At 34.6% G+C, this 71,001-nt stretch overlaps 6 protein-coding genes across 10 annotated transcripts in view; 2 read left to right on the top strand and 4 right to left on the bottom strand.

The window, feature by feature from the left end:
• Window positions 1–7,276, bottom strand: part of LOC112022543 (CST complex subunit CTC1) — a 9,206-nt gene extending 1,930 nt beyond the window's left edge. For both annotated transcript variants that reach the window (XM_065763685.1, XM_065763686.1), the window contains exons 1-14: window positions 6,094–7,276; window positions 5,845–5,963; window positions 5,550–5,624; window positions 5,363–5,438; window positions 5,189–5,251; window positions 5,023–5,100; window positions 4,715–4,912; window positions 4,307–4,411; window positions 3,887–4,165; window positions 3,148–3,639; window positions 2,408–3,007; window positions 2,226–2,317; window positions 1,262–1,469; window positions 1,013–1,133 (exon numbers count right to left, since the gene is read on the bottom strand). In XM_065763685.1, coding sequence (XP_065619757.1) covers window positions 1,013–1,133; window positions 1,262–1,469; window positions 2,226–2,317; window positions 2,408–3,007; window positions 3,148–3,639; window positions 3,887–4,165; window positions 4,307–4,411; window positions 4,715–4,912; window positions 5,023–5,100; window positions 5,189–5,251; window positions 5,363–5,438; window positions 5,550–5,624; window positions 5,845–5,963; window positions 6,094–7,173 — 3,586 coding nt within the window. In that variant the 5' untranslated portion in view covers window positions 7,174–7,276. The remainder of the gene's footprint in view (window positions 1–1,012; window positions 1,134–1,261; window positions 1,470–2,225; window positions 2,318–2,407; window positions 3,008–3,147; window positions 3,640–3,886; window positions 4,166–4,306; window positions 4,412–4,714; window positions 4,913–5,022; window positions 5,101–5,188; window positions 5,252–5,362; window positions 5,439–5,549; window positions 5,625–5,844; window positions 5,964–6,093) is intronic.
• A 4,342-nt stretch (window positions 7,277–11,618) lies between these two features.
• LOC112022549 (uncharacterized) lies at window positions 11,619–24,100 on the bottom strand. Of its 3 annotated transcripts, none has more exons than XM_065763677.1 (18): window positions 23,954–24,099; window positions 23,082–23,201; window positions 22,848–22,963; window positions 22,464–22,727; window positions 22,277–22,374; window positions 21,636–21,798; window positions 21,429–21,539; window positions 19,952–20,986; window positions 19,704–19,856; window positions 19,491–19,590; window positions 19,304–19,398; window positions 17,533–17,721; window positions 17,389–17,445; window positions 17,242–17,313; window positions 16,937–17,035; window positions 12,956–13,087; window positions 12,664–12,837; window positions 11,619–12,444 (listed from the first exon to the last, which is right to left on the bottom strand). In XM_065763677.1, exons 2-18 carry the CDS (start codon window positions 23,113–23,115, stop codon window positions 12,274–12,276), a joined length of 3,063 nt encoding a protein of 1,020 aa, XP_065619749.1. In that variant the 5' UTR covers window positions 23,116–23,201; window positions 23,954–24,099; the 3' UTR covers window positions 11,619–12,273. The 3 variants fall into 3 exon arrangements, with proteins under 3 accessions (XP_065619749.1, XP_065619750.1, XP_065619751.1); XM_065763678.1 differs by having other exon boundaries at window positions 23,082–23,132; XM_065763679.1 differs by lacking the exon at window positions 23,082–23,201 and having other exon boundaries at window positions 23,954–24,100.
• Window positions 24,101–26,891: 2,791 nt separating this feature from the next.
• On the bottom strand, window positions 26,892–33,166 carry LOC112022553 (mitogen-activated protein kinase kinase kinase 5). Its single transcript, XM_024055168.2, has 11 exons — window positions 32,574–33,166; window positions 31,031–31,774; window positions 30,861–30,948; window positions 30,246–30,308; window positions 29,981–30,144; window positions 29,518–29,593; window positions 29,087–29,146; window positions 28,863–28,988; window positions 28,343–28,552; window positions 28,095–28,192; window positions 26,892–27,795 (listed from the first exon to the last, which is right to left on the bottom strand). The coding sequence occupies exons 1-11, from the start codon at window positions 32,960–32,962 to the stop codon at window positions 27,630–27,632; spliced, it is 2,184 nt and encodes a 727-aa protein (XP_023910936.1). The 5' UTR covers window positions 32,963–33,166; the 3' UTR covers window positions 26,892–27,629.
• A 4,823-nt stretch (window positions 33,167–37,989) lies between these two features.
• Window positions 37,990–43,933, top strand: LOC112022544 (protein OSB1, mitochondrial). 2 transcript variants are annotated; one of them, XR_010625050.1, is made up of 5 exons: window positions 37,990–38,438; window positions 39,296–39,434; window positions 40,131–40,215; window positions 42,133–42,643; window positions 43,248–43,933. XR_010625050.1 is itself a non-coding variant. In XM_024055157.2 (4 exons), exons 1-4 carry the CDS (start codon window positions 38,125–38,127, stop codon window positions 42,405–42,407), a joined length of 813 nt encoding a protein of 270 aa, XP_023910925.1. In that variant the 5' UTR covers window positions 37,990–38,124; the 3' UTR covers window positions 42,408–42,889. The 2 variants fall into 2 exon arrangements, 1 of the variants encoding a protein (XP_023910925.1); XM_024055157.2 differs by lacking the exon at window positions 43,248–43,933 and having other exon boundaries at window positions 42,133–42,889.
• Window positions 43,934–55,182: 11,249 nt separating this feature from the next.
• On the top strand, window positions 55,183–58,827 carry LOC112022539 (probable disease resistance protein At4g33300). The gene is made up of 5 exons (XM_024055150.2): window positions 55,183–56,003; window positions 56,496–56,884; window positions 56,997–57,352; window positions 57,455–57,660; window positions 57,830–58,827. The coding sequence occupies exons 1-5, from the start codon at window positions 55,295–55,297 to the stop codon at window positions 58,654–58,656; spliced, it is 2,487 nt and encodes an 828-aa protein (XP_023910918.1). The 5' UTR covers window positions 55,183–55,294; the 3' UTR covers window positions 58,657–58,827.
• Window positions 58,828–62,810: 3,983 nt separating this feature from the next.
• LOC112022531 (nucleobase-ascorbate transporter 3) lies at window positions 62,811–66,385 on the bottom strand. The gene is made up of 9 exons (XM_065763689.1): window positions 65,861–66,385; window positions 65,132–65,229; window positions 64,845–65,021; window positions 64,253–64,353; window positions 64,022–64,097; window positions 63,691–63,932; window positions 63,486–63,582; window positions 63,180–63,266; window positions 62,811–63,010 (listed from the first exon to the last, which is right to left on the bottom strand). The coding sequence occupies exons 1-9, from the start codon at window positions 66,003–66,005 to the stop codon at window positions 62,948–62,950; spliced, it is 1,086 nt and encodes a 361-aa protein (XP_065619761.1). The 5' UTR covers window positions 66,006–66,385; the 3' UTR covers window positions 62,811–62,947.
• Between the last annotated feature and the right edge of the window lie 4,616 nt (window positions 66,386–71,001).

Genomic DNA, 71,001 nt, shown 5'->3' with positions numbered 1-71,001 from the left:
ACTCATGGAAAGTGGAGGTGCTTGCTTCTGAATGTTGATGATTAAGTCAAGATCATTGTATAATCTAACCTGCTCCACTTATGTATTATTCACGAATTATTTTTGATAGGTAGTGTACGATGCAGGACATTTAACTATGTCTCTCCATAAAGTTTACCAGACTACTCAACAAAAATAAAATTTACCAGACTCATGACAAGCATGCAATTTGAAGTACCAATTACATTAGTGCTGCAACATTTTGTAGCAGAATGCTTTAGGGCACCGAGATGAAACCTAGGAATCACCACATTCAATAAGAGTTTTGGACGTATGTGGGGTAAAGTGTCAGGCTTCAAAAACAGATATATTGCTGATTGAGATTTATCGTAGCCCTTTTTCTTGAAAGAGTAGAGAACCTTAAACAGACTTTGTTAAAGCTGTTTTCTAAAAATAGATTCCAGTTCCTTCAAATTGAGCTTTACTTGTCAAAAAAGAAAAAAACTTCGATTCAATATACTTAGACCTTCTGAAAACAACTGTTCCTTAGTCTCACCAACTGTATATTCATGCACATAGGCAAGTAGAGGGTCTTGTCTTTGACATGGAAAAGGTTAAAATCAATTTTCTATCATAATTACACAACTCCAAAGAATTAGTGTAAAAGAATGTTTAACCGCAGGATCAATTCAATGAATTAAATTCCTATAAATTGTAGGACATTCTATTGCACATACCCAAAATTCCCATGATCTGACGGTCCCCAACAAAATATAAACAAGGAAAACAAAGAACAGTAATTGGAGAAATAATACAGGGATGAGGAGGAGAAGCCTAAAATGCTATGCCTAGATACCACAAGACAATATCACCAAAACAAGAAGCTGTAAAGAACCCCCTGCAATCTCTCATCCTGGCTATGAGAAGCAATCAAGTAGTGTCAACTAGCCACAGCTTTCATAACACTAAAGGCCTTAACTCTTATTAATGTCATCATATTATAATATTTTCTGCAAATAGAGCAATGACTTACCCAAAACAAAACCAGCAAATGGGATGTCAACAAAGGGTGTCCTGGAGGTATCTTTTGATTGTAAATCATCATGTTTTACATTCCTCCTCTTCTCCAGAACCAGTACATGGATAGCAACAACCTGTAACAACCAATCGCACAACATGACTAAGCTTCATCTGTCTGAGAACACACATTTGGGGGTGTAGTAAGGAGATGAATTTAACCCGCTTAAAACTCATATAGACTGATAGACAAAAGGCAACTTACCCTGCAACGAAACCTCATTGGCTTGCAATCCACTCTTTGAATCAAATCAGAAATCAGTCCTGAAGAAATAGTATCTGGAGCAGCATCATTGTGCACATCTGAAGCAGGCCAAGAATCGATATATTTGTCGTTGTAGGGTTCACTGACTGCACTGATGGAGTTGATTACTATAAATGTTACAGGTGTCAACATAAAGCTATTCTTTCCCCTGGAAAATCAAGGAATAAAATTGAATTATTATATAACCATTGCAACAGTTTAGCAAAATCTAAAGAAACTGATTTAGAAGCAATCCAGATAATCATTGCAAAAGTGGAACTATGGGAGTATAGGTAATTTCATAAAGATAGATCATGCAACCACAACTTGGAATTTGAAACTGAATAAGCTATGAATGGAGACAACACACACACAAGAAGAAAAAATGAATGATATATCTTATAGCCATGAATAAAGTCCGTAAAGGAAGTACACCCCACAACCTTCGATGCATAAATGTGGGCAATCACCATTGATGCTGCAGCAGCAAAATGTGTTCCCCAATGTCATATTTATTTGGTTACCAGATTCTCTTCCCAACATGCCACCTAAAGCCAAAATCGGTACCGATTTAATTGATTTAGTAAGTTAATACTACCTTTCACCCACTAAATCATAATTTATTTTTGTGGCTGAAGCAGTGTCACTTCTGCATACTTGATTGCTTCTTTAACCCCATTAAACTCAGTCCCACTTGCAGTTGTCCTTGATTACAGAACGCTTGGTGTTATTTTAGAAATCACCTATAAATGTTACATTAAGCAGTGCCTAGAAAGTGATTGGCCAGCAAATGTCCTTGTAGCTTCTTACTAGTGGACATCTGTAAATAACCCTACTGATTCATACAATCAAAAGCAAAAAACCACAGGCACTAAAGAAGAAGAAAGTAAAATCTATAATATTAAATAACAAAAAAACTGCCTACCCCCTGTCAAGAATTCGATGGAATGTTGCATATGCTCCAGGTCCAAATCCAATAGGAATAGCGTGTTTATTCAGGGAACCACAGATCCTCACCTAATTAATGGAATAGATGCAATGAGATAAGACATAATCCGTCCAAATTATATCCAAGAAAAGAAGAAATAAAGTGAACTAGGAATTTACGATGTGATGGTCAACCAAAACATGGATACAAAAACTTCTTATAACTCCCTGAAAGAATCTTGTCTGGAGAATATCACCGAGGCTTTCACAGCTCAGATGTGCATCAATGGAACTATGGTCCATGCTATAAAAGGAAACCACCTGCCCCCGTAAAGATGATAAATTTCCCTCAGGAAATAGGCAACTACAATCAGTGGACGCCATAGACAGAGAATCATTAGTGATTTCTTTAGGTGGCACAATTGTTTTGACCAGGCCATCTTCCAAACCCTCAAGATTTGCCCCCAAGATATCTCTTACATTTGCAGGGAAAATAATATGAACATCTGAACAAGTGCTAGGAGAATTTTCTGTAAAAACCTGGAGGTGTTCAAGTTTATTTTCAGAGAGAGCCTCATTATTGCTGAAAGAACTACTGAATACCCGGTCGTCAGATGAATTACTATCAGGAAAAACCTCATCAAAAGCATGTGAAAGGCTCCACATATGTATTCCAGAATTAATAAGAACTTTAACATCACTGACATAAGCAGAACCCTTTTTACAAAAAGAATCATCTCCATGATGTTTTGTGATGTAATAACCACCAATCTGCAAAAACTGGAATTTAGATGAAAATAAACACGAGTTAATTCACATTAAAAATGAAAGCACAATGCAGCATTATTTCCACATCCCTGGACCAAGAAAGTACCATTGGAGCAGGAAAAATTTGGAGTAAAGAAAAAAATCAAACTCACCTGATACTTGAAAAAACTTTCAGACTTGATCTCCAGCAATACCTTTCGTGCACTTGGTCTGCAACCACCACCACCATTTAAACTGGAACTTGTGCACTGCACGGTACCTGAACTAACTTTGCTATTACAGTTAACACCTCTAACAGTGATCAAACAAGAAATTTTATGGTAAGAACTCAAGTTGCAAGACATCAGCTCCTCATTGAATTGAGCATAAGAATTAGAACAAGAACTCAGTCCACGGTCAGGTTTGCTGCAATCATACATTACACCTGCACTCAATGCTCTGATTGATGCATGATAAATTTTACGTCTCTTGAGAGAAGCATGCTCCTGGTAATTTTCACCAGCACAACATTCCATGGGTTCCTCCAGCTGTTCTGTTGAAACCTTTGTTGGAAGCCCATCCCCGTTGAGAAATAAATCCCAAGGCAAAATTATGGCCTCAACAAATAGACTTGACATGTTTGATACAGCCATATCACCATTAAGCTGTGAAATTAAGCAAAAGTGGATTTAATGATGACAAAAGTAATGTGATAACTATGTGTTCTAAACAATCAGGGCTAATGCTCCTAGAACTCCCATCCCCCCCCCCCCCAGGACCCTCCCCCCTCTCTCTCTAATTTCCATAGGTTTCCCTTGGGACAACTCCAAGTGAGACTTACTTGGAAAAGCTTCAAAGAACACGACAGAAACAATGTAGAGAATAAAGTTATTAAAAAAATAATAATAATACCTTGTGCAACACAGGAAATTTGTGTGTTACGCGAAGTAGATGAAATGCTCCACCTTCAAGTTTCTCAAAATCATCCTTTTTGTCAATACAAGGATAAAAGGGAAGATTTCTGCAGGTTGCATCCCTCAAATGAAAATAAATATAGACTGCTAGGTTTATATCTCTTGCCAGTGGGATGCACTGAAATATACTTCTGCATGAGACTGACTCATCATCAAGCAAACCCAAATGATCTATCAAATGAGGTTCACCTTCAATAATAAGACTATAGTCAATTACCTGAAAAACCAAAAGAAAATAAATGTGACTCCAGAGACTGGAAGAATACGGCCAACATGTGCAGAAAAAATTTTATTTCAATCAAAGAATCTCATGACTAGATAGTGGAGAACAGGTTGCAACATCATCACCGTATATGACCTCATATATGCTGTGGGTATTCCAGGTTGATGGAAGATCTGGTATAAGAACATCAATGCTACCAGTCGCATCAACCAACTGTAATCTTCCAGAAGAGGGAGAAATCTGAATAGAAGGCATTCTCATGACAATCAGATCTACAGAAGTTTATAACCCAACTCATCTAAATTTTACAGTACACAATCAGCATTTTGAGAACTTGACACCTAGTGAAAATCATGTAAAATGTGCAGAACATACAATTCAAATGCTCAAAAAAATAGACCACCCATAAGTATTATGACTGTCTTCTTTCCTAATCAACAACTGGACTTTGTGGGTCACATTTGATGAAACTGATAGAAACAACATGATGGCCCAGATGTTACAAGATACTAGAATAGTTTAAAATAAACCTCAATTACTAACCTTTAGACTTCCAAGCAAACTAATGCCCATATCTTCACTTGTAATTATTTTCTTGATTGATTGGCCATAAAATCTCCCTTCACAAGATTGAAGGTTAAATTGGTTGTTCTCACAAATATTTTTACAGTCATTTTCCCGTTGTAGCATTCTCATCCATGTGGCCTCACAGTGACAGATAAAACTAGGTATGGGCATCACCTGAAATAACAGCTTGAATAATCACATTTCTATAGGAACTAGATAACATATGTCCTTCAAAAAGATCAAGAAGCCAATCCAACACACAGAATTCAAGACACAGGAATTACCAATTTGAGGTTATTAGAATACACTTCACTACCACAGCCATACTGGTCATGGTTACAAACTTCCATGAATATTCCAGGCTGCCAAAAGAAAATAAAAATCATTATATAAGATGAGAACAAAAGAAAATGATAACAGATTTTATCCAACTGATAATTCCCAATTTACCCGAGATCGAAACACTGGCGGAGGTAAATGTAAACTAGCATAGACCTGAGCCAGTCCTTCCTTCTGATAACACCTTGCAGACGCCAAAGCTAGCTTATTGGAAAACAATATAACAATGACTATCGAAAAGAACAGAATGCTAGAAACTCTGTGAATCCAAAGCTAGTGAATTACATGTTTTGATCCCAATATCTCCTCATTTGTCATACCAGAAAACTTTTTCCTAAAGCTTGAAACGACAAGTAATACCCTGAAACCAAACCATCCAATAAAATAAAATGCCAGACATCAAAAGGTTTCATCTAAATAAGATAGTTTGATAACAACACAACGTATAGAAGCTTTTAAGACAACTGCATACCATAGTCTAGCAGAAAATACTAGGGACTCAACAAACTTCCCCAGCATACTCTGTGATCGTGAAACTACATGACTCCTGCAGCATAAGATTAGATTATTTATAAACGGGTGGAATGTAGGGAAATTCCAAGGAAAGTCAATGTTTAGAATCTCATTTGAAATATCAGGGACTAAATGCACTCAACAAGTAAGCTTTAGGGACCAACAGTGTATTTTGGGATGGTCCAGGATCATTTTGAGTCATCTTCTGATATGGTTTAATGCTCAAATAAAAATGAAAACAGTGAATTCCATACCCAGTATCCAATGGGGAGAAGGATTCCACAACAATGCTAGTCTTGAAGCAAGCCCCCAGTATAAGCATTTTCTTCCAAGAAAATTTTGGATTCACAAAATGAACATTTCTCACTGATATCTACAAACAATGGAGGTGTTACAAAACTCAGATACTTGCAACAAATTTCACCCATTTCTTATGATAAGACATATTGTATGTGCAAAAATAAATTTTGGGTCAGACAAACAGTGAATTCATTCTCACTTACAAGAGCGCCAACCCTAAGACTATGCGGTGGAGTCACTAAACGATCGGTTAACAAAAGCCACACTTCATTGTCCAGCTCAACAACCATCCCTTCCATGTACACACCTCTAATTATGCCCTTATACGAACCACATTCTCCTTTCCCCTCCATCACACGTTTTTCACGCAGTGCCCATTTCTTAGACAATCTAGACAAATGCAAAGCAGATTTCTCCGTAGTCACATACATCAACCGAGACTCTACCTTATCTATATACACTAACTTCTTCTTCAACCCAGAGACCGTCACAATCTTCCCAATAAGTTTCGTAATTACAGGATGCCAAGACGAAGCAGAACCACAAAAGTACACAAACACGGGTTTTGTATAAGAATGAGTATCATGTTCTCGAATTGAATCATTCAAAACCAATTTAGAACTCTTTGAACTACATAATTTACATTTACAAGCTATAACTTGAAGTAAAAAACCACGAAGACTTGAATTTACGCCTCCTTTATTGCACGGAACCACGGAAACGGGACTAATAAACTCTAGAACGCCATGAATTCGAAGATCATCATCAGTGGTGGTAGATGAAGAACCTGAAACCAATGGAAATGTATCTTCATTCGAACACCGACCGAGCCCGAGCCCACTCGATTCGAGGAAACTCCATTTGATAATCTCCAAGAACCAGCCGCCGCGCTTTAAGGGAATGAAATTCCAAGCGAGGACGCGGATTTTCTTGCCGATGATCCGAACATCGAGGTCGAGAACGTCGCAGCAAATCGAAGCCGAATCATCGGTGAACTGGAGGCAATTGTTGTAGGGGCATCGAAAATTAGGGTTTGGATTTGAGGGAATGGTGTTGATTGGGAGGGTTAGGGTTCCGATCATAGTGGTTGGGTTGTTGAGAGGAGTGAGAGTTTTAGGGTTAGGGCTAGGGCTAGGGTTTGAATGGGTGGGATTTGGGGGTTCAGGTTTGGGAGAGATCGGACGGCCGGGAAGGGGGGAGTGGAAAGATGATGCGGCGGTGATCGGACGATTACGGTGTATTAGGTCGGAGATGGTGAGGAGTTTCGGAGTCGGATCATCCATTTTGGTTTTGGATTCGGAGATTGAGAATGTGTTAATGGCTTTCTCAATTCCCTAGTGCTCACTGTAGAGAGAGAGAGAGGAGGGAAATGAAAAATGAGGCATTTGGGAGGGAAAATTGGTTTTTAAAGTGGGGTTCTGATTTGGGCTTTTTAATGCGGGTCGAAGGCTAACCCGAAACTGGATCCGGTGATTCGGATTCCCATTTTGTTTTGTTTTTTCTAATTTTAGTTTATACTGTTTTTTGTTATTAATTATTTAATTGCATATCTTCTTGTCAATTTAATTTCATCCCCCGTTATTTTATTTTTTTTTTTTTTGAGAAGGCCATTATTATTATTTTAATAAAAAGAAGTAGTATTCCAACCTTTAATTAAACTATTTCACTCCTTATCCATAATACATTAAAAAACCTCAATAACTAATAGTGGGACGAATGAAACATAAAACCTTTAAATTTAGGACATGTCTTTCAAGTCCATTGTTTTACTTATAAGAAATAAGTTTGGCTTGTGTCCAATACTCCAATGCACTTGACAAGACACGATTTAAACACGTGGCCACATCATGTCACACCACCCACAATAATCTTTTCATTTCCCTTACATAGATAGAATTTAATGTTAAGTCGTTTATTTAAGGATGAAAACTTTACCAGTAAATCTAAATACCGGAAACGTGACATCTCCCAGTTTCATAGTTTGAAAAGTATCAATCAAGAAGAAGCGAGACAGTGGCAAAAGGCCAAATCTCGCTTGTGCAAGTTAGCTCTGGTGATCTCAACGTTTTCGTCTTGGGCATACTCACAAGGACCTCCAATAAAGTAATCATAAGCTAGTGCCACAAAAGAAGAAGCAAGGGAGATCAAACGGCTTTTAAAAATAAAAAGAAGAAGAAGCAAGTTGCCATTAGCATCCCACTAGTACATGGGCATTGCTCAATAACTATATCAGAAGTTTGATGATTTGTGCCATTGCCCCCAACAAGAAATGTGATTAGAGTCTCCACTTTTTACAATAGTCTCCATTTAAGTTGATGAATTTTTGTATTATATGGAACTCTGCTTTTTTTTTTGAGAAACAACTCTACTTTAGGTTGATATAATTAAGTTTTGTATTTTTAAATTGTTATATTTTTTATTCTCTTTGATTTCATAGATGTTGTTATAAAANTTTTTTTTTTTTTTTTATTTTTTTTTTTTTTTTTTTTTTTTTTTTTTTTTTTTTTTTTTATGGAAAACTCTACTCTACTTTATGTTGATGAATCATTGTGATTTTTAAAAACTTTATTTTGGGTTCATATGTTTTAGTGTTATATTTTTTAGCTCCCCATCACAAGTACTCTCTCTCTCTCTCCAATAAAATTTAGAGAATAAATTATACATATTTAGTATAAGTTTTATATGAGTTTTGATTATCATGATTCATGATAATCTCTTTTAAGAGAATGAATAATTTGAATTATTTATTTAAATAAAAAAATATACATACACACATATATGTATATATTTATTTATTTTACTTAAATGTATAATCAACTCCATGCAATTCATTTAAAGCAATGACATTAAAATAAATAATTGCCCTAAAAATTACATTTGTATATTTATAGCCTTTATGTTTAAAAAGACTTTTCCTTAAATTTAGCTATACCAAAATAGACTAAAATGCTACATTAATGTGGTTCAACAAGATATACACTACTGTATTTTTTTTTTTAAAACCTTCTCCTCTCCCATTGTGTGTGTGTGTTAAAATTATTTAGTATTCTAAAACAAAAAATGTGGTTCAACAAGTTTCTAAAAATAATATATTGTTGAATAAAAGCGTAGCAATAATAAATACTGTGTTTAAGATTTTAGATATTACGAGTTTGAAATTTGTATATATTTTAATAGAGATAGGTTCAAGTTACAACTGGTGTAACTTGATAAGAGTTACACCATTTGTAGACCGTAGATTTGTAATTGATCTAATGGTTAAGAAAATAGCATTAAATGCTAATTGACTTACACCTCATTCACTTAATTAATAGCAATTTTGTTTCTCTCTCCTTATTTATTATTTAAAACCTTTTACATATATTCCTTTTGTTGCCAATGAATTTACAAATATATTTGCAAAATTTTTTTTTTTTTTTGAGTTCGTACTACTCTTTTTTTTTCCCCTTCTTTTAAGCCGGTCATACTCTTATAGTCTTATTAATTGTGAATATATATCATGTCTCCTTAAAAATAAATAAATGGCTAAGTGTTGTTTAATGACTGACCAAGCTTATAATTTTTTGATCTATATAAAATTTAATCTTCACAGAGACAATGTGGGACCAAGGTACTTTGTACTTCCCTCAGCAATTTTTAATCTAATGACTAACCAAGCTTGTAATTTATCTGATGCCACTAGTGCTAATCTAATTTCTGTTAGATTTTTTGTCCCTTCAGAAGATGTGTCTATCATAAATTTGTATTTTTAACTTAACTTTGTATTTTTCTCATTCACGGACAGTTTTTCTCATTCACGGACAGTAATACAATCTACAATGATAATCAATGTGTCCGATGTTGGTATTGTCCTAAACGATGGTTTGGTTCATCGAGCTTGGATCACCTACGATGGTCCACGTCGTTGGATGGACATTCGTTTAGGATCAAAAGATGAAGATTACCCAACAAAACCAATCTTCTTATGATAATCAATGTGTCCGATGTTGGTATTGTCCTAAACGATGGTTTGGTTCATCGAGCTTGGATCACCTACGATGGTCCACGTCGTTGGATGGACATTCGTTTAGGATCAAAAGATGAAGATTACCCAACAAAACCAATCTTCTTTGAGCAACTTGATCTCTCATCGTTTCTCAATGAATACATGTTCATAGGATTTTCAGCTTCCACAGGCAATTTGACTCAAATCCACGTCTTGTCATGGAATTTCACGTCCACAAGCCAAGCCTTTCTTCATATTCCTTCAATAGAAACATGTGACAGAAAGATCATTGTCGAGGATGGTTCTGGGACTAGGAAAGCTCGTGCAGAACCACCAGGCAGCTTCTTGATTTTTGTGGCTGTGGTAGCGTAGAGAGAGAGTTAGATGTAATATTTTTTTTGGATTTAAAGATAGGTATAAAATATAATAAATGAGGAATAATTAATGAGATTCTAATCAAAATATTAGCATTAATGAGAGTCTTTTTTTACCATTGAATATACTCACTCCGTCCCAATTTTTTTGTCCTGTTTGAAAAGTCAAACTTTTTTAAGGGAACATCATTTATTGTCTTGTCTACCTTTTAAAAATGTATAAGTTTCCAAAATTATCCTTAAAAAAATTTATTAAAAAATTGAATTAGTAAATTAATAGGGGTATAATAGGAACATTAGTAAATTAGTGACTTTTATTTTTAGAAACAGGACAATATTTTGGGACATCTCAAAATGGAATAGAGGACAAAAAAAATGAGATGGAGGGAATACTTAAATCCAATGGTTTTAAAAAAGTGTAACTCTAAAGAGTTACACCAGGTGTAACTTAAACCCATCTCATTTTAATAAATTTAGATTTAGATTAGATGCTTACAACCCAAACATGGCTTTCTCCCATTATATAAGTACACAAAAATAGATTGAAGTAGACCATTAATATGAACCGAACTAATTTGAATGGACTGAATTTGACCAAATGGACAGAATATGACTGAATAGGAACAAGGTGGACAGAATAGGATCAAATGGACTAAATAAGAACAAATGGACTGAAGTGGACATAATGGACCAAATGAGACCAAATTGGACCGAAATAGTGCAATGTTGGACTGAATAGGACCGAAGTGGACAGAATGAACCGAATAGGACTAAAGTAGAAAAAATGGACTGAATAGGACCAAAATGGATCGAATAGCTCGAATAGGACTGAAATGGAACAAAGTGCACAAAATTGACCGAATAAGACCAAATAATACCAAAGTAGACAGAATGGACAGAATATGACCTAAATGGACAGAATAGGATCAATGTGGACCAAATAGGGCCAATGTGAACTGAATAAGACCGAATTGGACCGAAAAGAACTTTAATGGATAGAATGGACTAAATAGGACCGAATTTCTAATGTCTATTTTAGTATTATCTTTGTATTTTTTAACTCAAAACTAAAAAGTTTAGCCCAAATATAATAAAATTTTATACTTTTAAACCCAAAAATTAAGAGAAGAAATGATTTTTTGAATTAAAATTGAAAAGAAAACATACAAAAAGAATCAATTTAAGGCCTAACTAGTCTAAAATGGACTAAAAGGGGATCGAAATTGACCATGTGGACCGAATTGGACCGAATAGAAATTATTTAATTTTTAGGGAGAACAAATTATCTTCAAAAAAATTTAGAAAAAAAAATTATACATTATATTACAATACAAAATAATTATTTATTCACACGCATTGCGTGGGTCTATGACTAGTAATAATAATATTAATAAACATGTAACATGAGGGTGCAAAATGGTGCACGACCCTAATACAGCCAAGTTATACATGAAGAAATGAAAGAAAACTAACATCCTTCACCAGAAGTTCACATCCTTCAAATATATGAGAGTTCCATTCATGCCAAACACACCAAATATGGGGCAAAGGCATAACATTCCAAGATCATAGCATTCTTATATACTTCCCCAACTTTCCAGTAAGCTAAAAACTCTATCACATTCAAAGGCATAACCCCACATCACACCAAAGATCTCTCCCTAGAGGACAATGTGAGAAAATGATTCACAGTCCACTCTTACTCATGAAACAGTAGTCTACTATAATTAAAATACCATGACCGAGTCTTAGAGCACCTTATATCTGCACATGTTTTAAGGAAGGCAATGAAACATAACATTGCAAATGGAGATTAATTTACAGGTGGCAATTTTGAGAACTATAGGTAAGGCCAAGGGGTCCATTGCTGCCACAAGCAACTTCCTCCATATCCATCATGTTCTATCAACAAACCCTAAAGCATGGTGATATAGGCTTTTTCAAATTCTGTACAATCTAGAGGACACACTTGCCCTGAAACATGTTCAGAGACGTAGTATCACAACCATCCCAGACAACACCATTCAATCTGTTCTACCTACAAAGGCCTTCCCCATTCTCAAACCAACAGTTTCAGAGCTAGGTGCAATCATCAAGTTTCCACTATCAGACATGTAGAAATAGTTGTAGTTGATCCTAGTAACCAAATCTGCCAAATGAGGAAAGTGCCCCACATTGAGCTTGAAAGATAGGACCTGCGTAGAACACCACAAACTATAACATGCCCGTTTTAAGGTGGTGAATGTAAGAAAGAAAGCATGTATTTGTGGGTGCAACTACTTGAGGATGCACATCTACTTGAGCATATATTTGTGCTTACAGAAAAGATGTTGTACAGTCAGAAAACCAGAGTTCAATGCAAACTTTGACATTCACATTATAAAGAATCAATACTAGGATAAATAGAAGCTTACTCTGAGTAGGAAAGCAATGCAATCATCAAACTGTTTCTCAATACGGTCAACTTCCATTTCACATCTGGCCTTGATTGCAGAAACTGCTCCACCACTACTAAGAGTTTGCTGTATGGAGTAGAAATCAAGAGCTAATCCAAGGATAATATTGATTCGGCTTGCAATCAGAGCCCACTGAATTCAAAGAGATCACGAGAAGATACTCAGCATTACCTCAAAACAATCACTGAATTACACAAGATCCAAGCATTTAGGTCACAACAACCAATAAAGAAAGGCAAAAGTTACCCACTAGTTTATCTGGGACAACAAAGCACTGCCGTTGAATTGACAATAAGTAGGCCTCATGTACTTCTATGACTTCATCCCAGGATCGAGCGGCAGCCATACCTTCACACAGTTCACGCCAGGCACTATGATATACCTGATTACTAAATCCTAGTCAGATATCTAACAAGTTCTTATTCTTTTGAAAACATAAACTTAGATGCAAAATGGTACATGCATAACTACTAATTCATGGTGTCTACAACCATGTGAAAAGGAACATAATGCTTTGGAGTCGGCTAATAAAATCTCTTGTTATAGAACAAGGAACTTTGAACCAAATCCTTCCTACACCAAGGGAGATGGTTTAGGAAAGGGAGAGGAGGTTACCTCCCATTGTGTAGCCCATACCAATAGGCCTCCAATTGAAAAAGTAATATAATCCATAATTAAGACAATACCACCCTTATTAGTAAAATGCACTGCATTTATAAATTTAAAAACAAAAAAACCAATATGCTGTAGAACCCATTTATTGTGTATGGTAACTAACATAAAAGTCCATAATCCCTAATAACAAATGAGTTGCTTTTAGAGTCTTGAGAATGCATTTGAAGCACTACGAAACCAGAAACAGAAGCAACCATAAAACTTAATTTTTGTCTGGAAATAATATCAAACGTGTTAAATGAGTAACAAAGGAAAATCTAGTCCGACGAACTATCATTGTAGACCCAAAGTGTGATCAGTGCCATGCTGCTTCTGAGTCTCCATTGCATGCATTGTGGTCATGCCATGAACTGGACATTGTCTGGTCAGACCTGGTGCTGTGGCAGTTTCGAAGTTCAGGTTTTTTTGGGGACTTCAAGGAGCTTTTGTCTTGGATTTTGAGCAGGAAAAAAGCCCAGAACTTTTTGCAGTCACGGCATGGTCTATATGGACACAACGGAACCAGGTTCGCCTCTGTCAAACAGCTCCTGCCCTTCATCTAGTTGAGCAGCTATCAAGAGACAGGTTATGTGAATTTCGGGCTTGTCAAGCATCTCCATTACCTCGTTGTCAACCTCGTGCTAAAATCAGATGGGTTCCTCCTCCACATGATTTGGTGAAGATTAACTTTGATGGGGCAGTGTTTGCTAGCAAGAACAAGGCAGGTATTGGAGTGGTTTTAAGGAATAGCTCTGGCTTAGTTATTGCTTCGTGCTCACAGATATTACCTCAAGCTTACAGTGTTGAGGAAATAGAAGCACTGGCAGCGGCTAAGGCACTCTCATTTGCAGCAGAGATTGGAGTTTCAAGGGCAGTTCTTGAGGGTGATTCTTTGGTTGTAATAAAAGCCTTGTCTGATGAGAGTGTTTCTTTGGCACCCTTTGGTTTGCTGGTAGAGGATGTAAAGGTACTTTTTCAATGTTTTCGTCAATTACTTTACTCTCACACTAAGAGAGAAGGTAACGGTGTCGCTCATAGTCTAGCAAGATATGCAATTGACATTCCAGATTTATCAGTGTGGATGGAGGATGTTCCACCACAATTTTTTCGTGTACTTAAGGCTGATTTAGCCAGTTTACCTTAATAAAGTACTTACTTTTCCACCTCCCAAAAAAAAAAAAAAACACTAAAATTATAATTGGAGGAACTTTTGCATGGAGAGGTCCCTTATTAGTAAAATGCACTGCATTTATGAATTTTTTTTATTAATTAAAAAAAACCAATATGCAGTAGAACCCATTTATTGTGTATGGTAACTAACATAAAATTCCATAATCCCGAATAAAAAATGAGTTGCTTTTAGAGTCTTGAGAATGCATTTGAAGCACTACAAAACCAGAAAAAGAAGCAACTATAAAACTTAATTTTTGACTGGAAAAAATATCAAACACGTTAAATGAGAAACAAACAGTAAAATTATCATTATAAACACATACTGAAAAATAAAATTCCAGAGAAACTTTAGTTTCTTCTTTCTTGTGGGCTGAGTTATAGTTTTTGAAACATCTCTTCATACTAACAACTACACACACACACACACTCAAGCTCAATACATGCTCACTGCCCCTACATGTCCATATCAAAAATTGTAATTCATGAAGGAAATTGAAAAACATGAATATATGAACATGAGGTTACATTTGATAACTTATGCCATTAAATATCATGCAATTTTTTTTCACCATGGAACACCACTACAGTACTGAACCAATCTCATTAGAGAACAACCAAATATAAGTGACTAATGATTAATTACATCAGTGTAGGTTCAAAGGTAGGTGAGTAGACAAGGTCGAAACCATATATATATTTATATAGGACAGGTCAGTAAATGGAAGTACATTGACAAAACCACCATACTATACATAACCTATAGAGTACACAGGCAAACATATGTACATTATAGAAAAGTCACCAAACAAAAAAAATAATGTAATGGAAAGAAACATGTAGCAGTTTGTTTGGCTTTTAAAGAGTTGTGTCCAATATCCCTAACTCAAAAAAACCATGTTTTTGTCCATGTCTGTAAGTCAAAGATTGCAAATAGTGATAAAATTCCCGTGAAAGTAAGGTCCATATCTATGGTGGGACAAGCCTTACCCTATCCATTACATATTGGTGAAAAGCGTCCACGAAATGGAGGAGTTTCTGCTCCACTAACCAGTGGTGCTTGCGGTTGTATGTCGGAGTGCCTCTACCCTGCAAGAGGCATAACAAAGATCAAGGTAATTGGAGCCTGATACAAATCAGAAAGCCTTTAACATGTGGTTTACAAAACATGATATTTGTCAACATTGATCCTTAAATTAAATATTTGTGCAGATGTCTTCATCTATGGTTATAAGTTCTGTTCAAGAGGAAATGACTATATGCTAGAATGGCATTGGAGAAAAATAAATAAATACCTTCCACATCCACCTCCGAGCTTTATCAAGAACAAACTTTGCACGCTTGACCTTCAACAAGAAGCACATCACCTACATCAACCTGGAAGAATTAGAGAACAAAAAGAGGATGATACCTCAAATCCAACCAAAAGTGAAAAGAATTACTTGGTTATACTTCTTAACAGCCTCTGCATTAGCAATAAGTTCAAGTGGCCAGGGGACCTGTCGCATCCAATACATAAAAAAAAAAAAAAAAAACCAATATGCAGTAGAACCCATTTATTGTGTATGGTAACTAACATAAAATTCCATAATCCCTAATAAAAAATGAGTTGCTTTTAGAGTCTTGAGAATGCATTTGAAGCACTACAAAACCAGAAAAAGAAGCAACTATAAAACTTAATTTTTGACTGGAAAAAATATCAAACACGTTAAATGAGAAACAAACAGTAAAATTATCATTATAAACACATAATGAAAAATAAAATTCCAGAGAAACTTTAGTTTCTTCTTTCTTGTGGGCTGAGTTATAGTTTTTGAAACATCTCTTCATACTAACAACTACACACACACAAACTCAAGCTCAATACATGCTCACTGCCCCTACATGTCCATATCAAAAATTGTAATTCATGAAGGAAATTGAAAAACATGAATATATGAACATGAGGTTACATTTGATAACTTATGCCATTAAATATCATGCAATTTTTTTTCACCATGGAACACCACTACAGTACTGAACCAATCTCATTAGAGAACAACCAAATATAAGTGACTAATGATTAATTACATCAGTGTAGGTTCAAAGGTAGGTGAGTAGACAAGGTCGAAACCATATATATATAGGAAAGGTCAGTAAATAGAAGTACATTGACAAAACCACCATACTATACATAACCTATAGAGTACACAGGCAAACATATGTACATTATAGAAAAGTCACCAAACAAAAAAATAATGTAATGGAAAGAAACATGTAGCAGTTTGGTTGGCTTTTAAAGAGTTGTGTCCAATATCCCTAACTCAAAAACACCATGTTTTTGTCCATGTCCGTAAGTCAAAGAATGCAAATAGTGATAAAATTCCCGTGAAAGTAAGGTCCATATCTATGGTGGGACAAGCCTTACCCTATCCATTACATATTGGTGAAAAGCATCCACGAAATGGAGGAGTTTCTGCTCCACTAACCAGTGGTGCTTGCGGTTGTATGTCGGAGTGCCTCTACCCTGCAAGAGGCATAACAAAGATCAAGGTAATTGGAGCATGATACAAATCAGAAAGCCTTTAACATGTGGTTTACAAAACATGATATTTGTCAACATTGATCCTTAAATTAAATATTTGTGCAGATGTCTTCATCTATAGTTATAAGTTCTGTTCAAGAGGAAATGACTATATGCTAGAATGGCATTGGAGAAAAATAAATAAATACCTTCCACATCCACCTCCGAGCTTTATCAAGAACAAACTTTGCACGCTTGACCTTCAACAAGAAGCACATCACCTACATCAACCTGGAAGAATTAGAGAACAAAAAGAGGATGATACCTCAAATCCAACCAAAAGTGAAAAGAATTACTTGGTTATACTTCTTAACAGCCTCTGCATTAGCAATAAGTTCAAGTGGCCAGGGGACCTGTCGCATCCAATACATGTACACATTAAAGTCGATTCATGAAATGGAGTTGAAAGATAAAACAAAGTGAAACCAAACATAATAAACCTTGTAGGTGAATTTCAATAAATCAAGGCCATCAATCCCAAAACTGTGAACACGATTTTTACGAGGGGGCGAGGCAACAGTAGCCAAACTAGGTTGCTGATCACCATCAAAACCTTGATTTTTAGCAATGTACACAACCAATGAATCTGGACTTAGTAGCATTCCATCAGCAGAGTTTCTAATAGATTCCTGCATTGAATAAGCACAGACCACTACTATGATTACGATATGAAGTGGCAAGAGAAACAAGAAACATATTGAGCAAACATATAGCACTGATAAATGCCACCTTTGCAGTGTATTCGATCATTCAATGAAGTTAAACATTAACAAAAACTCCCCATGTAATCACAGAATCATCGTTTTTGAACACCATGATCTTTCTGCGTTTGTCGCAGGGTATGAGATCGTTCGCCCTAGCCCCATACAACCAGGGGCGGAGCCAGAAATTTTGGTTTGGGGGGGCCAAGTTGTGATGCAAATATGTTAATTAAGACAAACCTTTATACACACACATATATAAATTAATTTACTAAGGAAATTTATCATCTTCTAAATTTTAATGAGTATATAAAAGTCATGTATTTTTTCTATTAGACATGTACAAAAATTTATCATTTTCTACATAGCTTAATTTGTTAAACCTCTTAAATTATATGATTTTAGTATACTTTCTCTTTCTTTTAAGAGCACCATTGAAATGACTCAAAATTCGGGGGGGCTAACTTCAATTTTTACATGCTACATTTTTTAAAATGTAAATAATATACATACTATAAATTAGTTTTTTAAAATTTCACCCTTGTGTGTGGCTCCGCCACTGCATACAACCAAAATTGCATAGGTGTCCAGCAGAAATTTAATGAGCCCATTATCTTTTCTATAGAAATTAACCACAATTCCTTACTATTGTGATGTTAAAGAGCACCAGAAAAGGGGACAACCCGCATACTAAGGAAGTACACAAAAAGTGCCTCTCAAAAGTTAGAGGAAAAAGAAAAAGGAAATACACAAGGAAAAAACATCAATTTCTAAAATTTATAACAATAAAGAAAACCCAAAAACAAGCCCAAAGCTGCATATGAAAGTTGAACCAAAAACCATGATAACCATGCCCTAGGATATCACATTATCCCCCCATGGACTGCCCTTTACCCTGTAAAGCTCTGCTACTTCTCTTTGTCCAATGTATTAAATTTAAACAAGAGGGCACAGCTATTCAGGCTACCAAAGCCTTCCATTACATATTTGCTTTTCTAGATCTCATTTTTATTTATTGGCCAAGTGACCTTGTTCTTGTCTCCATATTATAATACCAACTTTCCATTCAAATGCTATGCATAACAACACATTGGATTGACATCATTTTCACTGGGAAAGGAATTAACTGAACTGTAAATCATCAACTATGAGTGTATGACTTAAGAAAGTACTCAATTAAAAAGTTGATTTCTAACATTTATAAAAATACAACTGACCAACCCTAACTAATCTATTGATGATCCATAGCTGAGCTCAAAATTTTGGGACTAAGGCTTAAATGTTGTTGTTATTCCTTTTATGGGTAAAAAACTCTAAATAATAATTAGAAGCAGTTTTGTACTTTTGTTATGTTGACAGCTGTTAAAATCATAGTTAAGCCCTTACAACCAATAATCCTAGTAATCATGCAGATGGAAGATATGGCCCTACAACAAGAACTGAAAAGAAGAATCCCCATATCCTACCCCAAATATTAAGCACAACATTTTATTGGATTTAGTAACATCACCTGTAATAATGTATTCAACTCAAAATCATCATCCCAAGTTTCTCCCTTGTCCAGCTTATTAAAAATCACAGTCAAAAAATGCTGCAGTAGATCACCTGAAATAACAATATAGCAGTAAATAAGTAAGAGAAATTTGAGGTGCCTAGTGACCAACAAGGACAAGAAGTTAAAAGTTCAACTTGCTTACCTGAACCTAACAAGTATATGGCCCGCAATACTGCAAGCTCATCCATCAATCTCCAATCAGTCATCAACTTTGACAATATATGCTTGCCAATATAATCCACCTATGACATTTAAAAGCGAGCTTCTTTTTAATATATATACATGTGTGGGCGCGTGTGTGTGTGAACAGCACAATAAGAAACTAAAGTTCTATAAATTAGTTTGAGCTATTTACTTGCTTCTTAATGTAGACAGTAAGGCATTCCTGCATTATAACCACAGGGAGCGGAGTAGTTCTTGGCTCAACATTTTGAAGCCAGCAGAGAACTCTTGATGCAAGTGTGCTATTTTTCTGGAAAGGTAACAGCTCTGGCATTTGGAGATCATCCTGTTGCCCAATTACATATAGGTGGTTTAAGGAATAATCTTAAGGAATGGTAGTATAGCTAGAAAGTGACTCAGAAACTACCAGTCTGGTACTACCTGAAATGAAGGAAGAAGAGTAGGGAAAGGAAACACCACTTCTAAGAGCTCTGTGTCATTTTGTGAACGAGCATACTCAGATTCACCAAACTGAAAACCAAAAGTATAATTTGTTCCTTGAGTAACATGAGAAGATTTGCCCTCACAACCATAGACAGCCTTTCGTAAAGCCTCATCATTTAAAGGAGGTAGATAGAAATTTTTAGACAAGTTCAATGTTTTCCAGGAATCCATATCATTTCTAAGGCTTGTCTGACAGACAGTAATAACTGGATTTTCTGGGCAGAATGATTCCAAGAGAGGCAATTTATCCCCAAGACCTGCAACCATATTCTCTTCATTTGCATCAAGAAAAGAACTTGCATCCATACATGCAGACTTTAAATTGTTCATTCTTTTCTGCAGCAATGTATCAACCAAGAACTTATACCAAATCTTCTCTGAGCATGATGGCAAAGTTTCACCACCAACATTTCCCACTTTTAGCTTGCTCACGAAGGATTCATCAAATGATGGGATAATCTCAGATTTGCAGAGGTCATCTTGCCAAAAGTATCTTGAGATGTGATCACCATGGCCTATAAGACCTGTTAACGAAACTGAGAAAACTTCCGATAATGTTAACCCTGCTATATGTTGCCCACGATGAAAACCATCAATAGAGCTTCCAAAACCATCAAATTGACAATCACTTCCTTTGCGAGATGTCGCTGAGAATGTAGTCGGAACATGCTGGATCAGCTGCAATGATTTTCCAGCAGAAAGAATTGATTTAGATATGTCATGGATAAACAGAGGACATGTTCGGCAATCTCTAATGACCCGCTCTTTTCCTTTGAATAAACTAGGCATAGAGATGGAATCCCGTTCACCCGTATCCTTCTTCTCATTTGTTATAGGTACATGATCACTGTTGCTAGTCGCAGCAGAGAGCTCATCATCTAGTTTCTGAAACTGTACAAATCTTAATAGATAGCTCTTCTCCCAGAACTCAGCATCATCAACTGAGATTGCTTTGTTAGCATAAAAGAACACCTGCAAAGGATGCAAGAATGAGCAAGATAGTATTTAGAAAGGATATTTGAAAAAAGAGACTAAAAATAGAAGGTCAATCCAGCAATACTGCTTATGTAAATAGTGAGTTTTTTTTTTTTTAAATAATTAAATCATGAGATAAAAGTATAGTTTCAGAAGTACATATATCAGGAACATATAGCGCACAAATATTCAAATAAAAAAATATTTTAAGGGTCATCAAACATGATGTTCCCTAATATTCACTCGCACAATGCAAAGAAGGTGATCTGCGTAACAATCATCAATATTCTTGCACCAGGGAAATGATTTTGGAAAGAATGTCTACATTAATGATATCAATCTTCAAAAGTGTATAGTTCCTTTGGAGGAGCTCTTGAGCACAACATAAACAAACTATTCTGAGTTTCTGGCTATAAAACAAATTTTTAATCACAATTACCTCCTCAAAAGGATCATCTAGTGTTCCTTCAAATAGCCAGGAATCAAGAGCCTCAATGTATGGTAACAAACTCCCAACAAAAATATGAAGTAGCATTTGATAAGCTTCCTCCTGAAATTAAAATAAGTTCCACATTTGAATGCATAAACTAGAAGAAACTCAAAAATTTAAATTCCAAACAAAATATACTGCCACAGGAGTCACAACCTCACCACCTTGCACTAGACATACTTCATCGAGCTTCTTGTAAAGATAGTCAAGCACATGCACAGCCAATTCAGCAGCTGGAACAGAAGAACTGGACTCAAAATACACTTGGGGTATGGCTCCGTGAACTATTTGCAATAGATACTCAGCACCTGAGCAGAGGCTAATATTGATAAACAGTCATCAGTGATTGTCAAAACAAGAAGAACCGAAGGATAAACAGGGATGAGACCATGAATCTAATTACAACACAATGAATTCCTTACAGGGGAAAAAGTAACCTATGTAATTGCAATGCAAGATGCCTAATGCAGTGAGAAGGGCAATAAAAATGTGGGGTCTAGAGAAGGAGTCAAAAGTGTCTAACACAGAAAAGTACAATGTCTTAGTGTTGATATTACAATTCAAAGAATATAGTCATGAAAATTCAAAAGATCGAGTCATTCTCAAGTCATGTTCCTCTTTTTCTTTTTCCTTTCTAAAATTTTTTCCCCTGATTTTGTAAGCCCCTTGACCAAGAGAAAAGATCCCAACTTGAAGTTGAGAAACTATGGATGGTATTAGTTGCCAACGGGCAATAGCATAGCCCAAACCGCAACAATTACCACACCTAATTCCAATGAGGCTTAACAAGTACAAACCTTGATAGAGAATTGACTAAACCTAATAGGGTGGGAGTGGTTCCAATGTCAGCATCACTGATCTTCATTTCCTCCTTCAGAGCAATATCCCGCAACCTCTGCTCTAAACACAAGTGAACTCAGTCTTCATTATAGTAAAATAGATCATAGATTACAGGAATTAAATATTTAATACAGCAAAACATACCTTAATCCAAGCAGAGACAGAACATGCAAATGCCCTCAAAGTAGGGGGTGATAACCTCACAGATGTCTCAACTTTATTGACCACTATTTCTACACGCTGTAAACATGTCGCAGCATACATAAATTGGTTGAGGATGTTAAGAAGGCTTGTATGGGAAAGGTGAGTCACATATATCCCACTTTTGGCATAAAAACTCTTTTCACTCTGGCCCCAATAGAACAAGGAACTAGAAAGCCCTTGAAACATTCGTAAAACACCTCGTACCTAAGAAAAGAAGAGGGAGATGGCACTTATAAGTTAAAAGCAGCAGTAGGAGCATATATATATATATATATTATGAAACCAGCAAAATTAAGAATCTATTATACCAAGACAAGGCCATACCAAATCAACTTCATTTGTCCTCAAGGAGGAAACTGGTGTTGAAAAATGTATGCCATCAGAGAAGACATCATAGATCCTATTGATTAAGCTTTTAGAAACTTCTGCCTTTGCCCCATCTGCTTAAATATAAAAATAATGCAAGCCTATCATAAACGTTCCCTACATCATAACCCGGTTGTAATAAAGAAATATTATAATAGGGGCAACCCCAAAAATAAAAATATTGATCCCTGCCAGAAGTTTTCAGAGCACTTAAATCCTTTAGCATCTTTGAGCGATTTTAATCTATGATGATTTCGGAAAATCTCATATTAGCCTCTTAAGATCAAGTTCATTAGATTCCGCATAGAATAACTGTATGAAACGTAATATAGTGAACCAAGATTCATCATACAAATTTATCAACAAAAAATCAAACTCATCTCAAGTCGAGGTTTGGTCACATGCAAAGGTGAGGATAGTATCAAATAACATCAGTACTAAAACAAAGCCTTAGTCTCAAAAAAAAAAAAAATTGGGTTGGCTCTAGATCCTCAACATTAGTAAAGGTCAGCCAAATGTATTGTTTCCTACTTTCTACTCTATCTGAAGTCATACCCTCTATTACTTCTACTTCGACTAAGTAGTAAACATCAGTATAACTGAAATAATTAAAAAAAAAAAATGTAGGGAAATAATACATTAGCAGCCTAATTAACCTATTAATGTTGTTGTTAAATCTTTTGACTGATTTAACGTTTAACGAATTTGGCAAAACTCAAATTAGGCTAATGTAAGATCAAAGTTAATTAAATTCCACGTAAATTACAACTACTATATTGTACATAGAGCTCGTTTGATATATGGGGTCCATTTGGTTAGGCGTTTTTGAAGCTTAAATGAGGATTTTTAAAACCCAAATCTTGGTTTCCCAACAGCAACTGCTCGTAGCTTTTTTACAAATGATCATTTTAAACTCAAAACACAGTTTTGCAACAGCTTATACAAACGCACCCATAATGTTCACATGGAAAAAAAAAAAAAATCAAGTAATTTCAATGGGGCTATAACATTTAATCTAAATCCACAAAATCTAACACAATTAGCACCGAAAAATGTATACATACCGTAGTAGAGAGGCTTTCCCATTATCAAAATAATTTAGGGATCAGTGGCGATCACACTCACACTTCAACCTAACAACACAGCCAAAAAGCCAAAATTCAATGTCCATAACTTAGCTTCAAAAAGCTTAAAAGAGCACTCGCAGCAGCAGCCTTGCCTGTACGCTAGAAATAGCTATAATTTTGGCTAAACAACACAAATCTGCTCTAAAACAAAGCCTAAGTCTCAAAAAAAAAAAAAAAAAAAAAAAAAATTGGGTTGGCTCTGGATCCTCAACATTAGTAAAGGTCAGCCAAATGTATTGTTTCCTACTTTCTACTCTATCCGAAGTCATACCCTCTATTACTTCTACTTCGACTAAGTAGTAAACATCAGTATAACTGAAATAATAAAAAAAAAAATGTAGGGAAATAATACATTAGCAGCCTAATTAACCTATTAATGTTGTTGTTAAATCTTTTGACTGATTTAACATTTAACGAATTTGGCAAAACTCAAATTAGGCTAATGTAAGATCAAGGTTAATTAAATTCCACGTAAATTACAACTACTATATTGTACATAGAGCTCGTTTGATATATGGGGTCCATTTGGTTAGGCGTTTTTGAAGCTTAAATGAGGATTTTTAAAACCCAAATCTTGGTTTCCCAACAGCAACTGCTCGTACCTTTTTTACAAATGATCATTTTAAACTCAAAACACAGTTTTGCAACAGCTTATACAAACGCACCCATAATGTTCACGTGGAAAAAAAAAAATCAAGTAATTTCAATGGGGCTATAACATTTAATCTAAATCCACAAAATCTAACACAATTAGCACCGAAAAATGTATACATACCGTAGTAGAGAGGCTTTCCCATTATCAAAATAATTTAGGGATCAGTGGCGATCACACTCACACTTCAACCTAACAACACAGCCAAAAAGCCAAAATTCAATGTCCATAACTTAGCTTCAAAAAGCTTAAAAGAGCACTCGCAGCAGCAGCCTTGCCTGTACGCTAGAAATAGCTATAATTTTGGCTAAACAACACAAATCTGCTCGCGTCAGTATCAATAGAGAATAAACTTGAAATGGGCACACACATTTTACTAATAATTGGACAAAAACAAAACAGAAAAATCACATTACCTATTTTGTTCGGTTTGGAATTTAGTTTTCCTAGTAGTGCTCCCCCAGGTGAAACAGTCGCTACTTACGTTGTTCCCATTATTTTGGGGTTTAGGAATTTGGCTCTGTGACTGTGACTGAGTTCCATGAGGTTTCTGAGTCTTTAAGGCCGATTGGCGCAGCGGTTGTAGATTTCAAAAAAAGCAATGTTTTAGGAAACAACTCTCTCTCTTTTTTTTAAGGTGGGGGACCTCAGTCGTGGGAAAAAAAATTCAATACGTGCTTTTTTTTTTTTTTTGGTAGAACAAATAATTATTGGATTAAATTAAAAAAATATATGTATACACATTTATGGTGGGAAAAAAATATACACATTTCTTTAGTTTCCAATATAAATCTTAATAATTTTCTATAAAAGTATATTTGTATTGTATTTTGAAAAATGCAAGGTTTTAAAAATATGTAAATACACAAAATTCTTAAATGCAAAAACACCCGATGTGATTTAGGACACTTGTAAAAAAACATCGACAAGACTAACTCCTGTTAACTCTTATGGATGGAAAAATTATGTAACAATCATGTGACAATGTCACCAATCAACTGGTGTGTCTTCTTAATGTGATCCTATGATGTTCATGTGATTTTTCTATCCATAAAAGTTAACATCAATTAGCCTTAAAGGTCAACTTGGCGAATATGAAAAATTCAAGAAGTCAAAAAATAATTGAAACTTCAGGGTATTTTTTTGTAATTAATCTAAATCATAGGAGCTGGTTTGCATTTTCTCCTCGACAAAATAAGTTAAAAACTCAATGAAAAAGCTCATGTTTTTTTTTTTTTTTGGTAGAACAAATAATTATTGGATTAAATTAAAAAAATATATGTATACACATTTATGGTGGGAAAAAAATATACACATTTCTTTAGTTTCCAATATAAATCTTAATAATTTTCTATAAAAGTATATTTGTATTGTATTTTGAAAAATGCAAGGTTTTAAAAATATGTAAATACACAAAATTCTTAAATGCAAAAACACCCGATGTGATTTAGGACACTTGTAAAAAAACATCGACAAGACTAACTCCTGTTAACTCTTATGGATGGAAAAATTATGTAACAATCATGTGACAATGTCACCAATCAACTGGTGTGTCTTCTTAATGTGATCCTATGATGTTCATGTGATTTTTCTATCCATAAAAGTTAACATCAATTAGCCTTAAAGGTCAACTTGGCGAATATGAAAAATTCAAGAAGTCAAAAAATAATTGAAACTTCAGGGTATTTTTTTGTAATTAATCTAAATCATAGGAGCTGGTTTGCATTTTCTCCTCGACAAAATAAGTTAAAAACTCAATGAAAAAGCTCATGCACTAGTAGACTAGTCACATAACTTAATTAATGATAAATTTCGATAGTCTTATAAGCATTCAATCTAGTTTAGAGGAAAACGTAAAACGTTATCCACAAAGAAGAGTGATGCAACAAGGTATAAAAATGTTATTTAATTACATAAATAAATAACTTGTTGATGCATAATTTCAAACGCAACTTGTCTATTACCCAAACTGGTACAAATGCACTCACATTGTCCAAAATTAGGTCGGGCAACACCATTTTAATCAATTAGCTAGTACTTTTAGGGTAAGTTTGTAAATCCAATTGCAAAGACTCCTAAATCTAAAACCAGTTTTGTAAGATTGAGAAACCAGTTTCGTAAGATTGAGATCCAATGTAATAACTAGAGTAATTACACCATCCTAAATTACCACTCCCATGTGATATGTAAAAGTTGATAAGGTAAAAAAGTAAAAAGGGTTAATTAAAAAACAAAAAGAACAAGGTTTATTTTGGAATAAATTTCTGTTCCAAGTGATAACTGTCAGTTCTACAGAAAATGACAATAAATTTACATGTAAGAAAAGAGGTTAAGCTGCAATCATGCGGACAGCTTAATTGAAACAAGAACCTTTTGAAAATGAATTAATTGAAAGAGGATGGAGCCTCAATATTTACAGATTAAGTCAAATTTCGGTTATCTGTACTATATGACAACATTATCCTAACTTCTCTACCAAGTTCTCTACCTGTTCGAGATCAATTACAGAAGTATGAACGCCTTGTGTTAGTTAAAGCCTTAAGCTTTAGTAAAGAATATAAGATGACAAGCTTCCAATTTCCAGCCATGTAGATTTCCTGCTAAAAAGGGCTTATAACTTCAAAGGAGGTATCAAAGATTCATTTGATGGTAAATTGAACCTCTTTTGGATGCAAGGTACAAAAGAAATCTCTATATGGGAACGAAAAAATTTCCATTAGAGGCCCCTGCAGGCTGCAACTTTTCCAGACAACCTCTGCCTCTTTCCAGCTTTATCCACGGGTACCATAGTTTCCTAACAACCTAAGTCAGCTACAAAAGTATTCAGAGGTATGGGATTTCCTTTCCATGGGTCCTTAATGTGCACACGGATGGTTGTTCACAGTACCTAAGGGCACATTGTTGGAAATATTTGAAGGGTGAAGCTATGTGAACCATGAATCAATTGGTTGTTCACAGTACCTAGGGGCACATTCTGGAAATATTTGAAGAAAGGGTGAAGCTATGTGAACCATTAATCAACTGTGTGTTAGGGAGAGAAGTCCGGACATGATGCATAGTGGAAGAAGGATGACGGAAAGCCTCAGTGCAGTTATAAATTTTAGCATTATGATGTTGGCAGGTCCCTCTGCAAAAGAAAACATAACAACAATGAATTATTATGAATAAAGCCAAATTGAGTGGCTAAGAAAGAGCAATTTATTAATGGCAATAATTAATGTATATTTTTTAAAACTTTTTATGCGAAAAGAAAAAAAGTAACTAATTATTTTGATAGTTTTTTATATTTTCCATAAAATTGGTATCAAAACTTTCTTAAAATGGTCTTTTAACAAATGCCCTAAAAGCACCAGCTAACTAGACCCTAAAATAATTCAATAACTATAGCCTGAGAATTTCAGGAATAGGTGAGGATGTATTTTTTACCTACTACATGGGCGTTTCCCATTCACAATCTGTGTGCCAGGAGAGAATGACATCTGATCTTTATGCCAAGTGCCATCTCCTACAGTATGTGGTTTCTCCTGGAGGAGCACACACAACACAACAAAAAACATTTAAGTAAACAAATAATATATTTGGTTCTCTCTTTTTCTTTGGGAAGGGGGAGGGGGGAATGTTATTACACTGCAGTCACTATGGCCAAACACCAAGGACCAGTATTTCATACTTACCGTTAGATTAATTGCAGAAAATGCCTGCGTGGAGACTGCAACATTTTGATCATGTGAATTTCGTACAAAAGGATGCTCAAGTAGCTTCATAGCTGTTGGTCGCTCTGCAGGATTCCTGCGAAAGCAATAATGAAGGAAATCCTTTCCCTCTGAGGATAATGTTTCTGGTATGGGTGGAGTTCTGTTCAAAACTTTGAACATAGCTTGAGGCTGAAAAACAAAAGAACAGTTGGATACTAAAAGGGATCAAGTTTAAAACACAAGGATAGTATTAATAATAATAATGATTTATTTTTTTAATTTCCTCCTTCAAAACAGGATAGTACAAATAAGTACCAGTTGTACATCAAAAAATTAGCCACAAGAAATTTCTCAAAAGAAGTGTGATTCTTTAATAGGCCCATATAAATCAGAGATGGGTTGAATTCATACGGAGCACATGAAACAATAGCATGTAGATGACATTTTACATGCCTAGATTATGATCATTGAAGCATAACAAGGTTAACAATGTCCTCACCCCCGTGAAATCACTCCAAGGAGGTTTTCCATTCAGCATTTCAATAATGGTACAGCCCAAACTCCATATGTCAACGGCCAATGCAAGGTCAGGATTGGCATCTTTATTCAATGCAGCCTGCATGACCTGCACAAAAGTAATCAGAGTCAAAAAGAAAAGAAAAAAAAAAATAAGGAAGCGTACTAGCTGTCAACAAAGTTATTTCCAACTGCAATGTGAAGTACCTCTGGAGCCATCCAGTATGGACTGCCCTTCAGAGAAAGATTATAAGATTGTCCTGTAAGCTGAATACAAACCAGGGTTCAAGTAAGAAAACAACCCCAAAAAAACTCCAGGGTCTGTCAATAAAGAATCTGATTAAAAAAAAAAAAAAAACCTATAACCACAAAGAACAGACCAAGTAAAAACATCTGGTCCAGATTATGCAAAGGGGGGGGGGGGGGGGGGTAAACCTATAACCACAAAGAACAGACCAAGTAAAAACATCTGGTCCAGATTATGCAAAGGGGGGGGGGGGGTCGGAAATCCAGGAAGCATTGGTGGACCACTATTCACCAAAGAGAATAGCAGAAACACGGTGCTTAAATATGACACTAGCTTGAGGGAGTATAATAACCATTAAATTCTAATGTGTGGATAAATAATTCAAACTTACATGCTTAGCTACCCCAAAATCTGCTAGCTTAACCACGCCTAATGCATCAACAAGCAAATTAGCACCTTTGATATCCCTGTGGAGCATAATCATCCAAGTCACTGAAAATTCACATTAACAATGGCAACCAAACTACTCCAACAATGTGCTTTTACTAACCACTAGGTATATATAGCAGAACAATAAGTATTCCTTATAATCTTTTCAAGAATGACCAAGAATCAAATTTTCCCTCATTGTTTTAACATATCATTTTATGGAGTACAGTACATGATTTTTTTTATTGTAAGTTACACATGCATCCAATGAGTCGTAAACTCACAACCTCACCCTCCACCTAGAACTCATAAGGGGAGGAGGTGCCAGTTGAGCTAGAGCTCATTGGCCGAAGTATAGTACATGATCAACAAAGAACTTAAGTTACAATGCAAATTTGTTCTTTCTTATCAAACATGATAGTAACCTGTGGATAGTCTTTGTGCTATGCAAGTAAGCCAACCCAGAGAGGATATGGCGAGTGAAATTACGAACTACAGACTCAGTCATAGCTCCAAAATGTTCTTGTACATATTTGTTGACTGATCCAGGATGAACATACTCCAAATATATGTAAAAGTGATCGTCAATCTGCTCACAAACATCGTTACCTTAAATTGTTAGAATTGCAAAGAAATCGTAAGCAATTAATTTAACCAATATAATATAACAAGAACCAAAGAAATACTTACTATCTCACTTCCATAATACTGCACTATGTTTGGGTGCTTTAATTGACCGAGAATTTTTATTTCCTGTATCAAGAAATATAGTAAGAACAACACTAGAACATTATAAAGATAATTAGAGCAGACACAAAGTTATAAGTGAACTCCTAACTATTAGGATGTGGTCACAATGCATGACCTCAATTCATGACATGGAAAAGGTTAAAGCATGATGTGAACATCCCAAACAACAATGCTGATCATTGAGAGTTATAATGGGGAATTTTTCTATAAAGAGACAAGTGGTCTCAGGTACTCAGCACCGGAGAAAGGGGGACAAAACAAAAGTGGAAAGAGTCTTTGGGAATGCCTCTAATTGGAGTCTAGAGTTTCGGCCATTATGCAAGTTGCCAACTTAAACCTCTTTCATGTAGTAGAAACCAATGTTCATTCCCTTTCTAGAACTTATTGTAGCAGCTCAACCCAATTAAGTCTTAATCCCAAGTCCCAACTGGCTGGGGTTGGCTAAATATATCACCTTTTGCCATTATAACTTCCTGGTCAAATTTTGAATCTTCCCTCAACAAGAAACATATAACAGCAACTCTGTTCCAATCGAATGAAAACTCTAACAAGTACCTGCTCCAATTGCTTTACACATTCAGCAGATTTAGGATCATCAGGAATCAGATCAACTTCCTTCATGGCACACAAAGCTCCGGTCTCTCTGCCAAACAAATAAATAAGGCAAGATTAACTACAGAAGAAGGTCAATAAAACTAGAAGCAAACTTCATAATACTTGCATACCGGTTCGTTGCAAGGTAAACACTTCCGAATGTACCACGTCCAATGAGTCTTCCTTTTTGCCATTGACCTTTAAAAGATGACACGTGTGGTTGTTCTGCAATGTGATGGTTGGTACTTAAATGTGATTGCGGGGATGATTGTGATGGTAATGTAGCTCTTGGAGGAAGAGGCAAAGGGTAGGCACTGACATGATTACTACTTTCAGGCCAATCCATATGTGCAGATCTCTTTGGACTTTTAGGGGTGAGATGGGGACTTTGGGCTGTTGGGCTACATAGAGGTGACCGGTCAGGACTTCTCATGGTTTTCGCTGGTTGCACTTTTGAAGAAAACCCAACAATGCCATCCTGAAATTTTTGAAAAGCCAAAATAGAGGGAAAGGGATCCCCATAGTCTGATTTTCGTGGGCTTACATTAGGGCTCGAAAAGCCACTTGCCGGAGCACTCTTGACAAGAACTTTCTGCCTAGAGTTGCGTTTGTAACCTTCAACATTTAGATCTTGAGGAGAGAATCCCTTATGATAATTGGTTGAAGATTTAGCCGAACTTGTGGTAACATAAGGAGGAAAAAATTCCTGACTCTTTGGTCTTAAATGTGGACTAACAGCAGGACTTAATACATCATTTGTTGAACCGCTCCTGGCTGGAATTCTCACAGTCAAGTTTCGATTACCACGTCCAACATTTACATCCTGAGAGAGTTTCATAGGACAATTGCTTGTGACAACATTGTCAGTGTGGTTCCTGAGTTTTTGAAAGCAACGTCATTACAATAAATCAACAAAGGTAACTTGGAGAAAAATTGAAGGCTACAATAAATAAACTAGATAGCAGAATCATTATCATTATTATAATGATGCTGTCTTAGTTATAGTTCCTGTACTTACAATTAATCAACAAACAAAATTTGGAGAGCAATAAAAAGCTACAATTAATAAATTAGATAGAAACATCATTAGTATAAAGGCAAAACTTCAATGCTTCTTAGGTGTCACACCTTAATTTCCCAATTTGATCCAACCACTTGGTTGTATTGACTAATGCATCAAAAATAATAATACATCTTTCAATGACAATTAAATCCAACCATATGGTTCATTAATCAATGCAACCGCATAGTTAAATTTGATTGAAGAACCAAAGTTACAATACTTAGGAACCAGTATAGGAACCGGTAAGTTTTACACCTGTCATAATGAGTGATATCAGGAATACTGCAAATTTTACTACAAAAATCATATAAATTTTCCTTGCAATGATATCTAATTAATGCTAAGCTATAGTTTTCCGAATTAAATTCAACCTTGTGGATAACCTTACAAACTTTACCTAAATTTTGCTCAATTAGATACATAATCATGAAAAACAAAAAAAGACTAAAACATGAAACATCAAAAATAACCGTAATAACATAAGCAAATGAATCAAACAAACAACGGTTTAATTACATGATTCAACGAAAAACCAAACCAACCACCAATTTTAACCAAACAAACACGTTTCTGTTTTTTTTTTTTCCAACTGAAAAATAAAAAAGCTTTACCTCCTCAACGAGGGTTCGATTGCTTCATCGGGTGATCCGGGATGACCAGCCTGACCCGTTGACTCCGATCTCCGAGTCAATGAAAAATTGGCCGGAAGCGGAGGCAAAGGTTGTGGCACAGCCGATAAAGACCAGTGCTCCGATTCGAATTCGGTTCCACTAGGCGTTCGAGACTTTCGGGTCGAGTCGGGCCGATGCGGGTCCGACGACCCACACGCATCACTGGATCTGCTTCTCAACCCGAGTTCTCGATCACTGGCGTGCCGGATCTTCCTCTGCCTCGTGAGCCTCCTATCGAGAATATGCGATTTCCCAGAATTCTCAACGAATTTACCAACACTGCCATTGTCATTCCTCGTAGCACGCGAAGCTTTGTGGAAATAAAACATTTGAGAGTTTCAAGCGTTAGAACACAAGCAAAGTGAAAGTGCAACAATAATAACAACAACATCAACAACAACACCACATAATTATTATTATTATTATTATTATTATTATTCTTCGTATCTGTAGCTTTGTCGTGATAAAAGGAAACAACACGGTTCTTTCTCTCTTTTATTGATTAGCTGTAACTTTTGAAAATTTTAAAAATCAGTTTTTTTTTTTTTTTTCCTATCTGTGAATTGTTTTTTGGGTTAAAACATATTGACGTCGGTGACACAATAACAAAACTTGAGAAAAAGTCTGAACCTTATCTTAAAGAAATCTAGGACTATTAGCTTCGAGGAATCCGAAAATACACATACAAACAAATATATATGTTTATGTCAATACTCTACTTGCGAGGAAAGAAAACAAAGGAAAAAAAAATATGGTAGAGATTTTTTAGAATTTCTTGTTTGTCAACTTGTGGTTGTGAAACACGAACTAAGTCAAGGTTGACAAAAACATTTTTTTTTTCCATAATGATGTTGTTGTTGCCGTGTGTAAACTTCCAACGTTTATTAACTTTTTGAATTTCTCCTCGATTGTTTTTTTGTAGTAAGATTGTCAACCACGACGTTGTGTGTGTGTGTCAAGTGTCAACTTATTTTAAAGTATTGGAAAACATAATTCCGTCTATCTTAATTAATCATAGGCAATATTTTGAAAAAATTACATTTTATTACTTTAAATTATACATTTTTTTTACATTTACTTCTTAAACTATATTATCTTTTACAATTTTCTCTCTAACTATTATTGGTGTAATACTTTGCACTCCAATTTATCAGTAATTGTTTATGAAAATAAGTATGTATTCTCATAATTCATGGGATACATATAAAATGAGATATAGTGTAGGAGTAAGAGTAAAATGAGCATAATTTAAGACACAAAAAAAAAATGAGCATAATTTAAAAGGATAAAGTATTCATTCTCATAGTTTAAGGGGTAACTAGTAAGTATAACATGAGGTATAATTTAGAGAGTGAAGTGTAATTTCTTCCAATATTTTTGACACCTCTATATATAGTGGCAGAAGTCAGAACCAATTTTTTTTTCTTTTTTCTCCTTTTCTTTTTATTGTGGACCAATCAATAAAATAACGTACATACATATATGTGTACTTGTGTAGAATTTATACATAAACATGCATTATACATGATTTATTATATTTATTATTATTCGTTTATAAAAAATATCATCAAGTCAATTTGATATAATTTAAGGAAAATGTTTTATTTTAACGTCATATGTATTATTTTTGAACTATATTAATCACAGTTAATAGTCTTTAAACATTTCAAATTAAGTTTTTTTTTTTTTTTTGTTTTTAAATTAATTAAACATTACATACACATTAGAGTATAATAATGGAATAGGAAAAAAAAAAAAATATATATATATATATATATAGCTTCATCACATGCACTTTTTGCATACAATGAAACTCTTTTTTATTTATTTGTTTTTTGGGTTTAGTGTTATAATGTCTAAAAGTGAGATAGAAATAGTATCATATTTCTTTATGTGACTTTTTTTCTTCTAATTAGTTATTTGTACTTTAGTTAGTGGCTAATGTGAATGGAATAAACTATTTGAAATTTAAACTTTTCATTTTTTTCCAACTCTCACATAGAGGTATTGGAATTCAAATAGAATAAGTAATCTTTCTAAAAAGATATATAAATAATTGTTTTTTTTTTAAAAAAAGATAAGATAACGTGGAATAATGTTTAAAATTGAAAATGAGATAGTGTCCTAATTTTTAAGCAGAATGGAGAAGATAAAGAAAAATGCCTAAAATTTAGGAACAATAAATTACTCTTTTAAGTTTTAAACCGTTTGTGTTTTTTAATTTAAAATTATTTAACTAAAAGACAGGGATATTTTAGATAATTTAGAATTTGTGTGAAGATATATATGATACAAAATGATGAAATCTAAACAGAAATCATGTTATTGATAGTATATACTATATGTGCAAACCATTACAAATGTAGTATTTATTAGATTGAATGGATATTTGCATTAACCTCAAATAAAGTACAGCTCTGTCTCTGTATATATCACTAACTAAACATAATATCTAGCTAACTAACTTCCTAACAGAATTAATCTTACCGGAGCTTCCACGGGTACATGATTTGTAACTAACTATGCCACTGATAAATATACCTAAACTACCTGCAGTTTGTGAATTCTATTTACAAGCTACACGTCGTTTAGGCTCTCTTAACAATATTAAATAATAAATATCACTTCTTCTTTTTTATATAAGATATAAATTCTAATGATGTAAAAAAAAAAATCAGTAAACTGAGTGCTTCGGGCTTCAATAGATTAATGATTGCTTGGAAGACCTGAAAAGAAAAAGACACGATCAAAGGTGACCATAATGAACCAGCCAAAAACTCTCCGATGCTTAAGTTAGTTTTTTTGAAATTTTAGAATTCCAATTTTTAGGACTAGTGAAAACTTACTTCCATTTGATGTGGATAAATCCTTATATAGTGAGCTTTGGAGTGATTACTTATTTTGTAACTTCCCCAATATTTGTGAAAGTTAGAAAGTTATAACTTAACTTCCACAACCATTATAGAAGTTAGAATGTTAAATCTTATATTCTACAACTATCATTGAAAGTTAAGTTTTTAGTAGGAAGTTAAATTACAGCGATGAACAAGGATCTTGCTCATGTTTCAAAATAGCAACACGTGGTTCGACCCACAAGCTTTTATAAATAAACCTTTCTGGAAATTTCCTAAGTGCTGGGGGTCGTCCAGACACTTTCCTGATGGACGATTGTCCTTCTAGGGACGACCTTTATTTCCTAAGTTTTGGGGGTCATCTAGACGCTTTCCTGACGGACGACCCTCATGCCCATGGACAACCATCCTACTAGGGATGACCTTTCTATGTTAAGATAACCTTTATGATTTGGACAACTCTTATGGACAAATTGGACTCAATTCAATTTTTAGTTCACTATCAAATTATATTATAGTCTAATTAACATGCATATGTGTGTGAAGTTCTTTCCTAAAGACCTAAATCCCAACCCTTGCCCCCTACACTCCACAATCATTTATATTTGTGAAGTGACTATCGCGCCAAGGATATATAGTGGTATAAATATCACTTTTATATGCCCTAACATAGGCAATAAAACATAACAGAAATATAAAAATTACAATAGCAAACGGATATATATTGTTTATTGATCACAAACATGCTCCAACCCACTAATCTTTTAACCATAAAATCATATTATCTTTTCTTTTAATAGAAAAATAAATAAATGCATTCTTGTATACTTAACTCTCTAAATACAGCATGAAAAATAGTATTTATATATATATACACACATATATATGGACAAAATTTAGGTATAGTACTTTAGGTACTGTTTCTTAAATTTCCTTATTTACCATGTGATTATTTAACTAAAAAATATGAATAATTCTTAAGTACTTCCGAAGTATAGAGAATGGTGTTCCCTCCTCTCACATTCATGGTGGGGGTCCACCATGAATGTGAGAAGAAAGAACACAATTTTTCCGAAGAAAAAATTCACATGGCAGAATCTTAAAAATTGAACCTAAGGAACAACACCTAAGTACTGTACCTGAGTCTTACTTTGCTCTATACATACATACATACATATATATATATATATTACTAAAGAGATTTATTTCTGTATTATTTGAAAACATACTTGCTCTTAAAGTTAGTGAGTTTTATTCTTCTCAAAATGGGGGAAAAAACTAGCGAGTTATATATAGCAAAAATTTGAATATTAAAAATAGTGAGATATTAATACTTCTAATAAGAAATGAGTGTCTGTTAAATTTTTAAAAAAGATAAAGAGGGCAATTACTCATTAAGCAAAACTATAAGACACATTTTTCCTCTATATAAAAATTTGTCAACCAATGTAAGGAGCACTGTAAGACTTTAACTCAATACCATTGTCTCAGGTTTTGGATCCCATTCCACCAACTGCAAGTGTAACAATTAAATTATCCAAAAAAATTTGTTGACCAATAAAAGGAAGATATTAACTTATTTAATTTTAAGTTATTGCTAATCAACAATTGAATTTTAAGGGGAGTCTACACAATCATTGAAACTCATGATTCTTTATTCATAATGGCTAAGATTTATTCATAACTTTGTTTTTTATTTTGTTTGATAAAATATGACTGTCTAACTTAATAGATGAGGTTCATGAGAACTCTGAACAAATTATTTATGCTTTATTTTTTAGTTGGAAAAGGGGAATATAATTATTAGATGTCTCGCTCTGTTGGCTTAAGGCAGTACTCCTTGATGTTATTTATACATTAATATGTTGCTAATTTTACAACTTGAATTACTTCCCTATGAACTCTCAAGCACTTAATGCATGGCATGGACAAATACCAATTAAAAAACATATTTGTGGTTGGTCAAATCTAAGTTCTTGGCAATTTGAAATGCTATCACACATTTCTCAAAAAAATAATAGAAATGCTATCACACGTAAATGAGTTACGAGTATGCAATAATAATAAAAAAAATTTAAAAATAAATTCTGAAAATCTTATTTGTTATTTTTAACTTTACAGGGTTAATTTGATTCCCACTAATGATCATAGTTTTTCACCTTTTCTTATTCGTCTTTTTGTATTTTCTTAACAATCAAATACAAAAACATAAAATCATATTTATAAATCTCCAACTTATAGATAAACATATTAACTCAACAACTAAAATGAATCTAGAATGATTGAAAGTTAAAAATAACACGGTTGTTTTTTATTTTTGGAGCAAAATAACACAGTCAATATCAAAATATAGAAACCAAACTCACAAAAAGTTAAAAATAATAAAAACTAAATTAACTGTTACTATAAAATAAAAGTAAAAAAAATTTTGAGACAAAATATAAAGACTAAAAATTATATTTTCTCATTAAAAAAACTGCAAGCATAAATTTTGGGGCCCTACATATCTAGCTAGAGAAGAGTTAACGTTGCCGCCGTGAATCTTTTGAACCCTAAATAAACAAACCAGTTGTCAGAGTGTACTAAAAAAAAAAAAAAAAACAGTTTTCAGAGAACCCCCGCCAAACTGGCTTTCAATAATGAATACGCACCGTTTCGGAGCCCTAATCCGAAACGCGAAGCGGTTCTATTCGTCCTCATCCGCGATCGCTAGACCAGAGAAATTCTTCTTCGCCGACGACGGCGAAGCAGGGAGCTCGGTTTTCCGGCACGCCCTGAAATTCCAGCGGCCGGCGACGATCACGTGGAATAGGCAGTTGCTGAACTCCGGTAGCTTTATTGGGACCGTCGAGTTTCCTTTGAAGATTGTGAACACAAGGAACACCGGTCGCTTTGGCGTTCACACTAAGCTCTCCGTCAATTCCTCCCCCGACGATTCCAATCACACGGTTAGGTACTCTACTCCACATCTCTGTTTTTGTTATCGTATCGAATCGTATCGTATCGTATCAATTGCTTCTTCAAATTGTGCTTATAATAATAATTACTGTTGTAGTTGTTTATATTTCCAACATTTGATTTTGCATGAGCAAATGGCCTATTGTGATTGGAGTAACACCATTTTCACATGGGTTCACTATTTTTTATTTTGTTAATTTAATAGTTAGGTGGGGAGATTTGAATACTAGGCGTTTGAAACAAAGTACCAGTTGAGCTTCCGGGTCCACTGTTGATATCACTTTTATCATGTGTCAATCACACGAGGCCATGTCAGCAGTAGTAAAAAACATGTTCTGTCTCTTCACTTATTGTTGGGTAAGACACATGCTGTAATGCACTCTAACACACACACATACACTAGAGATAGAGAAGAAAGAATAGCTTCATGTTGTATTTGTATAGTTATCTGAGTGGGGTTTTTGGGAAAAAGGCTTTAATTTAAACTATCTCTATGCGTTTTCTAATGCTCTATGTGATACATGGCAAACTTGGTCAAAATTTTCCATTGGGTTTTCGGAAAGCTTCTTATGATATCACGATTTCATCTTAAATGAAGTTTAGCATATGGGATTTGATGAATGAAGGTTTCTGAATGAACAAAGAAGGGTGGTTATTCTTTTTTTTTTTTCTTTTTTTCTTGCTAGGACATGTAATGGCTATGGTCATGCATTGGATTTGAATGCGTAATGGGAGGTCAATTTGATTTGCTTCTGCTTTTCGTTTAGATATATGCATGCATTTCTTTATATGGAAGTTGGTGGGTTTTCAAGTTTGCCACTATGCAACTTACATTCTGTAATTTGTGAACAGGATACTACTGTTGATGTGGGACGAGATGGCAGAAATGTCTCTACAACATTTGAAACCAACTGATTTTATCTATGTTTCAGGTCCTTTAGGGTGTTATACAAAAGCTCATGAGGACGGAAACCTCAGAACATATTACAAGGTTCAGAAACCAAGTACATCTTTTTAACATGTTGCATAGCTGGGTCCTTATTTGGCATAAAAAGTGATCCTTCCTGCTGAGCTCTAGCTTCATGTTCAAAGATGTGGCTACAGTTTTTTATACTAAACTGAATTTCTCTCTAGCATTTGTCTTACTCATCTTTTGAGTTCCTACTTTATTTATAAAAAAAAAAAAAACCTCTTGAATTTTCTAAAGATATATTTTATAAAATATGATAAATTAATGATATTTTGTTGGCATATTAAAGTTGTTTATTGGTTTCTTTTGAAGACTCATATAGTTAGGGTATTCTTAATCTTTAACCTTGTGTTTAGTGGTAACCAATACCTAGTGGTGTATCAAATTTCTTTCTGGATCCCACTTGCACCTTATATCTAATACATGTTCAAGCTTTCACTTTATGAATTCATGTTCATTCTTTTCCCTTTGCTAATCATATTAGGCATTGATTTTTAAGATTTATTTGCTCTGAAATTGGGATGGAGCTATATTGGATAGTAGCTAATAAACCATGGTTTCTGATAGATTGAGTTCACATGTTAGTGTAAATGATGGTGCCTTAACCCTTAACCCTTTTCTGCTAGATGAGAAAGTATGAGGGCAGTAATTTTTTTCCCTCTGCTGATACATTTGCACAACCTCTATCTGTATGGTTATTTTGTTTTCTCTTTATAGGTCACAGTAGAAGAATTGAATTATGTTGCCCGAGATGGCCAAGGCCCAACCAGCCAAAAAGTCGAGGAGTCGCAATTAGGAGCAGGTACGATGTCTTCTATAGTTGAAATAAATGTGTAATGTATATCTTCAATATCTTCTAAAATATATGGCTTAGAGTTTTTATTTTCTTAGTCTTTTGGAAATGAGTAGAAAACTACAAAGCAAGAAACTAAAGCAAAGCGTGTCTTTAAAAGGAGCAAGTTGTTAGCACAGGATTTGTATATCTGACCTAGAAACAATTTGAACCAGGCTCGCAGGATGATAGTGATTATAATATTGTAATTTCTTTGCTTATATGCATATATTTATGTCAACTCTTGGCACAAAAGGGATGTGTATTTTTTATTCATTTTATTGATAGTACATTACACTAGAATCCATATCTATGGGGATTACACACAAAATTCAATGATAATTTGAATTTGAATTGCATGTTGATTGTTGATTGTTTCAGTCCTACAATTTTCTCTAGCAATTAGTCTATTGATTTATTAATCAATCTCATGATCTCCTTTAGCAATTTATGTCTTGATTTGGTCTTCAATGACATGGAAAGTGAATTATACTTTCCTACACTCCTCTCAAGTTGTGCATTAATCTTTGATGGAATGCATAACTTGCAGAAATTGAATCCAAAGCTTAACCTCTCTTCTAAAGCTTACCTTTTTTTTTTTGGAGTCTGAGAAAATTAACAAACACAAGTTAAATTTGGTAAAATAACAGCGCCATTAAAATGGTGAATCCCCCTCAATGAGAAATTCATAAGAAATTATCCTATAAAGATGTCACTATAGATTAACGTGACAAAAGCCTTTTAATATGAAGCAAGATAATATGAGTGAGAATTGCATAGGTAAAATTACCAATAGGCATAAGGAAACGTTAATATATCCTTATTAAAAGTAGGAAGAAAAAATGATGTAAATAATAAAAGATGATTGACAAGGTGATTATATTAAAAATTACTAACATGAGGAAAATCATGTGAATGAAGAGATTCAAGTAAGGTCCAATTGATACGCTTTGATGCCATGTTAGAATTTGAAATATCATGTAGCATAAAGATGAGAATGGAATAGATTAATGTGGTTGATCATTGAGACCTACGTCCACAACACCAAAAGACAAAGGGCTACATCTTTCATTCACTTTTCATGATAATACATTACAATAAAATCCATATTTATAATGAGGATTGCACATAGAAGTCAATGATGATTTGAATTTGAATTGCATATTGATTGCTTCAATATATAATTTTCCATAGCAACCAATCCCATGATTTTATGTGATAATCAATGTCTGGAGTTGGTTTTCAAAGACAAGGAAAGTGAATTATACTTTCCAACAATCTTTGAAGCACCAAAATTGGTTCATGCTAAGTTTTTTTCTTTATTGGTTAATATTCTTGTACAAAAAAAAAAGGAAGTTCAAAAGTTTTGGAAGACAATTTCAAGCTTTGGATTCAATTTTTGCAAGTTGTGCATTTCATCAAAGATTAATACACAACTTGAGGGGTTGAGGGGGAGTGTTGGAAAATATGACACTTTTCACAAATTAAAGACGAAATCAACAAATTGATTGGAGTAAATCAAGAGATTGGAGAAATAAAATATGTCAATATGAAATTTTAAATCAAAATATACATTTAATAAATTAATAGTTGACCTATTTTCAAATTTTATAAATCTCATTACACTATGGGTTCACTTGTATTTGTGATCAATCAAGTGAATGAAAGATGTATGGTATGTGGACTTCGATCTTAGTGATTGAAACCCGTTAATCTCTTACGATCTTCCTCTCTCATATTCTCTTTGTCTTCCATAATATTTCAAGGTTTGACAATACTCAATTATGAGTTTTTTACGACACTTTTTAACAGCTAGTCATCACGAAATATTTACTTTTTCCACATGCTTATCTATCTTCTTTGTCCTGTATCTTATCACATTTCTAGGTAGAGCTGACTTGGAAGGGTATGAAAACCGCAATTACTTGTGGCAAGTGTTTTTCACCAATCCATATGAATGGTGGGATTTAAGGAAACGTAAGGTAAATCCAAGACAGCCAGATTTCAAACACAAGGATACTGGTGAAGCTCTCTGGTTGAGTCCAAATGATCCTCCATGGATTAAAAGGCAACTCCAGTTGCTTGATACAAAAATGGCAGAACAAGGCCAAGGTGATTTCGGTTTGCGTTCCCGTGTCTCCATGTGGGTTTATGATGAGTAGGGGCAAGTCTGGAGGCCTTGAAAGAACTATCTGCTTTTGCGTATTGGTCATGTACAGGGTTTTACGATCTTAGTCATTGCATCTAACTGGAAGGTCAAAGAATGACAGAAGCAATATCAAAACTAGACAGGAATTTGAGCTTTTTACGTCTCCAAGCATATATATCTCAATCTCAGAGTTGCAGTGTGTTGAGCACTGAAGATTCTGCATTCAGTTCTCTCTACAGCAGGTTGCAGGTATCCTACACATGACAAAAATATGAATACAAGTCTTTTTCATTTTATGTAGGCTTTTTTTTTTTATTCCTTGTATAGCCTGGCCACTTCAGGGGTCACTTCATGATTGCAATATATGTACATAATGCATCTCCACAAACTTGTTTCCTTCTTTAAAGTAAGTTTGGATAAGAAAACTGTCTGAAACTTTCTGTTTAGATTGAATGAGAATTTCTCATTGAGGGATATTGGTTGACTTTCTTAGAATATCTAGATTTCCTTTTGGCTTGCATATGCCTTTGCATTAGGCTTTCCCACCTTGTATGGATACTTGACATCAAATGAACTAAGGAAATTCAGAAGAATATTAGAAGGGGAAAAAAAAAACCTGTTTCTAATGCCCTCAATTATTGATCAAATAGACACAATAAAATCCAGGTGATTTAGGAAACAGGTAGGTTGGAGCTTGCCAGGAAATCACCAACTTTGGCCACTTGTTTCGCCTCTTAGAAACAAAGAATCTGAGCATAATCAATGATTTTGTCGTGATAGGCAGATAGCTATGTTTACAGACAGTTTTTGCTTTCTGCAAACCCAATAACAAAATGTGGAATACTTTATTCAGGGTGATCACTGTGAAGATGACATATGACATATGTATAGCTTTTATGCTATAATTAATTGGGGCACTCCTAAAGGGATCATTGCCATGTTGATGCCCTGTTGAGACAATGAGTCGAGCAACAAAAGATGAAGGGTGCCTTTTTCAGTACATGGTAGAGGCTTCTAGTTCTAGTGGAGGGCTTTTGAAAATTTGTAGGTTCTTAGAATGGGAAGAAGATGATGGAGATGGTGATGATGGCCATGACTACATTAAACTTCAAGGTTTATAAATTGGATGGGAAGAGAAAAAAAAGGTTGGGGCGCAACACTTGGGCAACAAGGTTTAGTTTGTATAATATAATTGTGCAGTCTCTCAGCCCTGAAATGTCCTGGGATCAAAGCAAATAGCATTACTTCATGGATGATTATTTTGAAGGCTATTATGATTTTATGAGTCCATATGAGAATTTCAACAATGGTATGTTCAGTTTGGAGGACGAGAGCCTAAAGAAAGATTTTTACACCTTGAATTTGGATTAGTCCTAAAACTGAAGGGATATTGCATTTCATCTCTGTCAAACTTGTTAGGTGCTGTATTGAAATTTGAAAGAATGTCAAAATGAGTCTATTAAGTTTTCTATTTTCGGCTTTTGTATTTTTAAACTGATATATTGCAATTTTTTTTTTCTGGATTTCCATGGAGTTGAATTCTTGTAAAGAATAAAATGTTTCTGATGCAGATCTTTCTGTAAATGAGAAACCAGTGTCCCCACCAACCCCCCCACCCCCCCCCAAAAGGGATGCTTCTTTCTTTTTGTGAGAAACGTTATTATAACATGCCATTGGCCATTAGTAGAGAATTTTACTTATGTTTCTCTTATCATTCAGAAGCATTCTTATACTTGCACGTAAATGTCTCAATGTCTTTCTCCTTTAGTGTATCAATCTCTAAATCAAAAATGTATTTTGTACTATGAACAAGGAACACTGCAATATTTTCACTCTTAGGTCGTTGGTCTATTAATCAATAATCATGCTCATAGTTGCGACTTTTTTTCTTCTCTTAATTTTTATTTTTATGTGCGTGCTCACGTGCTTGTGTGGCCGAAATGGTAGCATATGAATCTCATGACCTGGGTTGAATTTTGTTTGTTGGGCCTCAGCCCGTCACTAAATTGGGGCTTGACTGTCTGGTAAGACAAGTTTATTGAATCCATTCATTATAGCCCAAATTTCACTCCTACGGCTCTCTGCTTTTCTTGATCCTCCTCATCTTGGGGACATGGCCGACATGCCACAAAGACCTTGTGAAAAGCAATGATTTCTTTGTCATGGCTGTTATTTCCTTTGCACAGATACCAGCCTGTTGTATATATCTGGGGATCAGAATTGTAGCAATTCACCACGAGTTAGGGGTTCCTGTTGAGGATATTATATATTACAAGTTCTTTTCTGTGACTAAGTTTGGAGCTTTTATAACTAGGGATCTTTCTGATGTCAAGGCTCCCAATTGGAATAATTATACATGAAAATAAATGTTAAATGGCCAGAACCAGAAGGGTTGGACACTAAATGTGGTGGGATATCTATTTTTTTTTATTTGAGAAGGTGGTGGGATATCTATTTAGAGTTTCAAGTAATGAGTCTCATGGACCACACTCTTTTCTTTAGTTGTTTACCAGAAAAAAGAAACTCATTAATTGAAGTGAAAATCACTTGTACAGACACGAGACATCTGCAAAAGACTTTGAGGTCAGCGTTGCTATTTTTTGACTAATAAATCTAAGGACTTGCTTGATTGCTTAATATTACTAAATGCTAATTGATGTACTGCATGACCCCTCTGCACGACTATAATGAACAATTAGTCAATGTGATCGAATTAATCTCAAAACAAATTGGTTTGTACAAATTTTTTTCCCCACAAGATATTCTAGGAATTTCTCATTGCCTGAGTATTCTACCGAGTAATGGGCATGGATGATAAATATGATCTACTTTGTTGTATGGAGCTAAAAGAATATTTTGGCCTTGTTCATCTATCTCTAAACTCTGCAATGATCTTAATATTGGGATTCAGAATTGTTTGTTTCAAAAGCATAATAAGCTCTTTTGTGTGAACTCCAAGCTTTGACTGATGACTCTCTTACATTTTGTTATCGGCACCAGGATCTTTAGGAAGATAATGTCATGTGACTCATGTTGATGGAACACAACCATATATTAGAATTCGAGGCATTCAAATAGATAGAATTTTGCCAGTTCGACCAACAGTATGTCCTTCAATAGCCTCTTTTTCTTCGGTCTATATTTTGTTTTTGTGCTAGCAAATCAAAAAATTCAAACTACACAAACGGGGGATGTGCGAGTGTGGGACACTCCAAGGACCAAAACAGCTTCGGAAACGAGATATTCTAAGAATAATTTCCACAAGCAACAGCCAACACTCACTGTCAAATTATGGCCAAGCAATTCTACTTACAACTTTTTTTTTTCAACTTGTTAAGATGAAAAATTGTTGATTGGAATAATATTACATTGAGCAATGTTTATTTCACACTTGCATTTTTTGCACAGAAGTCGTCACTTTAAGAGAAGTCACGACTTCCAAGTTAAAAGTCACAATTTTAGTTCAAACAATTGAGTGTGTGTACTATGTACGTAAGTGACAACTTTTTAAGTGCAATTCTATTGACAACTTTTTTTTTCAACTTGTTGAGATGAAAAATTGTCGATTGGAATAATATTACACTGAACAATGTTTATTTCACACTTTGCATTTTTTGCACAGAAAAAAAGCAGTCACGATTTCCAAGTTAAAAGTTACAATTTTAGTTCAAACAATTGAGTGTATGTACCATATATATATATATATATATATAAAAGTGAATGTTGTACAAATGACATTTTTCTATTACCTTTCCATGGAAGTGGAACTACCACTTATTCCACTTTTCATATGCAAAAATCACAGTGGGTCCAAGTAGTAAAAAAGTTTTGTAAAATGTTGTGTCCGCGCATTGTTCGTCATAATTTGACTGTGTGTATTGGCTGTTGCTTGTTGTAATTGTTCTTAGAATATCCGTGACTCAAGATTTGTTTTTGTTCAGGAAAGGAGATGGGACTTCAAAATGAACTAATCTACAGACATGACAAGAACTTTAAACGTATCGCAAAACGCTAATCATTAATCAAAGACCAATCACTCTTTAAGAGCCTTGTCATCCCCAACTTGCAAGTGCTCTTATGATTGAAAGTGCTATTGCCTTTTACACTTTTATGCTTCCGCACGACGCCTAATGTTATCTCCATACAAAACAAAACAGATAAAAAGATATTATAATAAAAAGGGAAAGAACAAAGAATTTTCCTAGTTTTCATTTTGTGTTAAATTGCAGATAAATTTATTTATGAATTATGATATTGGTTTATGCGTCCATGAAATCTTCAAAAATATGTCTCTTGGCGGTTCATTATTGGGTTTATTATCATCTGAGAAGTGTCTGTCTACCAATCACCACTATAGGTCCACATAAGAAAATGAAATCAATGTTAAGGTTATGACAAAGTGATAGTTGCAGTTACACAAATGAGAAGCACCATGCATTTCTCTTTTGACCATTTGCAAAGACAATGCAAAATAGAAAAAGCGCTTCAATTTAATACATTCAAACCTTAAAATTATCTTATTTAAAGTAATATTGACACTATTTATTTTACATTGTTTTGTTCGTTCTTTACATATTTCGAGGATGAAGGAAGAGAAACAATTAAAAAATAAAAAAAAATTTGATATTTAAATGAAATAAAATGTAGAATAGATAATTTGATGTGAGTATTTGTTGTGCAAAATAGAAAAAAAAAAGTCCGCTTTAATGCTAAAACAAACAAAAATTCTTGCACAAACTAATGCGAATGAGCTGCAAAAAAAAAAAAAAAAAAAAAAAAGCAAGCTATTTGAGTATAATTTGTAACTCAGCTTGGCAAGAACTTTCATATTGGTTTATTTTTTTAATTTTTTTAATATAATTTTTATTGTTAAACAACCCAACCCTAACATTGACTTGATAAATGGTAGTTTAGATGTGAAGATTCTCAATTAATAACTCGTTTTGGCTTTGTGAGCATGCTTGTAAAATATAATTTTTGCGACCAAACAAACAAAAAGCTTATAATTTTCAATATTTGATCTCATAGACTCTGGTTCAATGCTACCGAGTCCACACTGTGCATTTGGAACCCTATGCAAGAAAACAACGAGTGATGTCAAGTTCCTAATCCTATTGTGTTCTAGAACTAGAATACTTCAATGAGTTAAATACATACGAAACCCTGACCAAGTCTCTTTTAAAAAAAAAAAAAAAAAATCCACATATTCTCTTGTTTAATCAGATTCTTCATCGATTTTAAGTGAGATCACATGGACAGCCAACTACAAAGAAAACTTTGCGGTCAATGTATATATATTCTGCATAAATCTCTTTTTGACTGGCTAATATATTGGAACCCGATTGATTGCTTTATATGACTAAAGAGGTCTATTGCATTGTTATGGTGGTTAACTAACAATTAGTCAATATGATAAAACTGAGCTTAGATGTTAGAACAATTTGCTCAGTAAACTTTCCCAAAGAAATCCTATGATTTTTGTAATTGCTGAATTAGCTATATTACATTGGTTAGAATTTAGAGGCAATAATAATTAGCACCCTCTCATAGCATGTAACGTTAAAAGTGATAATTATCTTGTCGTTTATATAACTTTTTAAAAGTTAAATAAAATAAGCATTTGACTTATATAAAATTCATAAATAATATAAAAAAATAAGCAATAAACAAACTTGTAAGGCATTCAAAACAGCCTAACGTATATAATTTTACTCTTAAAAAACAATCTTTCTTCCTTTCTCTCCCACCAGTAATAAGTGGTAATAATTCACGGATCCCAAACTTGGATCTAGTTTCTACTGACCTAAAAGAAACGTTTAACCTTGTTCATCTACCCCATCTTTTAGAGTGAGATTAACACTATAGCCTGTTTGATTCAAAAGCACTACCCCATGTATGACTTTCAAAGCTTTGACTGAGAGCTCTCTCTCTCTCTCTCTCTCTCTTCTTCATTATAAAACGAAGTAATAAAATAATTATTTCTAGTTGACGAGGGGTATGGTGGTCATTTCGCTCGTCAACGAGAGAGCATTGTATTTGTGGGGTGCAACGTTGTCTCCTCCACTTATTAAAACAGTAGTCAATATCCAATCCATACAGTTACTTTGCATCTTTTTCCTTCACTCATCTTCTTCGGTCAGTCAATTGTTTTGTTTTTAATACTAGAAAACTTGTTCTTTATGAAATGGACCTATACACAAAAGATTTCACAGATCTTGGTCATACATATCAAATTTAGGTCTAGTTTTTTTAGGCATTTTTTTATAATTGTATTATTAATACAAAAAAAAGGGATTATCTCTTATCCAATAATTAGTATTATCTTTTTTTTAATGTATAATATAATTTAATTATGTGATTTATTGGAAAACCTAGAACATAACACCAAATGTTACTTAATTTTCCTCATGTTCAAAGATATTAACATGATTTGTTAGGAGAATCTTAAGATAGATAAGTGGGAATACAAAGATAGATAGACTTTGAAATGAAGAAAATTTGCTTGAAGATGGGATTGATCCCTACCGTTGAGAAATAGATGATAAAAAGTCACTTCAAATAGTTTGATGATTTAAAGAAAAACAATTAATGCAACCGTGAGAAAAAATGAGTTGATTCCAGCTGTGAGAACAAAAGAGGGTCATAAGAGAAGGACCAAAAATAACATTAATAAAAGTAGTAAAGACATATCAAGTAAAAAAAAAAAAAAAAAAAAAAACCCTTATAGTATGAGTTTGAATATAATAGAATTACTAAAAAGAATACATGTGGTCAATACTAACTAGTCTATTGAGTATCTATAATTATTCCTAAAATTTTGGAACTAAGATTTGTGGTTGTTGTTGTGAATGATATATTATTATATAATAAAAGTTGTGTCAATTGATGAATTCACGTGAAAATAATATTATAATCACAACTTTAGCGAGTATGAAAATGTTGTAAAAAAAATTATGTGTTTATTAAAATATTGCTATTTTAGTGTCGTCTTGCATTTCTAGGCTGATACTTAGAAACCAAATAAAATTTTTGTTATTCAAAAACCATTGTAATAAATAACATATTTACAAATCATGATTTTTTTTTTTTTTTTTGAGAATGCAAATCATGAAAAGTTGAAGTACTTTAGTTAGCAAATAAAACTTAGTTTTTACCATTTTAAAATCAATTTAAGACACCTTTAAAAAAAAAACAAAAAACGGGACTTTCACTTTTTCAACTTCAGTATGATGATGCTCTTCTTCTTTTATGGCTGCTCTAGATAGAGAACTTGAATTTGGTTTGTGAACAAAGCAAGCAAACAAATTAGGCGGAAGCGTGTTGAGTTTTCCGAATGAAGTCCATTACGCTAATCAATGCAATATTATATTTAAATTCATTATCGATCTTGTTTTTGGTTTCTGTGAATCTATGGATTTCATAAGAAAACTTGTTCTTTTTTCTTAGGCTGTGTAAGATTGTGTTAATGGTACGGACTTTTATGCTTAGAAAGTTTAGTACAAAGTGATTACTAATCACCGCTGTGAAAGGTTGACCAGTACAAAGTGATTACTATTTTTTTTTTTTAATGAAAAAGTGATTACTGTTTGGAACTTGCGGTCATGACTTATGTGAATGAGACAAGCATTAGTCAATAGTGAACTCGTTAATGCTCCATACAACACATTTACTATACATGGTAAGTTCAAAAAAGAGAAAACCACATGTACTCAAACAAGAGGGAAGTAAAAGGAGCGTTCACAAATCAAAAAGTTCCGGATTACCTTAACTAAGATCTTATTGCCCTTATCCCTAAACGTCTTGGGCATGAAACTGTCAGTTAGTATAGACTAATTGGCTTGTGCAGTACTGTTTATAAGATAATATCTAAGATTATTGTGTAGAGAATTAGACCCCTGCTGCCATTGTTAATCTCCCCCATGCAAGCAGCATTCCTTGAAGGGAGAAGGAGCTCGAATCATATCATAATTGCTTAGGCATTAATTTGCTCTCTGAAAAGTAGGAAGGGAAAGGATGGATACATGGTAATAAAGATTGATATGGAAAAGGCTTATGATCGCCTTGAGTAGAGCTTTATCAAAATGGTTCTTGAATATTTTGGATTTCCCCATAATATTACTAGTCTCATCATGAGCTGCATATCCACAATAACCACAGCCCTGTTATTTAATGGAAGTAAATTAGAAGCCTTTCAGCCTTCGAGAGGCATCAGGCAGGGTGATCCCATCTCACCCTATCTGTTCCTGTTATGAATGGAGTTCCTTGGTGCACAAATCACAAGCATGTGTAAAGAAAGAAGATGGGATAAGATGTAAGCTTCTAGACATGGGCCAAGCGTCTCACATGTGTTCTTTGCAGATGATTTGATGCTTTTTGCAAAGGCAAATCATAAGAATTGTGAAGCTGTTATTGAAGTATTAGATCATTTTTGTAATCTTGCTGGTCAAAAGGTTAATTCGGGAAAGTCTAAGATCCTATTTTCACAAAATGTTACAAGAAGGAGGAAGAGGTATATATGTAGAAAACTGGGAATGAATGCTACCAATAATCTAGGAAGATACCTTGGGTTTCCCATCCTCACCCAGGGTAGACCGGGTGCTGCCTTTAATTTTGTGGTGGAAAGGGTTCAAAATAAGCTTGTTGGATGGAGGACCAAGCTGCTATCAAGGGCTGGAAAGCTTGTACTTGTCAAATCAGTAGCAGCCCCAATAGCAGAATACTACATGCAATGTCAAGCCCTTCCTAGTAAAGTATGTGATGTAGTTGATAAAACCATTAGAGATTTCCTATGGGGCTCGATTGAAGAGAAAAGGAAAATGCATATGGTCAAGTGGAGCACAGTGACCATTCCAAAAGAGTTAGAAGGGCTGTGATTGCACTCAATGAAGGATAGAAATCTAGCTATCCTTGCTAAACTTTGTTGGAGGTTGGCTAGTGAATAGGAGTCCCCTTGGGCAACATGTGGCTACAAAATATCTAACTCCCAGAAGAATGACGGAGGAAGGAACAAAATTACCTTGCTCAAGTGTTTGGTCTGCTTGCAAGAAGTGAGGTCCAATCTATGTCAAATGTCTAAAATGGTCTGTAAGGAGTGGTGAATCAATCAATTTCTGGATGGATTTTTGGCTGCTAGTGGGTACCCTACGCAGTCTCATCCAAGGGCATCTAAATTGAGAAGAGGACCATCTAATAATCAGGCAATGCTTTGATGCTGAGCGTGAATGGAGTGCTCAGAGTATATCCTTTGAAATAACAGACCATTTACTGAATGTCATAAAGCTACCCCTCTATCTATTGACCAAAATGTAGAAGACTCGCTGCATTAGGCTCACTCCAAGAATGGCTTCTCCTCTCTTAAATCTGCCTATCTGCTGGCAAGGGGTTTAAATCCCTTAAACCTGGAAACTGAATCTATACCATGGGTATGGAAGGTGGAAGCTCCGCCCAAGGTTAAATTCTTTTTATGGTTGTACTTGTACCTTCATAACAGTGTACCCATTAGAGAAGTGCTGGGCTCAAGGAGTTTAAACCTCGACCCCATTTGTAGTTTGTGTAAAAAGAATAATGAATCTGTAGATCATCTTTTAAGGGGTTGTGAGGTGGCAAAATATTTCTGGCAGGAACTGAAATTTCCCCATTGCCTAAGGGACACGTTTAATTTACCCCTTGGAAAATGGCTTGAGTCCAACTATTAGAGTAATATCAGTTTGAAGTTTATGGGTATTCCCTGGAGGATTTTGTTCCCTATAGGGGTCTGGCAATTGTGGCTACACAGAAACAATTTTGTGTTCAAAACAGGCAAGGCGGAGCATTTGTGTTTCAAACGATGCATTAAAGATAGTGCAAAATACTACTCTATTGGCTTCAATGCAAAACTACAAAAAGCCAAAGTTGTGATCCCAGTTGGCTAGATGAAGCCACTTGAGGGATGGGTGAAGCTTAACTTCGATGGATCAATAATGGGGAATCCAAAGAAGGTAGGGGGTGGAGGGGTGATCAAGAGTCACGATGGGGAGTGGTTAACAGGTTATGCCAGACCACTTGGACATACTAATAGCTGCATGGCAGAGCCTTGGGCCTTGAGAGATGGGCTAATGTTGGCCAAGGATATGGGTCTAAACAATCTTACTGTAGAACTTGATGTGTTAAGCATGGTTCTTCTTATGAATAACAATACATGGAGCCTTTATTAACTGATTGCAGGAACCTGCTGAGGGCAATCCCCAATAAGCGGGTTGTTCATGCTTACCGAGAGGCTAACTAATGCGCTGATGCATTGGCTAAATTGGGAGCAATATCTTTACCTTCTTTTGTTGTATTTTTGAGTCCATCGCCTGTGGTGGAAAGTATATTAGCTCATGACAAAGCTAATGTGTTTTGTAACAGAATAGTTAATTCCTCGTTTAATGCATTATTCATGGTTTACCAAAAAAAAGAAAAAGAAAAAGAAAAGATATGACTCCAAATTCTTTCTAAAAAAGAAAAGAAAAAGATATGACTCCCAAATTGAGAATTGTTGGTCACATTGATTCATTTCTAATTAAAATTCACAAATTATGTTTAACTAAAAAAAAAAAGTTAACAACCTCATTGAGAATACAAAGCTAATTATTATTAAAATACAAGCTAATTGTGAGGAAAAATATAGATATATAGTAATTGAATTTCCTTAATCGAACTGTGGAACCATCATAAAAAGGATATATATTATATATTTATTTATTACAAAGAAAATTTTTTAGTTTACATTGTACTGGCAATGCAAAATTTACATTGATAGTACAATGTAAAATTATAATTAATTACCCTATTATGAAAATGTTTTGCATTTATCTACATGATGATTAACATTGCTTTTAAACAAAAATAAAAAAATAAAAATTGAACCAATATAGTGATATCTGATTTCAACAATCGTAGTTTATACTATTTCCATCAATGCTATCCAATTTTTTGATGAATCCCAATCATTTACTAAAATCTCAATATTTCAACAAATGAACAAATGAAATACAAAATTATAATGATAAAAAGGATGAGTGAAAAACATTGTATAGTTCAGAATTCCTAGTTTCTCACAATGAATTTTTATATTCAGGTCCCACAATTTAAAATATTTTTTACAACTTACTAAGGTATCTTAAGCCTTAAAAATAACATATTTCTTATTTGATGACAATAAATTTAACTAATTGAAACCAATACATATTTATAACTTATTAAGCAAGTTTTTATAACTCTAATATTTTAACATACAAAAAGCATGTGTTTTAAACATTCCACGTGTTTGGTTGGATTATCTTGAAGTCGTTTGTTTAAGCTTATAAATTAACTTAATTTTTAAGACAATTTATGTATATTTTTTAAAACTTCATTTTTTTAACCCTAAGCACACTTATTCTTTTATTCAATTTATTTTTAAAGTCAAATAGGTAAGTGTGGGGGGACGAGGACCTAGATGGCAAGCCCAATTCATATGGTGGTGACCTTGGGAGACAAAGGCAAATTATTCTCGAAAGGTATGCACTTAATTCTCACCTGGGCTACCTAACCATATCTGATGAGGATGCCGAGGACACTTGCCTAACCTCGGATGGTCAAGGGACAGAGTCAGAGGGTGCATGGGGCAACTTGAGGGGAAACAAGGGAAACTTGGTGCTAAACCAGGAAGAGAAGGGAAAGGAAGTACAAAATGGCCATCCCCTCTGCGTTAAATGCACTGAAACCACTTAGCTGAACGCAGTAATGGGGACTGTGAATAGTGTTGCCACAACTAATGCTCAAGTGTAAAAACCTTCTAGCAAAGTCTTGATGGGACAAGTATCAAGATAGTTTGATCATTGCCTTCCAAATATAAGGTCCAAATGCATCTTGGCTAAGTTATATAAAGCCAAGAAGCAACTAGATCAAGGGGAGGAAAAAAGGAGGGAGAGAGAGAGAGAAAAACCATTCAGTTGTATCTTCATTCTCGGATTGAATATGAGGACGAACACTTAGTTATTTCTTATACAAACTCTAGCTGAGCACTTCCACTTCGTAGACAATTTATCTTTGATCTTCGTTTCATCCTACACACCGAATATTATGGGATTGACCTTGCATCCCACCTCTATAAATTAAAAAAAAAAAAAAAAAAGTCTTGATTAATTGTTCTACTTTTCGCCCCCCCACAGTAAGTAAATTTAAATATTTCAAAGTGACACTTTGACCTTTGGTGATCAACACCATTTATGTAACTACTCTTCATTTATATCCGATTTATCGCTTTCTATTAATTTTAGGTCAAAATCAACCATCATAATAATAATAAAAATATCATGTAAAAAACCTACGGATAATCACAACTATTTTTCGTAATATTTGAGATTGCATAATATCTAAGATGGTAGACTTAATAAAGTAATATCACTTTCATGGAATAAAATCATCTCCATTTAGTTTGGTATCCATTTTAAATTTCTTTTTATGAAACTTGAAATGGAGAGGATAATTTTTCCCTCTTCATATAAAACCATCGTTAACATAATTTTTACTTTAACTTTAAACTTTTTTTTTGGAAACATGTAGAAATCTAGATGAGTTGCAAGAGCCTCTTGACAACATTTCTCTTATTGTGCACTAATAATTATAGAAAAAAGTATCATGAACCTTGTAATTCAACTAACATTAACAATATTAGGAGCCGTCGGGTTAAAATCCCTCCATCCCGACACTTATATTAAAAAAGAAAAAAAAGAAAAACTATACTCTACACCTTTTTTTCTTTATTAAAAACACGATTTTGGAGAATATACTTCGGTTGTTGGCACTTGGTGCTATAAAACACAAACTTCCACCCGCCATAATTTTCTCTCTCGCACGCACAAACTGTCTTTCGCAGACCATTCCTCACCCGCAACCATGGGTGGTGTTGTAGACCTATTCGCCGGTGAGATCACGACGGAGCTACTGAAAATGCTGTTCAACATAGCACACAAGTCGTGTCTCTGCAAGTCAAGTGCCGAGCAACTAAGCTCCACACTCGAGCAACTCAGGCCTGTGGTCTACGAAATCAAGATGGCTGGAGTCGAGCTCACACCTTATCGACAAACCCAACTCAACAATCTCTACAGGACTCTCGAAGAAGGCATCGATGTCACCCACAAGGTCCTCGCTTCGCCTCGCTGGAACGTCTACAGGAACTTGCAACTTTCAAGAAAAATGGATCAGATTGATAAGAAAGTTTCGAGGTTCTTGAAAACTATGGTTCCGATGCATGTGCTTGCTGATGTGCACCACATGAGAGCCGATGCGGCTGAGAGGTTCGACAAACTTGAAGGGTCTGCTCGGCGGATCGAGCAGAGGCTTGGAGCTATGAGAATGGGAGGTGGTGGTGCTGGAGGGTGGGTGATAGAGGAGGCTATGAAGAGAGTGGAGGAAGAGGAGGAGAGGTGGGGTGCTGAGAGTGGTTTTGTGAGTTTTGGTGTTGGGTTAGAGTTGGGAAAGAAGAGAGTGAAGGAGATGGTGTTGACTGAGAGAGATGAGTTTCGGGTTGTTTCTATTTGTGGGATTGGTGGGTCTGGGAAAACCACCTTGGCTAGAGAGTTTTGCAAAGATGATCTTGTTCGAAGTGAGTACTGTAAATCTTAAAAGAATAAGACTTTATCATTGTTATTTTTGGTTCTTAATTGTTTTATAATTTTGGTATCTAGGTTTTGATCTGTTTGCTTAAAAGTTTCAATTTTTAGTTTTCCAGCAAATTGAGCCAAATACCACTTTTGTATCTGATTTAGATAAATGTTTCGTTTCAAGTTACAACCTTTTGAGATGAGCGGAGATTTTATAACTTAAGAATACATGTAGCCGATCCTAACTAATCTGTTGAGAATTCCTAACCGATCATAAAATTTTGGGGATAAGGCTTTGATTGTTGTTGTGTGCTCCTCATGGTTAATGAGTATTGTATTATAGCGGATATTGGAAGAAGGATTCTCTAGTTTGGAAAATAAGATTGTCTTAGGAAAGTACTATGTAAGGTTGATTATTATCTTTAATATGCTCAAAATTGTACAACCAGTATGAAGGTTTGGTTCCAATGGACTCTTTTTATCACTTTGTGCAGGTTACTTCTGTGACAGGATTTTGTTCCTGACAGTATCACAGTCTCCAAATGTGGATCAGTTGAGAGCTAAGATTTGGGGATACATTATGGGGAATGAGAATTTGGACTGCAATTATATGATTCCACAATATAATCTCCAGTATGAGTGGAGAATTGGTGCCCGAACCCTGGTGGTACTGGATGATGTGTGGTCACTTGCAGTGCTCGAAAAGCTTATATTTCCAGGCTGCAAAATCCTTGTGGTTTCTCGGTTCAAATTTCCTTCTGTTACCAAGGCTACTTATGAAGTAGAATTATTGACGGAGAATGAAGCACTGTCTTTGTTCTGCCACTCTGCTTTTGGAGAAAAGTCCATGCCTCTTGGTTCTAATGAGAATCTTGTCAAGCAGGTAGTATTATTTTAACCTCTGTGCTTGTGTAGCAAATTGGGTTTTGTAATTTTTCAGAATTGTAATTGGTTACTTGTTTCTTGCTGATGCGCATTAAATTTGCATTCAATAGGTTGTGAGTGAGTGCAAGGGGCTTCCTTTGGCACTTAAAGTGATAGGAGCTTCGTTAAGGGATCAACCTGAAATGTTTTGGTTAAGTGCAAAGAGCAGGTTGTCTCGAGGTGAGCCTGTATCTGAGCCCCATGAAAATAAGCTGCTTGAAAGAATGGCAGTAAGCGTTAAATTCTTGAGTAAAAAGGTCAGGGAATGTTTCTTGGATTTGGGGGCCTTCCCCGAAGACAGGAAGATTCCTCTTGAGATCCTTATCAATATGTGGGTTGAGCTACATGATATCGATGGAGAAGATGCTTTTGCGATTCTTGTTGAACTTTCAGAGAAGAATCTCCTCGCCCTGGTGAAGGAAGAGAGGTATGTAGGTTTGGGCTTACTTTAGTTGTCATGAACATAGGTTGCTCTTGTTTTAGCAGTGATATGCATTCTAAATCCTTTACTGTATTATTAATCTGGCAGAACTGGAGACATGTATAGCAGTTGCTTTGAGATCTTTGTTACTCAACATGATGTGTTGAGAGACCTTGCTCTTCATTTAAGCAATCAGGGACTCATAAATGAACGCCCGCGATTGCTTATGCCAAGAAGAGAGAAAGAACTTCCAAAAGAGTGGGGTAGGAATTCAGATCAGCAATTTAATGCCCAGATCGTTTCAATTCATACAGGTATTATCATCACTCCTTCTAAATTGCCTTTCTTTCTAGCGAAAAAAATTAGACTTGTTTGGTAGCTTATCCAAACAGGAATTAGAGTATAAAAGGAGCATGCATCTCAATTTTGTTGTTTTGTTATAGTCTTTTTTGTGCTCACTTTCAATATGATTTCATAATATAGGGGAAATGAATGAGATGGACTGGTTCCGATTGGATTTTCCAAAGGCTGAAGTGCTCATCCTGAACTTTTCCTCAACCGAGTACTTCTTGCCTCATTTCATTGATAACATGCCAAGGCTGAGGGCACTAATAGTTATCAATCATGGTTCATCCAGTGCAGTCCTTAAGAACCATTCTATTTTTACTAATTTGCCCAACTTGAGGAGCCTCTGGCTTGAGAAAGTTACCATCCCTCCTATATCCAAAGCTTCCATCCTGAAAAACTTGAGGAAAATTTCCCTTGTTCTATGCAAGGTAAAAAACATCCTTGGTCAGTCAGTAGAGCTACCCCAGCTCTTCCCTTGTCTCTCAGAACTCACAATTGATCACTGTGATGATTTATTTGAGTTGCCTTCTACCATCTGTGGGATGTACTCACTCAAGAGCCTAAGTATCACCAATTGCCATAGCTTATACCAGCTGCCTGCTGACTTGGGCAAACTGAAAAGCCTACAAACCCTGAGGTTATATGCTTGCCCAACTTTGAAGATGCTTTCTCCTGGAATATGTGAGCTAGTTCGGTTGAAATATCTCGACATTGCTCAATGTGTTAATTTGGCATGTCTTCCTGAAAGCCTAGGTAAATTAGAGAGTTTGGAGAAGATTGATATGAGTGAGTGTTCGCAGATAAGGGACCTTCCAAGGTCTGCTTCTTCATTACAGTCATTGCGTCGTGTAGTTTGCGATGAAGAGGTTTCCTGGCTGTGGAGAGATATGGAGAAGGCCATGCCAGACCTTCATATTCAGGTTACTGAGAAATGCTTTGATATGGACTGGATAAATGAATGAACATAGTGTATTTTTTTTTTTTAATCAACAAGGTTGTGGGGGATGTTTCGTTCTTCCTAAAAGGGAGACTAAGTTGCAAGGCTCTTGGCACGTGTGACTATTAGTATTAGTATTTTTCGATGTACATAATTTTTGGAAATAATGTGAAAAGATGTAAATGAATTAGTGGTAGATTATCTCTCTCTTCTTGGCTTATAGCCTCTGCAATGAGACACAAATGTGTTCGGTAGCAAGCCACTACTCAGTCATTGATTGGATGAGCCCTTTGAACAGCTGAACTAGGGGATAAGGGCGTAGAATTCTCTCTATATCATTACATATCCAACCGACCAAAAACTCAAAACTTTTATCTCAATGAAACACCAAAACAAAAAGTCTCTGGCTTAATGCCGTGGAAAACAAATCAACGGGGCCATATGTCATAAGTAGTTTATAGACACCATCAATTGCTGTGGAAGTCTTCTCTTTTTGGCATAAAACCGTGTAGTAGTTGGGTATCTCATTTTTACTGCCTGTTAAGTACCAACCAAGGCAACAATTACATGAAGCATAGCCTCTATGATTTTGGTCTCAAAATGCCAAATTTTGTACACCCTGTTTCTTTTTTCCCAAAGAAACACTTTTTTTTTTCTTTTTTTTAAACAGGGGAGAAGAAAAAAATGCACATACATATATTCATAGAAAATCGGAGGTGTTAGGTAATGTTGTTTAAATAATAGTTTTAGTGTTTAAACACCACAACACGAATTTACACAATACTTTTTTAACATACACATATTTTTACAATATTTTTTAATCCACACGTATTTTTACAATACTTAAACAACATTATTAAAAATTTCTTACTAAACAGGTTTCAAATTATCACCTATAACATCTTAATTTTAACGTGATTAACGTCGATTATGAAAAACAATTGCATTATTGAAAAAAAAAAAAAATTAACTCTTTGGTAAACATTGCTCTTGTCAATGTGGGGTCCAATGCATTATCAGGTTCGTGCACTCAAAGTTTTTTGTGCCCTTTAGGCCTTTTCTTATATGGCATGCGTAGAATGTGGATTTTTTGGTCTTATTAGGACAGTGTAATATTTGCGTTTATATTATGTGACTAGCAATAACGCGGAAAGAGCGACAAGAAAAAGAAGCGTGTGGGACCTACATAGCAAAATAAAAAACCGAATGTTTTTGAAGATTATTATTATATTCTGGGACCCTTCACTAGATTCGTATCATGCGTCATCAAAAGAGTGGAGTTTTGTTGAGCAAAGAGGAGAGAACCCAGAAGCTGCTTTAGTCAGTTTCTCACTTTCTTAGCCTTGTTGATAACTTCTAGTCCTTCAATTGAAAGTGACTCGAAAACCTTTTAGTATGCGTTCACACTTCACACACACATCTTTGGCCCCACCTCAACTTTTTTTATTTTTTGAATACATGTTGATTGATCATGAAATATGTCTGACCAAGGGCATTATCCTAGTTTTTATTGTTAATTACAACACAAATGGTCAAAGATGCCACAAGATTATGATTTGGAGTGATAAGTCTATGGTTTATCCTTTTTGTTAAAATACTAGAGCCCTTTAGCAATCCGCATTAGTACAGCCATCTCTTTTTTTCAGGGAAGAAATTAGGATTTGAACTTAGGAGGATGAAAGCAGGAATCAAAAAAATTTCAAGTGACATGGTTTATTAAAAAAAATCATTGTAGACAAAACAATTGCACTTTATTACCATAAATATTTAAGTCAAGAAGGAAATAATATGAACCAAAAAAGTTGAAAGTTACAATATGATATTCAAACCTTTTCGGAGAAGAATAAAAAAAGAAGAGAACTTCGGATCTCCAAATTTTAAATAATTGGAATTAATATGTTGATTTTATCATATTGACCAACTCACCAAAATGATAAACTCATATTTTTGGATACAACTAAAAATCACACTAATGAAGTTTTCAAAACTTTGTTTGAGGATTTTAAAAAATTGGGATATTAATAGTAAGCGTTGGCAATGCTACATCATCAATATTGATTTCTAAAAGAATTTTGCATTTTATCTTTTGAAAAAAAATTAAATATTGTAATTGACTTTCCCATAATTTATAAATCAATTAAAAAGTTATATAAATTATTGTCACCCTCATAAGGGAATTTTTTTTTCTATGAGATTTTTTTGATTATGAGTTATTGAATTATGATATTGATGATTTGTGGATTTTTTGTTGTGTTGTATTTGGACTATGGAGGGGCCATGGATTCAAAGAAAGGGTTAGGTGATTAGTTTCTTTTGAGCTATTTGGACCAATCCAAAAATGTGAGGGGGGCCGACTATAAACTCTAAAATATGGGCATGCAAATAAAATAGCTAAAAAAGTTTCTCAAAAAAAAATAATAATAATTTGAGGGGGGGGGGGGGGGAATGGCCCCACCCTGCCCCTTAATGGGTCCGTCCCTGCTTCTTTTTAACTAAAATTTAGTAACTTTGTAGGTTTAGCACTCACATTAGTATGGCCATCTCATATTTTTAGTTGGAGTAACATGTAATGATATGTACATAATAATTTTCTCAACAAATTTCACGACAGTTGAGTTTGTAGTTTTTATTAATTCTCGTGAACCCACTATTAATACTATTTTATTATATACCATTAACAACTTGCTTGCTACCTTAGACAATTGTGAAATTATGTTGTCTCTAGACTTATTGTTCCACGTTCTTCTCAAAAAAAAGAAAAAAAAAAGAAAAAAAAAAAAGAAAGACTTATTGTTCCACTTTGTTGTGAGGTGTGGCCAATCTTGGTCATTGATTAGCCAAGTTTGGCTGTTGTGTTCGACCTTGCAAGTGAAAGGGTGGCTGATCTTGATTGTTGGATATGGAGTGTGAGGCTATGATTAAAAAACAGAACAATGAAATGGTATTTAAATTGAATAGAGAAAAAAAAAAAATTATCCAGGTACTTGGATTCCTATGGATGGAGATATTGTCTATGTGGATACTATTGAATTTTCCTTGGAAGATGAATTAAAAAAAAGAGCTTGATGTAGGTAAATGTGAAAAACTGGCTAGATAAAATGGAAAAATAATTTTTCTAACTAATTAGTTAAATTTTTTTTTCTGAGCCTTTGCTCAATAATCAACTATTTCTTCCAACCCCAACTAGGGTGGCTCATGAAATTCCACATCAATCAAAAGGAGAAGCTCCAACCAAACAAAAAAGAAAAGAAAAGTGGGGAAGGTGTTACTAATGTACAACCATTAATTTTTGCCTAATTAATAAAGAACCAGAGGGAAGCTGGATTGAAACAAGGTCTGTACTGTTAAGGAACATTAATTATTACAGTGCACATTAAATTTAGTGTTGACCAAAAATAGACCATGCATGGCCATAGGAAATAAATACTACATGGGAATGAATCTGAGCCCAAACTTGCAAGAGCCACAAATCCATACTGCTACTCTTTCAAAGTCAAAGTCAAAATTATAATAAATAAGTAGTACTAGTAGTACCGGTATTTCACAATTCACATATAACAAGTAACAATATATTATGGCATGTTTGGATGTTTAAAAAAGGAGGGGGAGTAGAGTAGAGGGAAGGATAGTAATGCAATTACCTTATTTGGAAGTTTTTTAAAAAATGAGGGGGAGGGGTTTGGAGGAGTTTAGAGGGGTTTAGACTCCCTCTAGCCCCCTAATTTTAATTCCCCCAAATTGGAAAGATTTGGAAGGGGAGTAGAGTACATAAACTATTGACCAAGTAAATTACCTAATTTACCCTTATTATATTAACAAAATTACACAAGAGGAAAGGCTAATTACTCCCTTCTCTCTTACTAATTTTAAAAACATCCAAATAAGGTAGAGGTGAATCATTCTCCTTTATGGCTTGTTTGGAAGTTTGGAGAGGGAGGAGAGTAGAGGGGAGTAGAGGGAAGGGGAGTAGTGGGGAGGAGAGTAGAGGAGAATGATTCACCTCCACCTTATTTGGATGTTTTTAAATTAGTAAGGGGAAGGGAGTAATTAGCCCTTCCCCTTGTGTAATTTTGTTAATATAATAAGGGTAAATTAGGTAATTTACTTGGTCAATAGTTTATGTACTCNCCCCCCCCCCCCCCCCCCCCCCCCCCCCCAATCAACCCACCTTTTTTGGCTAGGTGACCTATTGCATCATAATTGAGGGTTAGAGAACCCAAGAATTGTTTTTCCAACCATATAGAGGAAAGGTTGAGAACCAAGCAAAACAAAGACCCAAAACAGATTAATATATTGATTGCTAAAGCATCAATTGCTTACACAGATGCAGTAGTACCCACAACAGAACCAAAGATCCCTTCAAGCAGCGTGCCAAGACCCTGCATTTGAAGATGAAGCCTTAATTTTAGTTTCTAGATGGTAAAGCCAATCAAGATTCATTTCATATGCTGTTAAAGCAATCATAGATACATAAGAGAGAGAGAGAGAGAGAGAGAGAGAGAGAGAGAGAGAGATGAAAGAAGAATTGTAGTCAGTCTATGACTGTACCTGTAGGCCAATACTTCGGTTGAGGACATGTGATGGTGGAGGTGTAGCACCTGCAAGACGCGATGCAGCGAAAAAGGTTCCAGTTGACTGCAGCAAAAGTTAAATGAATAGACAAAGGACCAAATTTAAAATATGGAATCAGTATAGTTGAGAAATGTTTCAATATAAAAAAAGTAGTCAAGTTGATGGAAATCATGCACAAAGGGTAAGCGGGTCAAATGTTTATAATGGATTGATATAAAGATATATTCATCCAAATCTTTGAAATGATTCTAAATTGGAGATTTTATAGAATAGCAATTAAACCTCTGCAGATGTAACAAGTGCTGCCCCCAGCATCCCAAAGACATGGCTCGCTCTGAATATGGGAGTACCCCACTGAAATGGATAAGGAATTTTAATCCTAGATTGGGGGAAAAAAACACCAGGTTATGCATCAGAAATGGATGATTCTTATGAAAGGGAGTAGTGCCTCCATCGGCAAACAGAGAGCCCAATTATCCGGACATACCAAGGAGCAGATGACATAAGGTAGGAATGATCAGTGCGGCAATTCTGTTTAGTCTCCTCTTTTACGTTGTTGTAAGCACCAGCCGCAGTGAGGATAGCAGCAAAAGCCCAGACAATACCAATGCAAATAAGCAAACCATACCTCTCAAGTATGACATGGGACATATGAACGATGCGCTTCAAATACTGGGTAACAACCAGTATAATAAGCATGGGCAGGCCAATCTGGACACAGTTAGCAACCTGCACAAAACATAGGAGAGTCATATACTGATTTTATTATTTTATTTTCAGTGCCACCGAGGCATTATAGTGTTCTTTAAAGAAATTACCTGTGGGAAGCCCCTCTGGAACAGACCAAGACCCACTACACAAATTACTGGTACAAGAACAACGGGACTAAATAATCTGGGGACCAGAAAAGCAAAGTGGTAACAGTTAGACAACATAAAAACAAGAACCTGAACTAGGTTTCAAATGAGAATCCTTGAGATGTAAAGGATTTGCAACCATTGAATAAGATGAGTAGAATGAATTGTTTTTTCATATCATGATTACTGTACCTTGTCAACCTCCCCCATGCCCTACTAAATCCAAGAACGATGTTGACAAAGGAAGAGACAATTAGGGATCCTTGAATTGTCCTCATAGTGTGCAAAAACCTCTGCAAGCACCCTCATCATAATCAGCAGGCAGTCCTCTACCTTTAATTTAGAAAAAAATATAATGTGCCAAACCAATTTAGGTAGAAAATAAGAAGGCACGTCAGTTTGATGATAAATCCACCAAGGTTGCACCTCAATGGTCGATAAATTTAGTTATTAGCGGGAGGGAGACGTATGCACCAGTGTGACAACATCACAACTTGAGAAATAGATTGGATTTGTAAGGGAAAGAAAAAGCATCGCATGTTAAAAAAAGGAAAGGCAAATGTTACCATTCATGACCTTTTCAGAAGAATTCACGAATTAAACATATAAATTAGGAGCATTCTCCCAAACATTAGTTGATAATAATTCATAAATAGTTAAATTAACCTGATAATCCATGCAATATAATCTCTTCCAGACACAAAACCATATAGCACCTAGAACTCTATAACAATGATATAGCAAAGATATGGCTCATATTACATTCTGCTTGAAATTTAAATACCTGGTGATCAGATGTAAAGGACTCATCAGAGATATCATTGATAATTGCCAACACGGGTATGATGTAAGCAAATGATGCACTCATCACTGTAGGAAGCCTCGTCCCAATCATTGTTTGAACCAGTGTGTTCAGTCCCGCCATAAAGAGCAATGTTTGAATAACACGGGCTTTATCACCCTGTTTGCGTCAACATTGAATTTCGGACATTGGGGATTAGAGAAAGGGTCTAGTCCCTCAAAAAGAGATTTGATATAAATCAAAATACGATAGAGTGGACAAAAACTTACATGGCTGCCACCCATTTTAGGCACAAGTATACTGGCAATCAAAACTGTAGTTCCAAGCATTACAATATAGTGCTGGAAACCCAGTATAAATGTTTCCACTGTAAAATTTACATTGATTAAAATAAATTAGTTGTAGAATATCTGAGTGGCACAACATAGAGTTAATTAAGATTTACAAAATTCTAATAAAATTGATACGCAAAAAGTTTGGAAATTTCATTGGAATTTTCAGTAATATATACAGAGTTCTTCCAAATCAAGAAAAGAAGTGGAATCAGTAATGAAAATCATCTAAACTTACAAAAAGGTTTGTCCTCTACAGTAAAAGAACAAAGTGTACGTATATTCAAGATATGAGTAATTAGACATAGTGAAGTAAAAAAGAGAATCAAGAATCAAGTAGACAGACAGAAAAAGATAAAGAAAAAAAGTGAGATGCAAAATTAAGAAGAAAAGGAACCCATAAAGAAAAGGCTTAATAAATATAAAATAAATTTGTGTGATCCTCTCATCCTCATCTTCACTCAAACCCCACCACAAAGATAAAGACATGCAGCTAAATACCAAAAGTTTTCACCTTTTAATCACAGAATCTAACTTAAAAACCCTTCATAAAAAATCCAAAGCAAAATCAAAAGAAATCAATAAAAATAAATACCAACTGAACTAAAACCATTAAAAATCAAATCACAAATCACAAAGCAAAAAGATAGAGAGAGAAATACAAACCCCATCTTGGGTTGGAGTGGATGCAATATTGGAGGTGTTGAAATTGCTCGTTGGGTGCAAAAAGAGGACCCCTTGCCCCTCCAAGTGGCTGAAGTGGTGGTGGCGGTGGCCCCTGTGGGTGCTGGTGATTTGCTGTTTCCACCATCTTCTTCTTCTTCTTCAACTACCAGTCCTTTTGTTTCTTTTTGGTGGGTGTGTTTAAACGCTTGCTCTTCTTCTTGGTTTTTATTCAATAAAATCACCGACGCAACGAAGTATATGCTATATAGTAAGCAAAGGAAGATCAGGAAGAAAGGGAAAATTAATAAAAAGTAGTAACTACGTAAAGCAAAAGTGTATCGGTAATTGATTTCTTAGAAGAAAGGAAACTCTTTTAACATGTAATGAAGTTTGTTACCATAAAAAAAAAACAAAGGTTTTTGAGAGCTAGAGAGACTAGAGAGGAAGAGAGAGAAAGTGATGTGAGAGAGAGAGAGAGCCTGGGATTACGTTAAGGTTGTAATTTGAGGTATATGTCGTGTAGTGAGAAGTAAGCATCTGCTAGTGCTAGAAGCTGTTTATTAAAGTATATCGTATGGGCAGAAACGCGTTGGACTTTCAGTCCTCGAGGAGAAGTTCTGTATGTACTTTCTTCTCACGATTTATTAGTTATTACAAACACCCAGTTCGTGTAGTACCAGATTGGTGTTCTACTCCTTCATAATTAACCATCTTGCCATTATTGTTCTTTGCACATGGTCATACTCATTCCCCTATAATAATAACTTGGAATTTCTCTAATTTAAACCTCACACTTTCACGAGTGTCACAATCAAAACTCATATGTACTCTCAGTAGAGCAATGATAGGAATGTTAGTATTACAATATTTTAAATAACTTTTTTATGACTCTTTATGTGGTAAATTATGAGTATGAAAAAAAAAATTATGAATTTATATCTCTGCTAGTCATAACTCGCTACGTAAAGAGTTATAGCAAAAATTAGATAAAATATTATGGTATTAGCGTTACTTTTGTTAAACTATATTTTAATAAGAAATTTGGCACCGAAACACAAAAGGAAAGGTGTACTTTTTTTACTTTAAAAAAAAAAAATTGGCGTTTTTTGTTGGATTGTGTCTGTGCAAGCGAGTGAGTGAGAGAGAGAGATAAATGTAATGGTTTTTAGATGAATTTTTGTCCTTTTTTGTAAAGTTTTCCTCACTCATGTGAGCATATAATATGGTGAGATATGCCGGTTGAATCAAACAAGGCTTTTTTTTTTTTTTTTTAAATGTGTATTTGTATTAGATTTCTTATGGAATTAGATGGAGATTTTGATTGTTAGGTTAATGAAAGTGTACGGTTAATTTTTTTTTTTAATTCAATAGTTTTTTTTTTTTTTGAGAATGTAATTCAATAGTTATAATGGAAGAGAAGAGATTTAAATCCTGGAAGTACATTTTTATTATTTGATAGTTACAAAACAATGGTTTAATTTAATACAAGTCCTTCTCAAAAATAATAATAATAATAATACAAATAAAAGTATAAGGTCTAATTTATTACAAGTATAAAACTATGGGGTGATTTTGAGATCCCCTTTTTTTTCTTCATTTTTCAAGTTGAAAACAAGTTTACATATATATATATATATATATATTGACCTTTGAATTTTTGGTAGCAGTTTCATATTAATTGTAATTTACCACCAATAAACCTTTTTATAATTAGAAAATAAAGACAATATTGAATTTTGTAGTAACGTCGTCTTCTTCTTCTTCTTCTTCTTCTTCTTCTTCTTCTTCTTCTCTTTTTTTTTCTTCCTTTTTTTTTTTTTTTTTTTTTTTGCAAAACTTGATGTAATGTCTGTACTCAAAAAAAAAAAAAAAAAAAAAAAAAAAAAAAAACCATCATAGTAAAGTGGGTGGTCATACTTTTTATGCATTTCTTAATCCAAAGCCAACTTTAAGTTAATTATTAGGCATATTTATAAGATTGTGCTCATTTCTTTCTTTTTTAGAATACTAAGTATTTTTAATACACACACTCGAGGAAAGGGAATAAAGTTTTTTTAAAGAAACTTACAGCGATATATATTCAAAATGGTCTAATTCTTGGAGATACACATTACAAGTTTTATATCTTTTTTACTCACACTTATTTTCCAATGTGGGATTAACCTTTTTTTTTTTTTGAGAATGCTAAGTATTTTTAACACACACAAAAAGAAATGAGAGAAATTTAAAAAAAAAAAACTTATAGTGGTGCTCATAATGATACAGCTAAAATGGTTAAAAATTTAATGCCAAAGGTCCAAATCTTATTTTATTAGCAAACAATTATTAAGTTCAAGGTTTAAAGCCAGCCAAATTATCGGCCAAATTATTCATTAGACTCAGTATAGTGTACATTTCTATTCGTCAAGGATTAAAAGAATAAAACAGTATACTATACATACAAGTGGACCCCACACACAAATTTCACTTTTTTATTTTTAATTTAATAATTCGATAATTGAGAAAGTGTAGATTACATGCTTGAAACTCATGTTTAGTAGGTATTTTGCCTTTTTTGGTTAGGTCTTACGACACTGTTCACGACCAGCCAAACTTTAAAAAACATGCATAAGCAAGTTAGTCGTGAGTCCCATGGTACTATTTATAGTTTAAAAATTATTTTATTACAGTGTTTTTAACAATAAAATTTTAGCAAAATAAATAGTGTGGGGACAGTTTTTGCGGCCCAAGCCCAAGGAGGTATGGATTCGGAACCCACTGAGCCCAAAACAATAAATTTTGTAGAGAGTGGGCGAAAGGGCTAGGCAAGTAATGAAAATGACAGTATTAAGCAGCAACACTGATGTGAGAAGCTGAATTAATGTGCTCTCGGACTAAAATGGGTACTCTGTCCGAAGAGATGTTTTCATTCATAATCAAGGATTACAATTCTTGGAGCTACAACCATCTACTATATCCTTTCTCTCTCCTGTTTTCCGATCCCTTTCTATCAGAGGTACCCTTCCCTTATATAGCATTACCTTCTTACATCTCCTCCGTCCACTTGTTCATCATCCAGGCATCCACTTGAGTACATGTCCTATCATCCCACCTTTAGCCTTATGTGAGTGGCGGTAGCTGAGAAAGCACTGTTCAGGTGTCCTGTCCACATAAATGCGGCCAGAAAGGTAGGTGCAGGGCATTAAATGTGGTGGTTGAAGTATGCCTCCTTGATATTCCCCTGTTGCCGTTATCTTTATGTGTGTCCGAGGCTCCTCTCCCTCCTGACGCTTGTCAAATAGATCACTTGAACCTCCCATACTCGCGTTTGATCAAACCTCTTCGGATCCGAGGACTCATGACTACTCGGACATATGAGCATCTCCTCGGATGGTATACGTGTTCATCCCCAGGCATCCCCCATTGGCGTGGGCTTCCGACTGAAGGCTTCATCTCCTCGGATGAAGAGTGTTCCTCTTTTAGGGCCTTGGGCCGAATAAGCTGGGCTGGGTTTTTCTCCCCCCACAAATAGTATTTAAACAAACTCTAATACTATGCGCAACATTGTTCACAAGTTATTGAGCTGTCAAGTTGGGAGTCATTACTTCTAAAATATTTTATCATTGACATGATTTTTATTGTTCATTAATCATGACATGTGACCTCATAAGTTATTAAAAAATAAAAAAGTGAAAATTTGTTTGGTGCTAGACTTGTTAATCTCCTACATTCCCGTCACGTTGCAGAATAGGACAGTATTGAATTTCATACTAATGTCTTGCCTCAACCATCGGCGAAATTATTCATTAGACTCAGTATAGTGTACATTTCTATTTGTCAAGGAATAACAGAATAAAACAGTATACTATACATACAAGTGGACCCCACACATGAATTTCACTTTTTTATTTTTAATTTAATAATTCAATAATTGGGATAGTATAGATTACATACATGAAACTCATGTTTATGTAAGAGGAATATGTAGTATATCCAATACATGAAATAATTTATTTGAAAACTAAACAATTAAGCGTCGGTTTGCCTAAGGATTATTAGGCGTTTTGCATTTTTTGGTTGGGTCTCACGGCACTATTCACGACTCAGCTAAACTTTAAAAAATGTGCATAAGCAGGTCAGCCGTGGGTCCCACAGCACTATTCATAGTTTAAAATTTATTTTGATACAGTGTTTTCAACAAAATAAGCAGTATCTAAACTAGGGGTGTGCAGAAAACTCACCGACCCGACCCAACCCAACCCGCTGGGTTCGGTCAGTTTTTAAGGCTTGGTGAGTTGGGTTGGGTTACAAATTTTTTTTTTATTTTTTTATTTTTTTATAGCGGGTCGGGTTTTGGGTCATAAAATTACAAACTCGCTAAACTCGACCCGACCCACTCATATTTAATATATATTTAAAATATTATATATTTAATAATTTTTTAAAAAAACTGGCTTTAGGTAATACTAATTTAATATATATATATATATATATAATATTATGTAATTAATAAATTTTTTAAAATAATCAATTCTTCATATTCTATATAAAAGCCAATTAGTTCACACAAACCCTAATAAATTACTATTGTTGTTTAGTCATTAGTGTTGTTTGCCTTTAGGGAGTTACATTAATACTAATCTTTGGGTTTTTTTAATATATTAATATTTATATTTTTTTTCTACTCAATTTAATAATAATAATAATAATAATAATAATAATAATAATAATAATAATAATAATAATTTGTCAAACCCATGGGTTCAACCCGACCCATGTGGATTGGGTTGGGTTGGATTGGACTTATGTGATGGGTTGGGTTGGGTTGAATTTTTTTTGACCCACCATGGTGGGTTGGGTCAAAAAATCCCCTCAACCCGACCCATGCACACCCCTAATCTAAACAGACCCTAATACTATGGGCAACATTGTTTACAAGTTATTGACATTATTTTTATTGTGCATTAATCATGACATGTGACCTAATAAGTTATTAAAAAATAAAAAAGTGAAAATTTGTATGGTGCTAGACTTATTTATCTCCTACATTCCCATCATGTTACAGAATAGGACAGTTTTGAATTTCATACTAATGTAATGTCTTGCCTCAACCATCATACTAACAGTTTTTAACATTGTTTTAGTGATCAACCATCACACTT

Source organism: Quercus suber, unplaced genomic scaffold, assembly GCF_002906115.3.
Source record: "Quercus suber isolate HL8 unplaced genomic scaffold, Cork oak 2.0 scaffold_518, whole genome shotgun sequence".
Taxonomy (NCBI): Eukaryota; Viridiplantae; Streptophyta; class Magnoliopsida; order Fagales; family Fagaceae; genus Quercus; species Quercus suber.
This window is presented reverse-complemented; position numbering and strand designations above follow the sequence as displayed.

Bases quoted from the DNA above. Each gene is read 5' to 3' on its own strand.
- LOC112022549 (XM_065763677.1), bottom strand. From the start codon at position 23,115: ATGCTAAAGGATTTAAGTGCTCTGAAAACTTCTG. The intron at 19,857-19,951 runs GTAGTACCAGAC...ATTGGGCAACAG, and splicing joins CTCTTCTTCCTTCATTTCAG to GATGATCTCCAAATGCCAGA. The intron at 17,446-17,532 runs GTTTATTATGTT...TGGATGCGACAG, and splicing joins TATTGAAATTCACCTACAAG to GTCCCCTGGCCACTTGAACT.
- LOC112022553 (XM_024055168.2), bottom strand. From the start codon at position 32,962: ATGTTTTATTTCCACAAAGCTTCGCGTGCTACGAGGAATGACAATGGC. The intron at 30,949-31,030 runs GTATGCAAGTAT...TTTGTTTGGCAG, and splicing joins GTTTACCTTGCAACGAACCG to AGAGACCGGAGCTTTGTGTG. The intron at 29,594-29,980 runs GTTACTATCATG...TATGCTCCACAG, and splicing joins AGCACAAAGACTATCCACAG to GGATATCAAAGGTGCTAATT.
- LOC112022544 (XM_024055157.2), top strand. From the start codon at position 38,125: ATGAATACGCACCGTTTCGGAGCCCTAATCCGAAACGCGAAGCGGTTC. The intron at 38,439-39,295 runs GTACTCTACTCC...ATTTGTGAACAG, and splicing joins GATTCCAATCACACGGTTAG to GATACTACTGTTGATGTGGG. The intron at 39,435-40,130 runs GTTCAGAAACCA...TTCTCTTTATAG, and splicing joins ACCTCAGAACATATTACAAG to GTCACAGTAGAAGAATTGAA.
- LOC112022539 (XM_024055150.2), top strand. From the start codon at position 55,295: ATGGGTGGTGTTGTAGACCTATTCGCCGGTGAGATCACGACGGAGCTA. The intron at 56,004-56,495 runs GTGAGTACTGTA...CACTTTGTGCAG, and splicing joins CAAAGATGATCTTGTTCGAA to GTTACTTCTGTGACAGGATT. The intron at 57,353-57,454 runs GTATGTAGGTTT...TTAATCTGGCAG, and splicing joins GCCCTGGTGAAGGAAGAGAG to AACTGGAGACATGTATAGCA.
- LOC112022531 (XM_065763689.1), bottom strand. From the start codon at position 66,005: ATGGTGGAAACAGCAAATCACCAGCACCCACAGGGGCCACCGCCACCA. The intron at 64,098-64,252 runs GTACAGTAATCA...TCTGGTCCCCAG, and splicing joins GCATGGGGGAGGTTGACAAG to ATTATTTAGTCCCGTTGTTC. The intron at 63,011-63,179 runs GTACAGTCATAG...CTTCAAATGCAG, and splicing joins ACCGAAGTATTGGCCTACAG to GGTCTTGGCACGCTGCTTGA.